General features: G+C 41.9%; 4 protein-coding genes and 3 non-coding genes across 9 annotated transcripts in view; 2 read left to right on the top strand and 5 right to left on the bottom strand.

The window, feature by feature from the left end:
• LOC135510352 (galactose-3-O-sulfotransferase 2-like) overlaps positions 1-1,098 on the bottom strand; it is a 14,196-nt gene extending 13,098 nt beyond the window's left edge. The window contains exon 1 of the mRNA XM_064931206.1: positions 695-1,098. Within this exon, the coding sequence (XP_064787278.1) occupies positions 695-717 (23 nt within the window). The 5' untranslated portion in view covers positions 718-1,098. The remainder of the gene's footprint in view (positions 1-694) is intronic.
• Positions 1,099-29,313: 28,215 nt separating this feature from the next.
• trnal-aag (transfer RNA leucine (anticodon AAG)) lies at positions 29,314-29,395 on the bottom strand. Its single transcript has one exon. It is a non-coding gene; the product is annotated as a tRNA-Leu (tRNA).
• A 220-nt stretch (positions 29,396-29,615) lies between these two features.
• Positions 29,616-34,201, bottom strand: LOC135510349 (transcription cofactor HES-6-like). The gene is made up of 4 exons (XM_064931203.1): positions 33,148-34,201; positions 32,589-32,684; positions 32,404-32,476; positions 29,616-30,998 (listed from the first exon to the last, which is right to left on the bottom strand). Exons 1-4 carry the CDS (start codon positions 33,217-33,219, stop codon positions 30,394-30,396), a joined length of 846 nt encoding a protein of 281 aa, XP_064787275.1. The 5' UTR covers positions 33,220-34,201; the 3' UTR covers positions 29,616-30,393.
• A 6,127-nt stretch (positions 34,202-40,328) lies between these two features.
• LOC135510348 (lysophosphatidic acid receptor 6) lies at positions 40,329-50,416 on the bottom strand. 2 transcript variants are annotated; one of them, XM_064931200.1, is made up of 5 exons: positions 50,110-50,413; positions 47,801-47,926; positions 47,391-47,555; positions 46,214-46,412; positions 40,329-41,159 (listed from the first exon to the last, which is right to left on the bottom strand). In XM_064931200.1, the coding sequence occupies exons 2-5, from the start codon at positions 47,904-47,906 to the stop codon at positions 40,670-40,672; spliced, it is 960 nt and encodes a 319-aa protein (XP_064787272.1). In that variant the 5' UTR covers positions 47,907-47,926; positions 50,110-50,413; the 3' UTR covers positions 40,329-40,669. The 2 variants fall into 2 exon arrangements, with proteins under 2 accessions (XP_064787272.1, XP_064787274.1); XM_064931202.1 differs by lacking the exon at positions 47,801-47,926 and having other exon boundaries at positions 50,110-50,416.
• A 435-nt stretch (positions 50,417-50,851) lies between these two features.
• On the top strand, positions 50,852-50,923 carry trnaw-cca (transfer RNA tryptophan (anticodon CCA)). Its single transcript has one exon. It is a non-coding gene; the product is annotated as a tRNA-Trp (tRNA).
• A 943-nt stretch (positions 50,924-51,866) lies between these two features.
• On the bottom strand, positions 51,867-54,876 carry LOC135510347 (transmembrane 4 L6 family member 4-like). Of its 2 annotated transcripts, none has more exons than XM_064931199.1 (5): positions 54,495-54,876; positions 53,643-53,708; positions 52,713-52,864; positions 52,326-52,512; positions 51,867-52,215 (listed from the first exon to the last, which is right to left on the bottom strand). In XM_064931199.1, the coding sequence occupies exons 1-5, from the start codon at positions 54,687-54,689 to the stop codon at positions 52,213-52,215; spliced, it is 603 nt and encodes a 200-aa protein (XP_064787271.1). In that variant the 5' UTR covers positions 54,690-54,876; the 3' UTR covers positions 51,867-52,212. The 2 variants fall into 2 exon arrangements, with proteins under 2 accessions (XP_064787271.1, XP_064787270.1); XM_064931198.1 differs by having other exon boundaries at positions 51,867-52,212.
• An 11,460-nt stretch (positions 54,877-66,336) lies between these two features.
• On the top strand, positions 66,337-66,418 carry trnas-uga (transfer RNA serine (anticodon UGA)). The gene has a single exon. It is a non-coding gene; the product is annotated as a tRNA-Ser (tRNA).
• The last annotated feature ends 5,133 nt before the right edge of the window (positions 66,419-71,551 follow it).

Here is a 71,551-nt window from a genome sequence, read left to right as displayed (position 1 = left end):
TAGAATGCATTGTACTGTTAGATAGCCTGTTACAGTTTTCACCAACTGTCCCACTGTAATGTTTGTCACAGTGTATAACCACCCACGCTTCGATAAGTGCTACAATACACGGGTTTATTACTATAATACAATGATTATAAAACTGGAGATGGGGGGGGGATACACTTAAATGTGCCCAGATGTTCAATCAAGAACAAAGATTTCCGGGCTGAAAGATGAAGCAAGCAATTACACAAGTAATACAAACAGTGTAGTGTTTTATTGAAAATGAATCTTGCTTGATAGCCTACAACATAGCCGAATCATAAACAGTGTCTGTCAAAGCACGGATTTGATTTTGTCACACGAGCAATCATGATGATTCTACTTACGACAAGCAAGGCAGCCAATGGCGAGGCGAAGTTAGGCTATATTTCGAGACGCCAACATACATTATATAACGCAATGAATGCTCAATGAAGGGTATAAGCAAGACACATTCTCGTACGAACGAAAGGGGGGCCTTTGTTTGGTAAGGCAAATGCTTCTCTCCTTTCAGGTCCTGTCTGCACCGACCACGGCTGCGGTCACTTTATCAATCTCAGCTTCAATCATAATTTCAGAGCCCTATCTATCGCTCTCAACCTCCGTTGTGCTCCCGCCGCCAATGCATGCCCCCGGTCCCGACCGAACATTATTACATCGGGGTTCTTACCTCGCTCTCCGTTTGAAAACCATGATAGAACTGGGCCCGTGGCGGTGTCCGTGTTGTGGTGCAGTGGTTGGCGGCAGCAGCAGCCACGGTGCATCTCGAAGGCTTGAGCCCTGGCCGTGCCTTGACCGAAAACCACCGAGGATAGACTTCAAATAATCAAGCCATCGAGAAATATAGTAGAACGGGTATTATTGTCGCCTGTATAAAATACCAGAGGTTTTGCTTTACGACTGTAGTGTACCGTATTTCGGGGTACAAGCCACGGCCGCCCTCAAATTGCTGATTATCAAGCTTAATTCGCTTTTATTTTGCGCCCTTCTGTCCTGGTTGGCTGCTCCTTCAGGGCTCCAGGATAAAACATGTTTGGACAGGGAGAGAGTTTGGTATGCGTTATGTGTGTGTGTGATGAGAGACGGGGGAGTAACACACAGAGACAGATTGCTTTGCCCACTGCACTGTCAGACGGTTGAGCTCTGACGTCATGGATCTAGCCTTGGGTTAGTTTGCTCGGATGGCGCATGACAGAACGAACCGAGGTGCAGAGCAGAGTCCTGAGGGATATCCTATAGCAACAGAGGCAGACTGGGATCAGACATCGGCTCTGGAATTTCTAACACAATGGCCCATTTTTTTCCCTTGAGTCCCTTACACTGGCCATTTTATTCCTTGAATCCCTTTAATAGCCCAATAATTATCATTTTGAGCAGCAAAAAAACTATACTGAACTAAAATATAAACGCAACATGCAACAATTTTACATGTTACAGTTCATAGAAGGAAATCAGTCAATTGAAATACATTGATTAGGCCCGAATCTATGGATTTCACATGACTGGGCATGGGTGGGCCTGGGAGGGCATAGGCCCACCCACTGGGGAGCCAGGATCAGCCAATCAGAACAATTTCCTTCCTTTAAAAAATATATTTTTACAGATGGAAATACTCCTCAATTTCATGGCTGGTCTCAGACGATCCCGTAGGTGAAGAGGTTCTGGTCTGGTGTGGTTACACGGGGTCTATGGGTTGTGAGGCCAGATGGTCATACTGCCAAAATCTCTAAAACCACATTGGAGGCTGCTTATGGTAAAGAAATGAACATTACATTCTTTGTCAACAGCTATGGTGGATATTCCTGCAGTCAGCATGCCAATTGCACGTTACCTCAACACATAAGACATCGTGGCATTGTGTTGATTGACAAAACTGCACATTTTAGAGTGGCCTTTTATTAAAATGAAATTGTATTTGTCACATGCCCCCAAATACAACAGATGTAGACATTACCGTGAAGTGCTTTCTTACAAGCCCTTAACTAATAATGCAGTTCAAGAAATAGAGTTAACAAAATATTTACAAAATAAACTAAAGTAAAAAAAATGTAATCAATCAAAAAGTAACGCAATACATTTACATAACAATAACGAGGCTATACCGGTACCGAGTCAATGTGCAAGGGTACAGGTTAGTCGAGGTAATTTGCATAGATAATTAACAACGAGTAGTAGCAGGGGTGTCAATGTAAATAGTCCGGGTGGCCATTTCATTAGTTGTTCAGCAGTCTTATGGCTTGGGGGTAGAAGCTGTTAAGGAGCATTATGATTCTAGACTTGGCACTCCGGTACCGCTTACCCCGCGGTAGCAGAGAGAACAGTCTATAACTTGGGTGACTGGAGTCGAGGACAATTTTTCAGGCCTTCCTCTGACACCGCCTACTATATAGGCCCTGGATATCAGGAAGCTTCTCGGCTGTGATATACAGTGCCGTACGCACTACCCTCTGTAGCGTCTTATACCAGGCGGTGATGCATCCGGCCAGGATGCTCTCGATGGTGCAGCTGTAGAACTTTTTGAGGATCTGGGGACCCATGCCAAATATTTTCAGTCTCCTGAGGGGGAAAAGGTATTGTCGTGCCCTCTTCACAACTGTCTTGGTGTGTTTGGACCATGATAGTTTGTTGGTGATGCGGACACCAAAGAAATTGAAACTCTCGACCTGCTCCACTTCAGCACCGTCGATGTTAATGGGGGCCTGTTCGACCCTCCTTTACCTATAGTCCACAATTAGCTCCTTTGTCTTGCTCACATTGAAAGAGAGGTTGTTGTCCTGGCAACACACTGCCAGTTCTCTGACCACCTCCCTATAGGCTGTCTCATCGTTGTCTGTGATCAGGCCTACCACTGTTGTGTCGTCAGCAAACTTAATGATGGTGTTGATGTTTTGCTTGGCCACACAGTCGTGGGTGAACAGAGAGTACTAAGAGGGGACTAAGCATGCACCCCTGGGGATCCCAGTGTTGAAGATCAGCGTGGCAGATGTGTTGTTGCCTACCTTACCATCTGGGGGCGGCCCGTCAGGAAGTCCAGGATCCAGTTGCAGAGGGAAGTGTTTAGTCCCAGGGTCCTTAGCTTAGTGATGAGCTTTGTGGGCACTATGATGTTGAACGCTGAGCTGTAGTCAATGAACAGCATTCTCACATAGGTGTTCCTTTTGTTCAGGAGGGAAAGGGCAGTGTGGCATGCGATTGAGTCATCTGTGGATCTGTTGGGGCGGTATGCGAATTGGAGTGGGTCTAGCGTTTCTGGCATGATGGTGTTGATGTGAGCCATGACCAGCCTTTCAAAGCACTTCATGGCTACCGACGAGAGTGCTACAGGGCAGTAATCATTTAGGCAGGTTACCTTCATTTTCTTGGCCACAGGGACTATGGTGGTCTGTTTGAAACATGTAGGTATTACAGACTCGGCCAGGGAGAGTTTGAAAATGTCAGTGAAGACTTTTTCCATTTGGTCTGCGCATGCTTTGAGTACATGTCCTGGTAATGCGTCTGACCCTGCGGCTTTGTGAATGTTGACCTGTTTAAAGGTCTTGCTCACATCAGCTAAGGAGAGAGAGATCACACAAACTTCTGGAACAGCTGGTGCTCTCATGCTTCAGAGTTGCTTGCCTCGAAGCGAGCAATAAAAGGCATTTAGCTCATCTGGGGGCTCTTGTCACTGGGCAGCTCGCAACTGGGTTTCCCTTTGTAGTCCGTATTAGTTTTCAAGCCCTGCCACATCCGACAAGCGTCAGAGCCGGTAACATCCTGGTAATCCTTCTGGCCCCACAGCCTTGTGTATATTGACCTGTTTAAAGGTCATGCTCACGTTGGTTACGGTGAGTGTGATCACACGGTTGGCCGGAACAGCTGATGCTCTCATGCATGCCTCAGCGTTGCTTGCCTTGAAGCGAGCATAGGAGTGATTTAGCTCATCTGGTAGGCTCGTGTCACTGGGCAGCTCGCGGCTGTGCTTCCCTTTGTAGTCTATAATAGTTTGCAAGCCCTGCCACATAAGACGAGAGCCGGTGTCGGAGCCGGTGTAGTATGATTCAATCTTAGTCCTGTATTGACTGAGGTGGTATACTCCTCAATGGTATTGGATGAATCCCGGAACATATTCCAGTCTGTGCTAGCAAAACTATCCTGTAGTGTAGCATCTGCGTCATCTGACCACTTCCATACTGAGCGAGTCACTGGTACTTCCTGCTTTATTTTTTGCTTGTAAGCAGGAATCAGGAAGATATAATTATGGTCAGATTTGCCAAATGGAGGGTGAGGGAAAGCTTTGCATGCTTCTCTGTGTGTGGAGTAAAGGTGGTCTAGAGTTTTTCCCTCTGGTTGCACATGTGACATCATTGTAGAAATTCAGTATAACGGATTTAAGTTTGCCTGTATTAAAGTCCCCGGCCACTAGGAGCGCCGCTTCTGGATGAGCATTTTCTTGTTTGCTTCTGGCCTTAAACAGCTCATTGAGTGCGGTCTTCGTGCCAGAATCGATTTGTGGTGGTAAATAGACAGCTGCGAATAATATAGACAAGAACTCTCTTCGTAGATAGTGTGATCTACAGCTTATCATGAGGTATTCTATCTCAGGCGCGCAATACCTCAAGACTTCTTTTATATTAGACATTGCGCACCAGCAGCTATTGACAAATAGGCACACACCCCCGCACCTCACTTTACCAGATGTAACTGCTCTGTCCTGCCGAAACACGGAGAAACCAGCCAGCTCTATATTATCCATGTCGTCTTTCAGCCAAGTCTCGGTGAAACATAAGATATTACAGTTTTTAATGTCCCGTTGGTAGTATAGTCTTAATCGTAGATCGTCCAGTTTGTTTTCCAATGATTGCACATTGGCTCGTAATACAGAGGTTAGTGGTGGCTTACCTACTCGTCCACAAATTCTTACAAGGCACCCCGCCCTCCTCCTCCTTCTTCTCGGTCTTTTCTTCACGCTGATGATGGGGATTTGGGCCATGTCTCGGCAAAGCAGTATGTCCTTGGTGTCGGACTCGTTAAAAAAAATCTTTGTGAAGTTAGAGGTGAGTAATCACTGTTCTGATCTCCAGAAGCTCTACTCGGTCATAAGAGACGGTAGCAGCAACATTATGTACAAAATGAGTTACAAACAATGTGAAAAAAAAGTAACACAGTTGGTTAGGAGCCCGTAAAACGGCAGCCCTCCCCTCCGGCGCAATTATTTACAGTACTTGTCCTCAACACAATGTGCACTTGTGTAATGATCATGCTGTTTAATCAGCTTCTTGGTATGCAACACCTGTTAGGTGGATGGATTATCTTGGCAAAGGAGAAATGCTCACTAACATGGATGTAAACAAATTTGTGGACAAAATTTGAGAGAAGTACGTTTTTGTGCGTGTGGATAATTCTAGGATCTTTTTATTTCAGCTCATGAAACATGGGACCAACACTTTACATGTTGTGTTTATATTTTCGTTCAGTATAGTTAGACAGGCCCACTAATAACCAATAGCGGTGCGTGGGTAAAATCACTGTGGAGGCCAAGCCATAAAATAGCAATATTACAACTTATGTGTTCTGATAATTGCATTGATTGGTCTATAACCTGTGTGTGGCTGTGTGTGTTTGTGCAAGTAGAAAAAGCATGTTGACCCACCTTACTTGTAGAGAAACGCCAATGTCATCCTCTTTCATGTTGACAAAACGCTCTATGACTATCACTGTAACACACTTTTAGTTTTTGTTGTGCTAGGTTACTTGGCTAAAATGCTTGCTTGCTAACCTAACTTATTTTCATGGCAACGTTAGCTAGTTAACAATAGCCTTCTACATCTAGCTACATATAGAACTTCCATCCTCTCAGTCCAATGGCACAATGTATAAATTAATGGTTGGATCAGAATCGCCATTGTAATCATTGCTCGCTATGGATAATTAAGTAAAACCTCAAGTCCAAATCCCTATCACCATCCATGGCTTATTTAGGAAAGGGACAATTTTAGCTAGCTAGCCACCGGAGGACAACAAGATGCAACAATTCATGTTGTTTCTGTCTATTCCCTTGGTGCGTCAGGACCATTCACAGTTGAGTTCACTCAGTTTAGCTCAACGCTGATTGGCTATTATTTTATAACAAAATATTTCAAGGGAGGCCAAAATCTCACTGGCTTCCTTTGCATTCAATGAAAACATTTTAATCATCTTAATGAGACCGCATCAGATAGATAGCCTACACATACAGAGACAGAGGGGCACTGTTCAACTCGTTCGGATGCTTTCTCTAGTGAGATACATTCAGCCTCTTTTGCGAATTGAAGGAAAATTATGAAACACAGAGAGACGAAAGATACATTATTTTATGTTTTGTTTCTTTCTTCATGGTACATTTTTTTGGGGAAGCCTGGCTTCCCTTGTCATCCATGAATACACGCCACTTCTAGTAACTTTGATCTACTCTAAGTTCAACTCAGACTAACTGGTAGTGTACCATGAAAAGGGCTCACCTTTTAGCCAGGTACATTTCTATGGCAGTGGCGGTGGCAAAGTAGCCTAGTGGTTAGAGCGTTGGACTAGTAACCGGAATGTTGCAAGTTCAAACCCCCGAGCTGACAAATTTGTTCTTAACTGACTTACCTAGTTAAATATAAGGTAAAATAAAAACGAACCTGAGCTCTAACTTCTGCCTAAAATGACATCTAACTGCCTGTAACTCAGGCCCTAAAGCAAGGATACGCATATTATTGGTACCATTTGAAAGGAAACACCTTGAATTTTGTGGAAATGTGAAAGGGATGTATGAGAACACAATAGATCTGGTAAAAGATAATACAAAGATTATTTTTTGGGGACCATCATCTTTGAAATGCAAGAGAAAGGCCATAATGTATTATTCCAACCCAACTGCAATTTAGATTTTGGCCACTAGATGGCAGCAGTGTATGTTCAAAAGTTTTCGATTGATCCAATGAACTATTGTATTTCTGTTCAAAATGTTGTATCAAGACTGCTCAAATGTGCCTAATATGAGCTCCGACTGGGAAAAATAGTTTTGAACGGTCATCCAACTCAGAATTCCAAGTCAGAAACTCAGGCATCTTTCTAGAGCCCCGACTTTCTGACCTGAAGATCACTGACATCATGATTGACCTTGTTCTTTCCCCCCAAGTTCCAATTTGTCTTGAAAGCACCATAACTCATGACTAACTCCATGTACCATGCATGAATTAAATGACTGAGCCACAAGTTGAGGACCAATGAAATCAGCCCCCCCTCCTTTTCATTTGAGGAAGAATACTGATTAAATATTTTATTATATAAATGTTTTTGTGTGATAAAAAACTGTAATGTTAAAATATCACTACACATTTAGTAGAATCCATTTTAAACTTTAGACACAGTTACACTTTTGTATAACTTAATACAACTATTCTATCAACAGGAGTGGTAAAAAAGGTGCTTTTGGTTATACATTGATTAGCCCACCAAAGTCGGCATAAACGATAAATAATAAAATTAACGCGCCACTTCTAAAAGCCCGTTTCACACCATAGCCTGCTGAATTTGTAAGAAAACACTTATTTCGTATTGATTTCGGCAAAAATTAAAACCTCGCTCATGGATTGATGGTTCAGCATTGTCTCAATGAAGAGTTTGGCGACCGACAAGCCACGTGCAACATGCATGCGCAGTTACAAGCTTGCTAGAGACGAGCAATATCCACTTTCGTCGTACGGATGAAGCCTGAGCTGGAATGTGAAGCTAACTGAAGCTGGTTAGCTTTAGAAAACCCTGAATAGATGTAGCTTTCTTCGTAGGATACCGCTCAGCTCAGGGTTCATCCGTACTATGGTGGATATTGCTTGTCCGCCTCCAACAAACTATAGCAGGCTTGTAACTGGCTTGTAGCAGGCTTGTAATAAAGTATTGAATCAGTCATCTTCCTCAAATGAAGGGGATGATGATGCAATCTTTGCAAGAGGGATGGACTCCTCAACTTGCGGCTCAGTCGTTTCATTCAGGGTAAGTGGAGTTAGACTGCCCTGAGTTAGACTGCCCCGGAGCAGGTTAGTTCTGAAGGATTCATTGCCATAGAAGTTTACCTGGCTAAAAGATGAGCCACTTTCAAATGACCGGTTATCCCGAGTTGAACTCAAGAGTTGAGCAAAGTTACCTGCTAACTCCTCAAACCTGCTTGGAAGAAGACCCCTCAGGCAGAGCGCAAGACTGAACCCAGCTGAACTTAGCTAGAAGGGATTGGATCAGTGTTATCGCTACCCCTTACTGTAGTGTTTGATTGCTGCATGGGGTCTTCTTGGTTCAGCTGTCTTCTTGTAGTCTAACATTACCACCCACAAGAGTCAATGTATAACTGAAACACTGAAAAATGTATATCAACATATATAATACTATATAATATTACATAATGTGTAAATTACCTGCATAATGTACAGTGCAGCATTAATTACTGAATGCATGATGACCATACGTTTCACAAAATCAAAAGGTCTCAGGTCACTCCCAACACCGAACATCCAGGATGACTCCAGCAGTGGACAAGGTGCTAATTCTCTGTAGCAGAGTTCAACAGGAGTTCAATGTGGTGTGATAAGGGCGGGGGGAAGGCTACAGCGGGCCTTTAGCACTTGTAGTGAAGGATGTCTACTCTCCAACTGTGGCAGGCAGTGCAGGCCGGAGTAGGGCATCCCTTGGGCAAAACATTCAGAGCAGTGCACATAGAAATACAATGAATAGAGCAAACAGTTATCACTTCTAGTGAAGGGTGTCTCCGACTGGCTGGCCTGGGGTGAAACGTTCAGAGCACTGGGCTTGGGTGAAACGTTCAGAGCACTGCATGTAGAAATGTGACATATAGGAAATGACAGAGAAGACAGTCCTACAGTATCTAATGCTTTTCCATGTGAACAATCTGTAACACACCTTTCTGATCAGGCAGCGCTCATTGAGGTGAAACGTTCCCAATGCACAATTCTACATGCACGTCAAAATGTGATGTATAGAGCATGACAGACAAGACAGTCCTATCTGTATTTTCTGTAATGTTGAACCTTTTTGACAGGCTCTCAGAAATGTATTGAATAGAGCTGGCATGTTTACTTGACAAGATATTGTCAACACAATATATTTAGATCTGAATGTTGTGTAACGTTGCCAGCCACAGGCCTAGCCTACTCAGACAGTTTAACTGAGGATACAACAGGCCTAGCCTATTCAGGCAGTTTAACTGAGGATACAACAGGCCTAGCCTGCTCAGACAGTTTAACTGAGGATACAACAGGCCTAGCCTACTCAGACAGTTTAACCTCTTACATCTATGGGGGCGCTATTTCATTTTTGGATGAAAAACGTTCCTGTTTTAAACAAGATATTTTGTCACAAAAAGATGCTCGACTATGCATATAATTGATAGCATTCGAAAGAAAACACTCTGACGTGTCCAGAAATACCAAGATATTCTCTGTGCGTGCCCTAGAACGTGAGCTTCAGGCAAAACCAAGATGAGATGGCATCCAGGAAATGAGCAGGATTTTTGAGGCTCTGTTTTCCATTGTCTCCTTATATGGCTGTGAATGCGAGAGGAATGAGCCTGCCCTTTCTGTCGTTTCCCCAAGGTGTCTGCAGCATTGTGACGTATTTGTAGGCAGATCATTGGAAGATTGACCATAAGAGACCACATTTACCAGGTGTCCGCCCGGTGTCCTGCGCCGAAATTGGTGCGCAAAAGTCACCTGCCAGTATTTTTCCATGGGATACAGAGAGGAAAGCCAGCTTCCACGAACTGCATATCAATGAAGAGATATGTGAAAAAACACCTTGAGGATTGATTCCAAACAACGTTTGCCATGTTTCGGTCGATATTATGTAGTTAATCTGGAAAAAGTTTTACGTTGTAGGTGACTGAATTTTCGGTTCGTTTCGGTAGCCAGACGCAATGTAGAAAACGGAACGATTTCTCCTACACACAGACGCTTTCAGGAAAAACTGCGCATTTGGTATGTAACTGAGAGTCTCCTCATTGAAAACATCAGAAGCTCTTCAAAGGTAAATGATTTTATTTATTTGGTTATCTGGTTTTTGTGAAAATGTTGCGTGCTAAATGCTACTCAAAATGCTATGCTAGCTTTGCATACTCTTACACAAATTAGTCAATTTCTATGGTTCAAAAGCATATTTTGAAAATCTGAGATGACAGTGTTGTTAAGAAAAGGCTAAGCTTGAGAGCAGACACATTATTTTCATTTTATTTGCGATTTTCAGAAATCGTTAACGTTGCGTTATGCTAATGAGCCTGAGGCTTTAGTCACAAACCCGGATCCGGGATGGGGAGTTTCAAGAAGTTAACTGAGGATGCAACAGGCCTAGCCTACTCAGACAGTTTAAATGAGGATGCAACAGGCCTAGCCTATTCAGACAGTTTAACTGAGGATGTAACAGGGCTATCCAAAATGTTATCTTCAATAGGATGCATTTCACAGTGAATGAAATAGACAACAGGGCTATTCAAAAGATAATATTCAAAAGGATGCATTTCAATGGGGGGGGGGGGGACCCGAGCTCTGGATTCCGACTGATGCTGTTCAGTACTCTTACACTGGTGCTGTTCAGTACTCTTATACTGATGCTGTTCAGTACTCTTATACTGATGCTGTTCAGTACTCTTATACTGGTGCTGTTCAGTACTCTTATACTGATGCTGTTCAGTACTCTTGTACTGGTGCTGTTCAGTACTCTTACACTGGTGCTGTTCAGTACTCTTATACTGATGCTGTTCAGTACTCTTATACTGATGCTGTTCAGTACTCTTATACTGATGATGTTCAGTACTCTTATACTGGTGCTGTTCAGTACTCTTGTACTGATGCTGTTCAGTACTCTTATACTGGTGCTGTTCAGTACTCTTATACTGGTGCTATTCAGTACTCTTGTACTGGTGCTGTTCAGTACTCTTCTACTGGTGCTGTTCAGTACTCTTATACTGGTGCTATTCAGTACTCTTGTACTGGTGCTGTTCAGTACTCTTATACTGGTGCTGTTCAGTACTCTTGTACTGATGCTGTTCAGTACTCTTATACTGGTGCTGTTCAGTACTCTTATACTGGTGCTATTCAGTACTCTTGTACTGGTGCTGTTCAGTACTCTTGTACTGGTGCTGTTCAGTACTCTTATACTGGTGCTGTTCAGTACTCTTATACTGGTGCTGTTCAGTACTCTTATACTGATGATGTTCAGTACTCTTATACTGGTGCGGTTCAGTACTCTTTTACTGATGCTATGACACCAATCTAGCCTATTTGTTTACGTGTAACTCTGTGTTGTTGTTTGTGTTGCACTGCTTTGCTTTATCTTGGCCAGGTCACAGTTGTAAATGAGAACTTGTTCTCAACTGGCCACCTCTCTGCAATAGGTTAAGGCTTGTAGGCCTGTTGTAAGTCCTCACTCAACATCACCGGCAACAACGTCACCTATGGGCACAAACCCACCGTCGCTGGACCATATAGGACTGGCAAAAAGTGCTCTTCACTGACGAGTCATGGTTTTGTCTCACCAGGGGTGATGGTCAGATTCGCATTTAACATTGAAGGAATGCGTGTTACACCGAGGCCTGTACTCTGGAGCGGGATTAATTTGGAGGTGGAGGGTCCATTATGGTCTGGGGAGGTGTGTCACAGCATCATCAGACTGAGCTTGTTGTCATTGCAGGCAATCTCAATGCTGTGCGTTACAGGGAATACATCCTCCTCCCTCATGTGGTACCCTTCCTGCAGGCTCATCCTGACATGACCCTCCAGCATGACAATGCCACCAACCATACTGCTCATTCTGTGCGTGATTTCCTGCAAAACAAGAATGTCAGTGTTCTACCATGGCCAGCGAAGAGCCTGGATCTCAATCCCATTGAGCACGTCTGGGACCTGTTGGATCGGAGGGTGAGGGCTAGGGCCATTCACCCCAGAAATGTCCGGAAACTTGCAGATGCTTTGGTGGAAGAGTGGGGTAACATTTCACGGCAAGAACTGGCAAATCTAGTGCAGTCCATGAGGAGGAGATGCACTGCAGTACTTAATACAGCTGGTGGCCACACCAGATACTGACTGTTACTTTTGATTTGATATTGACCCCCCTTGTTCAGGGACACACTATTCTATTTATGTTAGTCACATGTCTGTGGAACTCGTTCAGTTTATGTCTCAGTTGTTGAATCTTGTGTTCATACAAATATTTACACATGTTAAGTTTGCTGAAAATAAACACAGTTGACAGTGAGAGGACATTTCTTTTTTTGCTGTGTAGAACTCAAAGGGTTTTCTTTAATGGAAGCGTCTCTAATGTCAAACATGTAAAGTGTGGTGTACCGCAGGGCAGCTCTTTAGGACCTCTACTCTTTTCTATTTTTACCAATGACCTGCCATTGGCATTAAACAAAGCATGCGTGTCCATGTCTGCTGATGATTCAACCATATACGCATCAGCAACCACAGCTAATGAAGTCACTCAAACCCTTAACAAAGAGTAGTAGTCTGTTTTGGAATGGGTGGCCAGTAATTAACTGGTCCTGAACATCTCTAAAACTAAGAGCATTGTCTTTGGTACATATCATTCCTTAAGTGCTAGACCTCAGCTGAATCTGGTAATGAAGGGTGTGGCTGTTGAGCAAGTTGAGGAGACTAAATTACTTGGCATTACCTTAGACTGCAAACTGTCATGGTCAAGACATATTGATTCAATGGTTGCAAAGATGGGGAGAGGTCTGGCCGTAATAAAGAGATGCTCAGCTTTTTTGACACCACACTTCAAAAAGCAAGTTCTGCAGGCTCTAGTTTTGTCTAATCTTGATTATTGTCCAGTCATGTGGTCCTGTGCTGCAAGGAAAGACCTAGTTAAGCTGCAGCTGGCCCAGAACAGAACGGTACATTTTGCTCTTAATTGTAATCAGAGGTCTGATGCATGCCAGTCTCTCTTGGCTAAGAGTTGAGGAGAGACTGACTGCATCACTTATTTTTATAAAGAAACAATGTGTTGAAACTCCCATAGTCAACTTACACACAGCTCTGACACACACACTTATCCCACCAGACATGCCACCAGGGGTCTTTTCATAGACCCCAAATCCAGAACAAATTCAAGAAATTATATTATATAGAGCCCTTATTGCATGGAACTTCCTTCCATCTCATATTGCTCAAATAAACAGCAAACCTGGTTTAAAAAAAACATAAAGCAACACCTCGCGGCACAACACCTCTCCCCTATTTGACTTAGATAGTTTGTGTGAGTGCAGTGATATGTAGGCTACGTGTGCCTTTTTAAAAATGTATGTTGTTCTGTCCTTGAGCTGTTCTTGTCTATTGATGTTCTGTATTATGTCATTCTGTATTATGTTTCATGTTTTGTGTGAACCCCAGGAAGAGTAGTTGCTGCTTTTGCAACAGCTAATGGGGATCCTAATAAAATACCAAAATACCAAATATCTGTCATTGTTTAGATATGATAAAGTCAAGAGAACTGTTACCAGGCTTAAATATTTACGATAAGATATTTTGGCAAAGTGTACTGTACCTTTGTAACATAATTACGACAGTAACATCACACATGTATGCTGCTAGGTTGCTATGGGCTGCAATAGAGAGACAGAGGGAGACAGAGCGAAAGAGAGTGAGTTAGAGTGCGATAAAAAGAGTGACAGAGAAAGAGACAGAGAGAAAAAGAGTGAGAGAGAGACAGACAGAGAGAAAAAGAGAGAGAGAGAGAGAGAGACAGACAGAGAGAAAAAGAAAGAGAGAGAGAGAGAGGGAGAGAGAGAGAGAGAGAGAGAGAGAGAGAGAGACAGACAGAGAGAAAAAGAAAGAGAGAGAGAGAGAGGGAGAGAGAGAGAGAGAGATAAAGCCCTTTGAATTGGCGGTGATGCAGTCAGACCAGTGAGACCAGTCAAAGCTTATGTTCAACATAAAGTAAGTTTATGCCAAATTATTCTTACTCAGACAGTTGCCTTAGACCTTCACCAGGGACCACAACAGCACATAGACCTAGTAATACTGGGCCATAGGATCAGTCTAAACTAGTGTCGTGTGTTGACTATCATTAAATTGAAGACTTAGTTTTTATCAAAGATTCTCTGTAATTAGTATTACGCGATTAAACTGATTAATCATTGTAACTGTAATTAACTAGGAAGTCGGGGCACCAAGGAAAATATTCAGATTACAAAGTTATAATTTCCTAATATAACTTTTCAGATATTTTATATCTGATCAATTAGTCTTCGAATTAATGAATTATTTACTTTACTTCACGTTAGTCTCATTCCAAACGTTGTAAATTGTTAGGTATCTGCACAAACCCACTATGAGTCATCCATACATCAATTGTCTTTAATCATTTATTCACTAACTAAGTAACTCACAGAAATGCATAAACAAACAAAGTGAAAATGGTATCAAGAAATGATAGGAAATGTGCCCTAGTGGGCTAAACTGGCATGGCGGCTTGTTAGACAAAAAGGGAAGTGGGGGTCGACTGAGAAGTCACTACAGAGTTGATAATTATAACAATTGAAAAGCTAGTCCTTTGCACTTGAACGCTCACTCATTCAGGAATAATTGCAATCAATATATATATTTTTGCTCAGTGTGTCGTCTTGATGGCTGTTGAAAAGTTAGTTTCTGTTGGAGAGTTTCCGTCCTCTCTCTCGCTCTCTCTCTCTCTCTCTCTCTGTCGTGGCAGGTTCAGAGTGACATTCATTCATGTTGTTGTAGAATGGATGTCTCGGTGGTTGTCGTTCTTCGCGTTCAATGATACCGAATTCCTAGCTGCAGACTAGTAATTAATATCAAAGACTTGTTCTGTCGGTATCGATAGTCTAAGAGTTTAACCACGTGGTATGGTTAAAAGATTCAGCAATGGTCTGCAACCTTTGTCCTCTCGTGATTGAGAAAAACATGGTCTGTTGAGAATTTCTCAAAGTTGGGGTTTTATTCAGGAGTTGCAGAAAAGGGCCTGTCCCAGGATGCCCGAACCTAACTGGGCTCATGGGCGGTCCTCTGATTTAGTTCAACTCAAATGGGAATTGGAGTTTCCTTCATTAAACAGTCCAAAATCACATTACACAATTTTACAAACAGTATCATCCTCACTCATTCATCTTATACAACAATTAGACGTAAACCTCATATCTGAGGCTATTAAATAAACAGCGTTATGGTAATGTGGACGCACCGTCTCCCATGGGCTTCCCCAAAATGTAACAAACGGACCAGTTCGTAGCTGGATTCTTCACCAACCTTGTATACCTTCTCCGGGAAAATAAATGTTGTTCGGACCTCAAGCTCTGTGAGGTGGAAGAAATTCCTTTGTTCTCTATGAAACTTCCCTCTGTCTCTATACTGTGTGGCCATGAGGCAGGGTCTTCTCTAGGAATTTACGACCTCTCTGACCACAGCAGCCTGGTTGTAGGAGCAGAGAGAGGGGGATGGTGCTCGCTGTACCCAAAGAGGGCAACATCATGACACTAGATTAGACCCATCTGATTGACCAAATGTCCTTCCATAAACTGTTGAATGCCCAGAAGATTTTGGCAACACAGAGGGGATAGCCACATAGCGTAGTCAGTGATTGATCGATTCACCAGCACATTTATTGATTACCTGATGTAATCAAATTAGTGACCAATCAATAATAGACTCATACACTGAGACCCAGCCACACAATGACTAGACCAGCAAGTGTAATGGTGTTAGGAATTTTATGAATAATGACTAAACAATATCTACATTTTAAATAGAACTATAACTAATGAAACTTATACTCTTTTTTTATATCTGATTAACAATATTAATTCTTGAGGGAGGGATTGTGGAGCATGAAACAGTGGGTAATTAAATAAAATAAATACCATTCCAGCCAGGTTGGAGAGGACTGGAATTGTGGGTTTTAAGTAAGCAGAAAGGATCGTTAACCTATGGTTGAACCTACTCAACTTAGCTCTGGGATGTGTAGATAAGGCAGTGAGTGTTTTCCTAGGTTTTCCATTATCTGGAGCTGCTGAATGGTGATGGATGAAGACTTCAGAAGTTTAATCTCGATTTAATTCAATCAAGGAAATGTTAATACCTTACTTATGATAACAGTTTCCGTCAGAGTCTATCCATGAAGGTATCTTCTGGACAGGGGAGTTTTGTTAAGAGACCCGATGCACTTTCTGAACATTAACACGCATTGTTTACAGTACGGTTTTGGAAACATAAAGAAACCATCTTTCATATCAGTGAGAAATTATTTTCAAGAAACAGAAGGTTAAATTAGTACATACAGTGGGGCAAAAAAAGTATTTAGTCAGCCACCAATTGTGCAAGTTCTCCCACTTAAAAATATGAGAGGCCTGTAATTTTCATCATAGGTACACTTCAACTATGACAGACAAAATTGGGAGAAAAAATCCAGAAAATCACATTGTAGGATTTTTTATGAATTTATTTGCAAATTATGGTGTGTTGGAGTCAACAGAAATACGAAATTACAACATAAATATTCCCTTACCTTTGATGATCTTTCATCAGAATGTAGTGCAAGGAGTCCTACTTCCACAATAAATCGTTGTTTTGTTCCATAATGTCAAATACTAGTGTCCAAGTAGCTGCATTTGCTATCACTTTCAGCTCACGTGCCCAAAAACTGACTGCTGGTCCAAGATAACTCGCACAAAAACTTCCAAAAGGTATATTCCAGGTCGAATAAACTGGTCAAACTAAGTGCAGAATCAATCTTCAGGATGTTATTATCATATATATCCAATAACGTTTCAACCGGATCATACGTTTTCATCTGGAGCCGAATGGAACAGCTGTAGCACCCACAGAGAAATGCGCCACAGCAAAATGGCATTCTGTCGGGACACTGACTATTTTCCCTCCCATTAGGTCAAGGTTCACAGCAAATGCTCCATTACACTTTCTACTGAATGATAACATCTAGTGGAAGGCGTAGGAAGTACTTCCAGATCCATATCTTGTTGGGAAAGGAGGGGGCGATGACGTCAAAGTTGCCCCAACTTTCAGAATTTCACTTCTTGTTTGGAAGATTGAGTATAACAGAACTCATAGGGCAGGCACAAACATAATTCAAACAGTTTTAGAAACTTGAGTGTTTTCTATCCAATAGTAATAATAATATGCATATATTAACAATCTAGTACAGAGTTTGATGCAGTTCACTATGGGCACGCAATTCATCCAAAGTGAAAATACTGCCCCCTATCCTCAACAGGATATGACTTATTAGAAGATAAGTTTCATATGTCTGGGATTCTCGAGGGCAACTTGCAAATCCAACATGGGGATGTGACTCTGGTATAAAATGGAATCCACTCTACATTACTACTGAGATGACCTCTTCATACATCAACACTTGCTACTCTTTGGTTGCGTGTTTTGTCACAAGAAATGTTACTTTGAAGACTGAACGTACTATTCAACGCAGATATTTCAAAAGGAGGCAAATAATTTCTATGAAAATATTTTGTCATTGTGATGTAGCTAGATTGTCTGTAGATGCAGTATAACTTTAGCTCGCGAACATTAGCATTCATTTTCCTACTTATTATTTTCCTACTTTAGCAATGTCATTGTATTTCGGGTCCACTGTAGTGTAATTTAGACTAAACAGTCATTAGCCCCATTTCACTTTCAAGCACCACTTTGGCTGAGGCTAAATATAAATGCTGACGCTAGCTAGCTAAAGACATTACATGGGCTGAAATTGACCTATGAAATCATGAAGTGTGATTTGTAAACGTAACACCACTGTTAAGGGTGTGTACTGGAGGCGAAGTCAGGTGCAGGAGAGCAGAGTAGTGAACAGGCACACTTTTTATTCCAGTCCAACGAAAGCACAAAAGTACATAAATGTGCCCAAACACGGAACATAGACAAAAAGTATGGCGCGTAAGAATACCCACATAACATAAATACATGCAATGTGATTAGGGAATGAAAACCAGGTGTGTATGGAACAAGACAAAACAACAACAAAAAAGCCAGTGACATCGATCACCGAACGCCGCCCGAACAAGGAGAGGAGCCGACTTCGGCGGATGTCGTGACAACCACAGATTCTGCAAAGCAAATGCATTTGGTGCTTAGAAAAGTTAGGCAAGCGAGTTAGTCTGGCTAGCTCTACAACATGTCAAAAATATATAGCCTAACACTTTGTTGGAACATAGCACAATTCATTTTAGATGACTAGCTAGATAGACATAAGGTATGATTTATACCAAAAATGAATAGCAAGTAGCCCTAAATGTTGCTAAACTAACATTCATTTTCAGGTTTGGCTTACCAGGTTTGAGTGCATTAACGTTAGGGTCCATCAGTTCCCGAAGTATCCCATCTATCTGATCACATGGGTCTTTCCATAACCTTCATCCAACTTCCCTTTTGGCTGACCAACTTATTTTTTAGCAGATAAATGCTGTCAGTCTCCTGTTGAAAGCATAGTGAGATTTTTTTTCATCCCTTTCTGAAATGTATTGTTGTGGGGTGACTGTCTGGGCAACCTTCTAATTGGGTGACTGTAGTCTATTCAGGTGCTCTGGGGTCTTGGGAGAGCCTTGCCACTTTGATATGGCCATTTAGAGCTATCTGAATGAACAATTTTTACATATTTTACCTTTAAAGTGGCCCTCCAGTCTCCTTTCACCTAATTTGACACCTTATTTACATAATAAAAGGCACATCTAAGTAGGTGATCCAGGTAAGTCATGACATCACAAGTGGGGGGGCTTTCCTCTTTTGTTCTCCAACGCTCACCTATTGTTCCTCAAACAAGGGGGATGTTGATGACATCACAGATTCCCATCAGACCAACTCCTTGAAGTTTATAGTTGCGTCTCAAAAACACTATTTATTTGTTTTGTACAAAACGTATTTGATTACCTGTGTCTTTAGTGTGTGTACTTTTCTGTATTTATACTTGGGATATTGCTTTTCAACAATTAAAAAGTAGCTATAACTTAGAAAGTAGGTACCGAATTTATGCAGACAAATGTACGTAGGCTTACGTGGAATTTTCTTGACAGAGTGGATGAGGGTTTTCTTCGATATTGCTAACCGTTTCCACAAAATAAATCAGATTTAAGAAGCTAGTGGTTAGTTAACTCAACCACGAGCTGACTCATCTAGTCTAGCGAGTTCGAACCTTGCACTTCCAAACTCTCTGCAAAGAAAGACTGCAAATGTGGTCCTAATGTTTGGTAAATGTGTAGCTTAGCATCTGAAAATCCAATAGAGAAGTGGACAGAACGGGCAAAATCAACCGTTGGAGAGTGTGTTCAAAGTCTTCCCTCTAGCAGCCTACTTGCTAGAAGACAATCAATCCTTCCCCTACTAGCCTCATCCCTCCCACTCTTCCCCACTCACTAACCCTGACTAGTCCATCACTGCTGCCTACATCCCCTCTCTCTCCTTCAACAGTAGCCACACAGAATGTGTATGTGTGCCATGCAAACTCCCATGCCAATTATTTTTTGGTGAGAGATTTTATGTTCTGAAGGAACCTGTGGCAGTTGAAAGAGCCATTTTGCTATCCTATAAATCCACATTTAAAAAATATTTATGTATTTTGTAATCCATTAGAATTAAATTAAGTAGATTATTTCAAAGCTCTGGTGCTTAGGCAATCATTGTTCAAATATATATACTGTATAATCAGGGAAAAATGTATAAACAATGCATACATACATTTTTTATTAAATTGACATAATTAGTCTTGAAACTGAAACCACGCAAAGGCAACAGAAGTTGCACAAGCAATCGGTGTCCTGTCTCTCCCTCTCCCTCCTACCCCATCTGTTCACCAGCAGTACAATATTCCTGCAGAAAACAAAAGCTCCATTCATACCCGCTCCTCTCGCGCTGCTGGCGGAGGAGAATGAACCTCGAGGGGGATCCGGGGGAACACAAGCCATGCAAGAGAACAGAGACTTTCGGGGCCCCTGTGACTGAGAGAAAGACAGAGTGGTCGCTTGATCAGTCTTTGAGGTTTCACACATTTTTTTAAGAGCTCATCTAGTGTTTACTTGCTGGATTTCCTTTCAGATTAAACTAATTTCATCCAAACTCTTCCTCTCTACTAATTGTATAGCAAACAGAAGCTTAGCCAACAGGTCTAAACAGGTACACAGTAGAGACACTTCTTTTACAGAACTTTATGTGTCTGAAAGCTGCAAAGTGGACGGCAGAGTATGTATGATGTTTCTGAGTGAATCAGGGGCCTCCTTAGCCTAGCTAGACAGGAACTTTTCACATGTTATGTTACTCGTACTCTTCACCCCAGCCACCTCCCTCTGCAATTCTGGTTCCACTGCTCCACATTCCCTCTCCCACCTTGCTCTTTCTTTCTCTGTCTTCTCTCTCACATGTACACTAGTGATGTGCGGGTCAGCTGTTTGTTCACTAGCACAATTTGCTAATAAACACATCTTTATTTAACTAGGCAAGCCATTTAAGAACACATTCTTATTTACAATGACGGCCTACCAAAAGGCCTCTTACTGGGATGAATATACATATGGGGCTTACTTATTTTCCACCATAATTTGCAAATAAATTCATTAAAGATCCTACAATGTGATTTTCTGGATTTTTTCCCCTCATTTCGTCTGTCATAGTTGAAGTGTACCTATGATGAAAATTACAGGCCTCTCATCTTTTTAAGTGGGAGAACTTGCACAATTGGTGGCTGACTAAATACTTTTTTGCCCCACTGTATATAGGACAAAACACACATCACGACATAAGATAACAACATAGCAAGGAAGCAACACATGACAACACAGCATGGTAGCAGCACAAAACATGGTGCAAATGTTACTGGGCACAGACAACAGCACAAAGGGCAAGAAGGTAGAGACAACAATACATCACGTAAAGCAGCCACAACTGTCAGTAAGAGTGTCCATGATTGAGTCTGAATGAAGAGATTGAGATTAAACAGTCCAGTTTGAGTGTTTGTTGCAGCTCGTTCCAGTCGCTATCTGCAGCCACTTGAAAAGATTAGCAACCCAGGGATGTGTGTCCTTTGGGGACCAGTATGTGACTGGCAGAATGGGTGTTGTATGTGGAGAATGAGGGCTGCAGTAGATATCTCAGATAGGGGGGAGTGAGATCTAAGAGGGTTTTATAAATAAGCATCAACCAGTGGATCTTGCGATGGGTATACAGAGATGACCAGTTTACAGAGGAATATAGAGTGCAGTGATGTGTCCTATACGGAGCATTGGTGGCAAATCTGATGGCCGAATGGAAAAGACCATCTAGCCACTCGAGAGCACCCTTACCTGCCGATCTATAAATTATGTCTCCGTAATCTAGCATGGGTATGATGGTCATCTGAATCAGGGTTAGTCTGGCAGCTGGGGTGAAACAACAGCGATTACGATCGAGGAAACCAAGTCTAGATTTAACTTTAGTCTGCAGCTTTGATATGTAATGGGAGAAGGACAGCGTACTGTCTAGCCAGACTCCCAAGTACTTGTATGAGGTGACTACCTCAAGCTCTAAACCCTCAGAGGTAGCAATCACACCGGTGGGGAGAGGGGCATTCTTCCCACCAAACCACATGACCTTGTTTTGGAGGTGTTCAGAACAAGGTTAAGAGTAGAGGAAGCTTGTTGGACACCAACAAAGCTTTGTTGTAGAGCATTTAAAACAAAATCCGGGAAGTGGCCAGCTGAGTATAAGACTGTATCATCTGCATATAAATGGATGAGAGATCTTCCTACTGCCTGAGCTATGAACTTGATGTAAATTGAGAAGAGCGTGGGGCCTATGATCGAGCTTTGGGGTACTCCCTTGGTGACAGGCAGTGGCAGCAGATGTTTTGACTTCATAAACTGCACTCTGAGAGGTAGTTAGCAAACCAGGCCAAAGACACCTCAGAGACAGACACCAATGCTCCTTAGTCAGCCCACAAGAATGGGATAGTCTACCGTATCAAATGCTTCGGCCAAATCAATATAAATATCAGCACAACATTGCTTAGAATCATGGGCAATGGTGATATCATTGAGGACCTTTAAGGTTGTAGTGACACATCCATAACCTGAGCGGAAACCAATGGGAACCTCCCAAGAGAGGAGAAACAGGTTAAAAAGGTCAGCAATAGGCTTGGCTATGATAGGGGCAGCAACCTTAAAGAAGAAAGGGTCTCAACCATCTGACCCAGATGTTTTTTGGGGGTCAAGTTTCAGGAGCTCTTTTAGCACCTTGGACTCAGTGACTGCCTGCAGGGAGAAACTTTGTAGCAAGGCAAGGGAAAAAGAGGGAGAAGCATCGGGGCTAGTCATATTAGAAGGGGTGAGAGATGAGGAAATGTTGACGGGCAAGGAGGCATGGCTGAGACAAATAGGAATCCTGACTTAATGAAGTGGTGATTTAAAAAGCTTAACTATGTGCTTCTTGTCAGTAACAACCACATCATCAACATTAAGGGACATGGGCAGCTGTGAAGAGGAGGGTTTATTCTTCAGGTATTTAACTGTTTCCAGAACTTCTTGGGGTTAGACCCACAGAGAGAGAACTGCTCCTTAAAGTAACTAACTTTGGCCTTCCGGCTAGCCTGAGTGCATTTATTTCTCATTTGCCTGAACGAGAGCCAGTCAGCCTGAGTATGCGTGTACCGAACCCAAATGCAATTCCTGAGGTGGAGTAACTCTGCAAGATCACTGTCGAACCAGGGGCTGAACCTGTTTTTAATTCTCATTTTCTTTATGGGGGCGTGTTTGTTAACAATACCACTGAGAATATCAAAATAGATAGATAAAGGCGATCAAGCTGATTCTATACCATTTTACAGAGGCCAGTTCATGAAGGAAGACTTTCTCATTCAAATTTTCTAGCAAGCGTCTATGACAAATCAGGACAGGTAGTTTCACTGAGCAGCCATTACGAACACAGGCTGCAAAACAGTTATCACTAAGGTCATTACAGAAAACACTAGACTAATACCTATCAGGATTATTTGTGAGGAAAACATTGATGAGAGTAGCCTTTTCGGGGTGTTTGGAGTCATACCTTGTGGGGTTTGTAATAATCTGAGAAGGATTTAGGGAGTCCTATTGCTTTAGGACTTGGTCAGGTGTTTTAAGCATGTCCCAGTTTAGGTCACCTAGCAGGACAAATTCAGACTTTGTGCAAGGGGCCAGGAGAGAGCTTAAGGCAGGTAGGGTACAGGCCGGTGCTGATGGAGGATGATAACACCCAGCAACAGTCAACAAAGAGCTATTTGAAAGTTGAATGCTTAAAACCAGCAAATAAAATGGTTTGGGGACAGACTTGGTGGGGACAACCGAGCACTGAAGGTGATCCTTGGTAAATATTGCCACTTCCACCTTTGGAAGATCTGTCTTGCCAAAAAAGGTTATAACCAGAAAGGTTAACATCAGTATTCAAAACACTCTTCCTTAGACTTTTATCTCTCTCACCAGCTTCAAACATCTGCTATCTGAGCAGCTAACCGATCGCTGCAGCTGTACATAGTCTATCTGTAAATAGCCCACCCAATTTACCTACCTCATCCCCATACTGTTTATATTGATTTACTTTTCTGCTCTTTTGCACACCAGTATCTCTACCTGCACATGACCACCTGATCATTTATCACTCCAGTGTTAATCTGCAAAAATGTAATTATTTGCCTACCTCCTCATGCATTTTGCACACAATGTATATAGACTCTCTTTTTTCTACTGTGTTATTGACTTGTTAATTGTTTACTCCATGTGTAACTCTGTGTTGTCTGTTCACACTGCTATGCTTTATCTTGGCCAGGCTGCAGTTGTAAATGAGAACTTGTTCTCAACTAGCCTACCTGGTTAAATAAAGGTGAAATAAAAATAAATAAAATAAATAAACCACGTCTTAGTAATGACCAACACACTTTCAATTGATCTATTTTAGGTAATAAGCTTCTAGTGTTAACGTGCAGAAAACCCAGACTTTTACTAGAGCAGAAATCAGTGAAGCAAATATGAGAGCACAAATCAGATTTGGCGCTAACAACAGTAGATAGGCCAGGGTGTACATGCACATTTCCAGATATCATCAGCAGTAATACAATCAAGGCACGGCAGATAACAGGGAGAGCTCTGCAGTGCTGATTTATGACATATGAATGTGCATTAGATGACAACAAGATCACATTGTACAAGAATTTCATCAGGTAACATGAATGCAAAGCCGGAGAGCTGCAACTGCCCAACTACATATATGTGATAGATTTTCACTCTGAGGCCCACATCCGACCATAACCCGCAAATTTAGAAAATGCACTGTACAGTCAGAGATGCGTGATTTTTTGTTGTTTTGTTAAGCCTAATTTAGATAGACCTATGTTTCTGCTTATAATTTCCAACATTTTGGTAGTGTTAGTCAATTTATCTATACGCCTAATTAGATACAGGCAGGTTCTCTTCTGTCATTACTTGTTGCCCTAGAAGACTAAATAAACCCTTGCTCGACAGGAAATATGTCATACATCAGTGGAATTAATCTTTCCAGCTATTTGACATCGGTAAAGCTTTCTCTTTCATCGCTGCCTCTCCTGCAGCAGACATTTAGGGACCGGGAGAAAATGCAACAACAAAAAACAATCGGGAACAGTTTGTGAAAAATGTCTAAATGACATCAGTAGGACCGGTTTTAAAGGAATTAAAAGCTATGAGAATGACCCAACATGTTTCTGATAAGATTTTGGTTTGTCTTGGATGCATATTTTTTGTGGTTGAAATTCTATCAGCTTTTTTGATGCGGATAAAAATAGCACCTCTACAGACAGTCCCTAACAAAGCATTAATTCTCTCAAGATGCTGAAATAAATAAATAACTTTTATCCACAACTCTTCCCAAGTCACAATTTATATTTGGTGTTTCATTTTACTGCAACAACTGCTTACTTTCGCATGAGTTAATATTATATTAGGCTATTTGAACCCACAGAGAGAAGCACAAGATTGAACTTCACTCAACTTCCTAGAGTAGTGGTCACCAACCGGACGATCGCAATCGACTGGTCGATCTCCAAGGCATTCCTAGTCGATCGCCAAACATTTCTGTTAAAAACCCAACGATAAAGCCTTGTATTCCTATTTTCTTGGTTTGTCAATGAACTCTGTATCCAGTGATATAATTGGGTACTTTTCTCATACTTGAGTAAAAGTAAAGATACCTTACTGGAAATACAAGTAGAAGATACATTCCATTACAGCTGCGCCATCGTAGGTTTGAACAGCAAGTTTGTCCGGAAAGTTAAACACAGAGTTGGCATCACGCCCACTTGACACATCAAAGTAGTCCAAGAAACATTCTTGAATAACACCCTGATCATCTACATACCTGACGATATCTGACAACGACAAGCAGACTGGTGGCACCATAGGTCCCAGAGCAGGGGGCAATTTTTATCCCCTGGGGCCCGGAGTTTTTCCTCATCTGCTAACCTAACAAGGAAAACTCTGGACCATATAAGGTATGACAGTGATTAATCAGTTGTAAAAAGGTTTTATAAGGGCTATGATGGGACCAGTGTTTCGTAATCAGGTCACACAGTTTTAAAAAACTGGAAAAGAAACTCCTGGCCCTGGGGTAGATGAAAACCCTTTCAAACTGCAGCAACCTTTTACTTGCTCTTATTCATTATATTTAGATTAGGAGGGGGATTTCCTCTACCCAGACACAGAGACAACAACTGATAGACAATATTACTCACAGGGCTAAGCTTGCTTTATGAATGTTTCCATCATGCAGTTCTATGCAACTGTAGGCCTTATAAACCAATTAACTCACATCTGTCATCACTATTATGTTGATTGATTAATCCCAGTCAATAATTTTGGATTGAAAACGTTTTGGCAGCCTAGGCAGACCAATTTCGAATATATTACCAAATTTGATCACGTTCACATTTTGTCTTGACACACAAATGGACTATAAATACATAACGTTACCAATTAGTTTACCCTGACCAACTGGACAGCTCACATAGGCTGTATGCATATACTCTTATTAGTAGCCTACAGTTGATCAGACTGAAAAATGGTCTAGTTTTCATTCCATACAGCATGTCAGATCTCTAATGTTTAGGTGTAGCCTAGGCTGCTGCAACATTTATATCATGAAATTTGTTTGTCTGTAAATAAATACCGGAGGAAAGTGGGGGCCTACTTGAGCGCCTAAACCTCTCACTTTAATCTTTTGCTGGATGATGCGATGGAAGTTATCAAATCATTCGGAACTGATTTCAACATCCCAGAAAAGACCGTTGAAATTTCGATATGCAAGTAAAGCATTGTTACGTGCAATTACCGTTGCAAGCTCATTGTAGTTTCCCTTGTCGGCAGAATTTACCAGCTTGTAGTGTCCTCGAAAAGCTAATTCTTGCACGCCCAAAAACGTAGTGGTGTTGACAAGCCGCTTGAGAACATCCCTGTTTCTTCTTTCTCGTTGTGTCGCGCAGTTTGAATACACAGACCTTCGTCATGATCGATGCAGCTTTTTCCCTGAAGCTTGAATCTGATGTGGGCATTTATATGCTGCCTGCGGAACGATTGGTGTTCTTCGGGTCCCTGTACCCACCTTTCGACCATGTCACGGTCTTCCTCCTCTTCATCTGAAGAGGAGAGGCGAGAAGGATCAGAGGACCAAAACGCGGCGTGGTATGTGTTCATAGTGAATATTTAATTAAAGAAAGTACTGAACACTGCATACAAAAACAATAACGACCGTGAAGCTACAAATGAGACCTGTGCTGACACAAGCAACTAGCAAAGACAATCACCCACAAACAAACAGTGCAACCCAGGCTACCTAAGTATGATTCTCAATCAGAGACAACTACTGACACCTGCTTCTGATTGAGAACCATACTAGGCCGAAACATACAAATCCCAAATCATAGAAAAACAAACATAGACTGCCCACCCAACTCACGCCCTGACCATACTAAATAAATACAAAACAAAGGAAATAAAGGTCAGAACGTGACAGACCAGGTCTCAGACCTTCCAAAAAGCAGGCAAGGCAAGCAATACAGGCGGCTTGATGAAAGGCTCCATGTTAACCAGCTAACGTTATACCTTTGATAGCAGTTGGTATTGAAAGCCTTCACCTTTTCATCCTTCTTCATGAAACTGATCTAAGGCAGAGGTCGACCCTCACTTTTAATTCGCACCGTGTACCCAAGAGAATGAAAGGGGTTCTTCAACAAAATTCCACAACATTTTCGCCAACGTTGGTTATTCTACTGTACCATTCTGGTGGAAAAAACTGAACACTCGCACTGGTAGCTAGCTTGCTACTGAAGTTAGCAAGGCAAATATAAATAAATTGCGCTAACTACACACAAAAATAAAGCTAAAAAAAGAGAAAACAATGTATAATATACTTCCTCCGTCTCCTGTAAATTGATTTGAATAATATTTTTTTTTAAATGCTCAACTATCACTTTTCACTCTTAATCTCTATCCACCAAGCTTCTCAACATATAGAACCCCCATAATGAACAATCCCAATACAACTCACTAGGTTCGTTCTCTGATCCTAATTCTATGATTGGATGGACAACATGTCAGTACATACTGCAAAAGTTTTGATTGGTTGGAGGATGTCCTCCGGAAGTGGTCACAATTACCATGTATGTCTATGTAAGGCCTACGAGCCTCCTAGGTTTCGTATTGAAGTCAATGTAGCCAGATGCCTACACCATGGTGCTACCCCACAGTGCTGTTGAAGTTACTGTAGACGTTCATTGCAAAACAGTGTATTTTAATCAATTATTTGGTGACATATGAATATATTAAATACAGTTTTATCAAAAAAGGATAACTTTTTTAATGTTGAACTATTTTTATTTTTATGAAATTTCACTGAGGAGGATGGTCCTCCCCTTCCTCCTATGAGGAGCCTCCACTGGATGAAACCAAGATTGAACTCTTTGGCCTGATTGCCAAGCATCATGTCTGGAGGAAACCTGGCACCGTCCCTACGGTGAAACATGGTGGTGGCAGCATCATGCTGTGGGGATGTTTTTCAGCGGCAGGGACTGGGAGACCAATTGAGATTAAGGGAAAGATGAACGGAGCAAAGTACAGAGAGATCCTTAATGAAAACCTGCTCCAGAGTGCTCAGGATTTCAGACTAGGGCGAAGGTTCACCTTCCAACAGGACAACGTCCCTAAGCACACAGCCAAGACAATGCAGGAGTGGCTTCAGGACAAGTCTCTGTGTGTCCTTGAGTGGCCCAGCCAGAGCCCGGACTTGAACTCGATCAAACATCTCTGGAGAGACCTGAAAATAGCTGTGCAGCGATGCTCCCCATCCAACCTGGTGGAGCTTGAAAGGATCTGCAGAGAATAATGGGAGAAAATCTCCAAATACAGGTGCGCTAAGCTTGTTGCGTCATACCCAAGAAGACTCAAGGCTGTAATTGCAAAAGGTGCTTCAACAAAGTACTGAGTAAATGGTCTGAATACTTATGTAAATGTGATATTTCAGTTTATTTTTTTTATAAATAGTTTTTGCTTTGTCATTATGGTGTATTGTGTGTAGATTGATGAAGGAAAATAACAATTGAACCTGTAACGTAACAAAATGTGGAAAAAGTCAAGGGTCTGAATACTTTCTGAATGAACTGCAGCTCTCAACCCATCTTGTTTATCATGATTTGTTTTTATTGAACTTTTGACAAATTAACTTAACGAGGCACACCTGTTCATTTTAAGGCATACCATCTCATGAAGCTGTTTGAGAGAATGCCAAGAGTGTGGAAAGCTGTCAACAAGTCAAAGGGTGGCTACTTTGAAGAATCTAAAAAATGAAATATATTTTGATTTGTTTAAACACTTTTTAGGTTACTACATGATTCCATGTATTATTTCATAGTTCTGATGTCTTCACTATTATTCAACAATGTAGTAAATGGTAAAAATAAAGAAAAACCCTTGAATGAGTAGGTGTCCAAACTTTTGACTGGTACTATATATATATAGTATAGCCAGGGATTCCTAAAAAAACATTATGCAACAGTGACACCTAGTGGTGAAATCTTTTTGGCTTACGAATGTACACTGCGGACATCACGGATATATATTTATTTATTTTATGCGACAAGTGACAACTGTTTCCGGTAAGTATTAAAGATACATGATTTATAGCATATTTATTCTACGAACTGGTATTCGCAGTTGGCAATGGGGCGTTCGGTAAAAGGTTATTCCTACGGTCAGGCCAAATTAAGTTCGGTCAAAAGCTTGCCTGACAGCGGTGGGATTCGAACCCACGCCCCCGAAGAGACTGGAGCCTTAATCCAGCGCCTTAGACCGCTCGGCCACGCTATCCTGTGCTATATTTTGTGTACAAGGAACTAGAGTACTTTCCTAGACCGATTTTTATATATTGTTTTAAGCCCATACAATATAAAAAAAAGGTATTTCTATAACATTTACATTTAAGTCATTTAGCAGACGCTCTTATCCAGAGCGACTTACAAATTGGTGAATTCACCTTCTGACATCCAATTTGCTATTCATAACTTCAGCATACAAAAGATGGTTCACATTTACTATTGTTTTAATGCCGTTTTATTCAATTCTGAAGAACAAAGATCCAGCACACACTTTATTTTAGCTGTTTCAATATGAAACAGACAATCTTCTTGTAATATACAAGGATGAAAACATTTCAAAAGTAAGCAATTCATTGTAATTACAAACATTAGATCTGAATCAATTAATCAAATTTGTTTAATAAATGAATCAATCAATTTATCATCAGTGTGTGACAAAACAAATTCCACATTCTGTGACCATTTTCTACACATTGAAAACATAAAATGAACACCAGCGAAATACTTGGTAGAAAACACAAAATTGTAAAAACGATGCTTACTTCTGGCCAATCTCATAAAAAAATACAAATATTTGTTTGTCTAAAATGTGAAGCATATAAACGAAAAATGAGACCATAGAACCGCTGGCAATGCAGTTAATATAGCAGAACACGACAGACATGTTCCTAGAGGGCTGATGCATCTGTCAATCACACTACAACATATTGGATTAAATTTTACAGGAAGTGAAACTTGTAGATCCACCCAGATCTTTATCTCCTGACTTCTGCACTAAATCCAGGAACAACAGAGTTGAGCGATTCCATGAGATGGAATTAGATGAAAAACAAAGAGTCCCTGAGTTTTTCCTGACCACAGCATGAGGTGACTGGGAAAACCCCCGGCCCTAGGTGGTCTGCTGCCAATAGGGCATTTTTTCACTCAGATCATAGGGTGAGGAAAAACTCAGGGGTCCTAAAGTGATGAAATGTGTGTGTGTGTGCTCTTTCACCAAGGCCTCCACATAGAGGGGTCTCCCACAGGGCCAAAGAAAGGGGGCAGGGGGGCGGGGTGAGACACCCCTGGCTGGGGGAGTTTGGGTGAGCTAGAAGGGGAGGAGGCAGGCAGCTGCTCCCTCCCATCTCTCCCAGAATGCACCTGCCTGTGGGGGGCATGGAGCGGGGTCAACGGCGGCGAGGCATGATTCATCTGTAAACAGCGAGGTCGGAATAGACCTACTCCTCCAGAAGGCAGTGAAAGCGGAGACTGTGGAGGGGATCCAGGTCCAGAATTGGGACTAGCACCACTACTACTACAAATTCTACCGTTACAATTACCAATGGCCCTTATCAGAGTCTCATTGACCCCACCAGTGATAGGCCTTGTTGGGGTCCGATTAGGCCCATTGCCACCAGTGTTTCCAGGCCCAGTCTCTGAGCTGATGTGGGGCAGAGACTTAAGGAGGTGATTGAGGAGCTGGGCCCCTAGAGGCTTGTCCATGTCTGGACAGCCCAGGAGCAGGTTATGGACCTCCTGCATACACTGGATGTATCCACTGCTGTAGCGCTGCCGGGACTGGAACCCGACGCTGGGACCAGCAGGGATGCCAGTACCTAAATACAGAAGAACCACAGGGGAGTAGCAGTGAGTCAGGGGTGAGAACAACTCAGTCAGGTTTAGTACATCCTACAACGCATCAGAGGAGGCTGGTCGGAGGAGTTATAGGAGGACGGGCTCATTGTAACGACTGGAATGGCATTAATGGAACGGTATAAAACACAACATACATATCAAATTTTATTGGTCACATACACATGGTTAGCAGAGGTTAATGCAACTGTAGCGAAATGCTTGGACACCACATGATTGACTCCGGTCCATCAATCCCATTTCAGCCATTACAAATGAGCATGCTTCCTATAGCTCCTCCCTCCAGCCACCACTGCAATGCATAGTTACAATATCGTCGGGAATGCAGAATATTGATGGTGTTATGCACTAATGTATATGCAGTGAGCTGAGTAAACACATTTATATCTGTCAATTAAATGTATTACTTTATATGACAAATAAAATAAATCAGTTATCAACTGGTGAATGTGATCAGGGTAGTGAAGGTGGTTCTCTCTAATTCCCTGGCTTGCTTTGAATTCCAGTTTGTCAGGAGCTGTCAAACAGGTTCTGAATTTACCCAATAGGAGCTCATTGATATGTAGAGTGAAGGACCCCTATTGGGAGACATTAGTCAATGATTGACAACACATGATAATCCCACCCACTGTAAGGGTTCCAATCAATTATATGTAATAACCCTAGATTACCAACAGGGGTGCTGTTTAGAATCCCCCACACATCCATTTTGGAGCTATATTTTAAACAAAAATATATAAAAGCATTTTTTTTAGACTATCAATTTCTGTCCCCACTACAACAAAGACATGCTTAATTAAATACATACATATATGTATACATATATGTATACATATATATATATATATTTTTAAATAGGCAAGTCATTTAAGAACAAATTCTTATTTACAATGACGGCCTACTCAGGCCAAATCTGGATGATGCTGGACTAATTGTGTACCGACCCTATGGGACTCCCAATTACGGCCGGATGTGATACAGCCTGGATTCAAAACAGGTACTATAGTGACACCTCTTGCACTGAGATGCAGTGCTTTAGACCACTGTGCCACTCAGGAGTAACTTTGTCCCTTCTTATATATACACACTGGAGAATTCCAGTATAGACTGCTCCTTCGGAGGAGTACCAATATGGCGGCCGGTGGCTTCAAAGCCTCTCATTGGCAATTACCTAGCATCAGCAATCTAGGGTTTATACATATTATTGGTTCTAATGCTTACATTACGCCATGTAGCACTGGAGTATAATTTACAACCAGCTCTGTATGTTCCATTAGAACTTGGAACAATGGAAGAATATTGCATTAAAAGTGGGCTAGGATATTCTGTCATTGATTAAAGTGATGGTGTGTGTCTGTATGTGCTTACCATGATCCTTTTGTAGACCCTCCATATGTTGGACAGTAACCTCCAGTACATCAGCCTTCTCCAGTTTAGATTGCTAACACAAGTCAGAGTTAAATAGGGAAGAAGATAATGCAAATGTTATGAAAGTTGTGGTTTCTCAAAAATATTCTCATTGTACGTCGATGCATATGTGTGGGTGTACTCACATCTAGGTTATAGGCGTCCACCATGATCCCCTTCAGCTGCTCAAGGCTGCAGTTGATTCGCTCCCGCCTCTTCTTCTCTATCAGAGGCTTCCGCAGCTGTCAATCAAATCAACACTACAACTAATACCTCTGTTTAAGTATTAATCAATTGAGCTGGGGTAATGTGGGTTTGGTACTTTTAAAGCCAATTATCTCAGAATCATCTTTTTGTAGGTAAAACCTTATGGTCCCAAACTCTCAATTTTAGTTTTGGAATGAAATATGAGAAATGTTACTCCGTTTGATACTACAATAAAGTGATGAGTCTGCATCTAGACCCTGTTGAAGAGAATTCAACAACCTGCAACCAAACCTTCTGCAAAGTCTACCAACTGTCTCTGCACATTGCATAAATGCATGCATCTTATTAAATGTAGTAGTGGGATATGCATTCATTCATTCATTTGCATCAGGCAATTAAGGATTTTAATCGGGTGGGATACTTCGAACGATTCCTGCACAACCGTTACCTTGATGTATTACCCAGTTTTACCAAAGGCCATGACAATTGCAAGCCTACCTTTCGTTCATCTTTGGCGTTAAAGTTCTTCTCGGGAGCATTTCCTCCATGTTCCATGTTGGAGGCCGTCATCCTCGCGCTGCAGAGCGCGCACCAAACCAGCCGACCAACTGATAGCTCAGTTTCACAGTCCACACTATCGGTGTCCTAATCTCCCGTGGGCAGTCTGCACGCAATTAACCAAATGACGCTAGATTTGACTTCTGGCAGTTGAAGGCTACCCACACACAGAACTCCGTTTGTACTGTTTTAATGGCTAGGTAACGAATGGAGAAACATTGAGTGAAATAAATTAGAATAGAAACAGGAGTAAAAGTACTCTCCCCGTGTGGGTGTTAAGCACCACAGCCTCCCGCCCCCAACACCCCGACCCACCGACATTACCATGACAATGTGTGGGTTCTCTCTTCCCCGAACTTTCCCACAGCCCCGCCGTGGGCACGTTTCATGGCACATGGTCCAATTCTCCCCGCTGTTGTCAAGCGGGAGAATGGGGAAGATAGGAGGGGGCGCGGGTAAGACCTGCAAAGCGCGGACGGCACTGAAGTTTGAAAAGGTGACGTTTTGGATGGATTGATGGATGGTGCCAGCTAGAAAACTGTGCACACACTAGTTGAATCAACGTTGTTTCAATGAAATTACGTTGAACCAACCGGGAATAGTAATGGATCGTTGACGAAGGAATGGCTATTTTTGAATTGATTTTTTTTGCTGAACGTTTGCTGAACGAATTGCATCAGCGATAGAGCCGGTCATTTGCATACTGCTACCACAGATAGAACAATGAGCCAATGTGAAGCATCCGGTTGGCGTTTCCACAGTTTTGATTACAGCTGAAAATTACATTTGACATGGTGATAAAGTGTATCACTTATTCAGGCTTTATGCCGCTCAATTGAAATAAAAGCAATAGGCCTGGCCTATACCTCAAGCGTCAATAAACAACTCTTCAATAACAGTGGATAGGCTACTTAAGCTGTAATAAAATGAATCAGACTGTTTAGAAAATGTATTAATTCATACAAACAACATTAATCTACAGCAATTAAACTCCCCATGCCCCCCCCCCCCCCCTTTTCAGCACTCAAACACAAAATAGATCTCCCCACAACCAAAAAAAGTAAGTTAGACAGGGTGGAAAAAGTCACACAACAATAGCAGCTAAAGAGATCTCCCCGCAACCTTTATTTTCAAACTCCAAAATCCTCAAACTATTAGCTTTGTCCCTCCTCCCTGCCCCGCCCCGATTTCCTGCGCTTCTTTTAGCTACCAACCCCTCCTCACTCCAGTTTATTATCCTCCCCCTTTTTATCTGGTGGATGGACACACTCCAGTGGAGCGTGTTGTCTCTTTAGCTCTTTCTTTTCTGCCCTATAGTCCAGCTGTAATGACCCCCAGTTAGCAGAGTAATGGTCCAGGTGCTAAAGCCTTCATGCCTATCTTAAGACCATAAAATCCAAATTCGTTTTTTCCCCTTCGCTCTAGCTCACTCCTGCACCTGATCAATGTCCAAGGCGGTTGGGGGAAGGGTTTTATGGCTGAGTTTGTTTGACAGGCTATAGTCTCTTGATTTTGATTGATAGATTGACAACGAATTGGTTCAGAAATTATGTCACTTTACTCAAGTATTTGTTTCTTGGCCTAGATGTCACAATAAGAATAGTTGTGGTAGTCTGTCCTAGTTTCAATGTTCCGGGTATCCCTCTGTGTCTGTTGTTTGCACTTTGCAGAGTGTGTTGGTGACTTCTTCATCTTTTCTCAGCAGTGGAGAGATGGGGGCGGGAAAAACAGTTAAATAGTGAAGGCCAGATTCAACCCGACAGACATATTGAGATGCCTAATACACACAGGCACACACGCACATGCGCACGCTCAAGCGCACGCACACACACACTTCTCTATTTTTTGCACAGCTGCCCTAAAGAAAACTTCACAGCACTGCACTCCTTTTCTGTCCTCTTTTCAGCACAGCACTCTGTTTTTTTTAGCCCCATGTGTTGAGCTCAATAGCACTGTCATGTAACTGATAAACTACTCTAACGGACTGCCCTGGATATGACTGCCTTGTGATTGTGTGTGATTAACTACAACTCTCTTGAGAGAAAAGTTGAAGATTTAGATTTGTAGACAAGACACATGGGAAAAGTCCTAAAGATGCAATGAAGTGTTTTCTCACACAAAATTATTAAGATGAGCAGCTACATGTGGTGCAGTCGGCTTAGCTCTGGTCTCTTATCAGTTTGTGCTTTAGCTAGGTCCTCTGATGTATAGTCAAAGGAGCTGTAAATAAAGCATACACATCTGAGACCAGGCTATGCTCTGCTTGTAAGAATCCCAAAATAATCCACCACTCATAGTGGTCAAAGACAGGAACATTTAGTCACAGTGCAGGGTTATTATTGACATGGGACTGATATGTATGTTATGGTAATTTGCACAACATCTGTAATTATCTTGCAGTGTTTCATTTCACAAAGGCAACGGTTGACTATGTGGTTATAACTTGAAGAAGAAACTACTGTTCTGCAATCTCACACCCACACACTGTCACACAGGCCTAGGCCTGTTTCTTAAACGCTAACAACCTCAATCTGTAAATACACGCTCATGCGCGCGCACACACACACACACACACATAATATTGACTTGGTATTTTACCAAATATGGCTATCTTCTGTATACCACCCCTACCTTGTCAAAACACAACTCAAACGCATTAAGAAGGAAAGAAATTCCACAAATTAACTTTTAACAAGGCACACGTGTTAATTGAAATGCATACCAGGTGACTAACTCATGAAGCTGGTTGAGAGAATGCCAAGAGTGAGTGGCTACTTTGAAGAATCTCAAATAGAAAATATATTTTGATTTGTTTATAATTTTTTGGGTTACTACATGATTCCATATAGTTCTGATGTCTTCACTATTATTCTACAATGTAGAAAATAGTACAAATAAAGAAAAACCCTGGAATGAGTAGGTGTGTTCAAACTTTTGACTGGTACTGTATGCAAGCACTCACACTCACGCACGCGTGCACACACAAAGTATCTTAAACTCAGTGAAATGGCATTGCCACAAACAGATAATGAGATGAGCGAGGTGCAAGACTTCACCTCTCACACAGTCATGGCTTCGCGTCACGTAAATTAACCCACTAATATGTTTACTTTCTACGCCATATTGCTGTCTACCTTTAAGTTATTATTGATATATTTGTGGTATTCATTTTGATAATATTGATGAATATACTATAATTCATTTATGTAATAATAATATACACAATGATGACTCAAAATTTGCATCTGTCTATTTACCACTGAGGGCATGAGCCCACAGGAAGTGGTATTGCTCAGAGGCAACAGTGATACCAAAGAGAGGAAGTAGTGGGTTGGTGTGGAGGATGGGATGGGGGGGTGGGGAGTGTTAAAAACACTTTATTCTGCAATATAAAAATCCTATTTTGAAATTGAAGCCACAGATTGTGTAGACATTCTGCTTCAAGATTTTTGTGACTGTGTATGGTCAGCTTTGAGATATTTTAGTAAAAGAATGTGAAAAATAACCAGGAACAGAAACATTTGAAGCTTGATAAAGATGTACTGTATCTACACCAAGCAAACTTTTAGAAAACACATTTGATGCAACTTTGAAATAGTCACTTACAAACGAGCTTACTCGGTGTAAAATGTATAATTCAAGAGAATGGCAATATAATGTGCATTGCATTCATGGGGTTTGTTTTTGACACCGTTGATGTCTTGTCGCTGAATTATGATTTCTTAACTTTAACACCATCTTAAGTTAACACTCTATCATCTTGTACATCCTATCATCTTGTACATCCTGTCCCTTTGAGTTGCCTTGTCAATTCCACATACAGTGGGGGAGAACAAGTATTTGATACACTGCCGATTTTACAGGTTTTCCTACTTACAAAGCATGTAGAGGTCTGTCATTTTTATCATAGGTAAGTACACTTCAACTGTGAGAGACGGAATCTAAAACAAAAATCCAGAAAATCACATTGTATGATTTTTAAGTAATTCATTTGCATTTCATTGCATGACATAAGTATTTGATCACCTACCAACCAGTAAGAATTCCAGCTCTCACAGATGTGTTAGTTTTTCTTTAAGAAGCCCTCCTGTTCTCCACTCATTACCTGTATTAAATGCACATTTTTGAACTTGTTACCTGTATAAAAGACCCCTGTCCACACACTCAATCAAACAGACACCAACCTCTCCACAATGGCCAAGACCAGAGAGCTGTGTAAGGACATCAGGGATAAAATTGTAGACCTGCACAAGGCTGGGATGGGCTACAGGACAATAGGCAAGCAGCTTGGTGAGAAGGCAACAACTGTTGGCGTAATTATTAGAAAATGTAAGAAGTTCAAGATGACAGTCAATCACCTTCGGTCTGGGGCTCCATGCAAGATCTCACCTCGTGGGGCATCAATGATCATGAGGAAGGTGAGGGATCAGCCCAGAACTACACAACAGGACCTGGTCAATGAACAGAAGAGAGCTGGGACCACAGTCTCAAAGAAAACCATTAGTAACACACTGCACCGTCATGGATTAAAATCCTGCAGCGCATGCAAGGTCCCCCTGCTCAAGCCAGCGCATGTCCAGGCCCGTCTGAAGTTTGCCAATGACCATCTGAATGATCCAGAGGAGGAATGGGAGAAGGTCATGTGGTCTGATGAGACAAAAATAGAGCTTTTTGGTCTAAACACTCGCCGTGTTTGGAGGAAGAAGAAGGATGAGTATAACCCCAAGAACATGCTTCCAACCGTGAAGCATGGAGGTGGAAATATCATTCTTTGGGGATGCTTTTCTGCAAAGGGGACAGGATGACTGCACCGTATTGAGGGGAGGATGGATGGGGCCATGTATCGCGAGATCTTGGCCAACAACCTCCTTCCCTCAGTAACAGCATTGAAGATGGGTCGTGGCTGGGTCTTCCAGCATGACAATGACCCGAAACACACAGCCAGGGTAACTGGAAGCATCTCAAGGTCCTGGAGTGGCCTAGCCAGTCTCCAGACCTGAACCCAATAGAAAATCTTTGCAGGGAGCTGAAAGTCCGTATTGCCCAGCGACAGCCCCGAAACCTGAAGGATCTGGAGAAGGTCTGTATGGAGGAGTGGGCCAAAATCCCTGCTGCAGTGTGTGCAAACCTGGTCAAGAACTACAGGAAACGTATGATCTCTGTAATTGCAAACAAAGGTTTCTGTACCAAATATTAAGTTCTGCTTTTCTGATGTATCAAACACGTATGTCATGCAATAAAATGCAAATTAATTACTTAAAAATCATAAAATGTGATTTTCTGGATTTTTGTTTTAGGTTCTGTCTCTCACAGTTGAAGTGTACCTATGATAAAAACATTACAGACCTCTACATGCTTTGTAAGTAAGGAAACCAGCTTAATCGGCAGTGTATCAAATACTTGTTCTCCCCACTGTGTATGTTTTCTGTTGCTGTGTGAAATCTATAAATAAATTTAAGTGTCAAATTAACACATGATTCAGACTATCGATTGTAGTTTGTTTAAATGCAATCTCTCTCTCTACCATGAAATGTATCACTGTCTTCCAGTTGCAAGTTCGCAGCATCTATGAAAGCTCTCACCGATGCAGCTCTGTCTACAGACAAGGGTGGATTTATCCAAGTAGAATTTTCAAAGTTCTAGAACAGCACTTTGTTTTTACCACGTAGATAACATTTCTGTTCTGTTCTGCCAGTTCGTCTTGTCTGGTCAACCAGCGTTTTTCTTGTCAAGTCTTTGTTTTTCTAGTCCTCCCAGTTCTGACCTTTGCTTGCCCTTACACTGAGCCCGCCTGCACTGACCTCGAGCCTGCCTGCCACTCTGTACCTCCTTATGATCTTTTGCCTGTCCACAACCTGCCCCTTGTTTTATAATAAATATCAGAAACTCCAACCCTCTGCCTCCCGTGTCTGCATCTGGTCTTGCCCTGTATCGTTATAGCCTCCACTATTCCAGCACCATTTCAACTTCAACATTTCGACATCATGAAATCACCTATGCTTAGTCTAATACAGTGACATCTAAAATATTCCAAAAACGATTCAGTCCAATCAACATAAGCACATGTTCAGCCACCTGAAATTGATCCAAGGCTGTTTAAAATATGTAATGTTGCAAAATAGTAACGAATGTTACTATTACTTTGATTAGATTTAACAATTGATTACAGTCTCTTTAAAAACTGTAAAATAAAATAAACTGCATTTGTATTTGAGCTCTGATTAGCTGTAATAAAAAAAACTGTTTTGGATCAGTGTTTATTGCAGATGTTGCTGTTGGATGATTCTAAAAAGTTTTCTTTTTTACTTGGTTTGGAGTCTTGATGTGTTTTTAAAAAATGTTGAAATATATTGGATGTTAGGATATCGTTTTATTAATGGGAAAATATGTACATTCTTACCTATCATGTGGCTGTCCATGTTACTGATTTGTGTGTTTGTGTGCATAAGTAGAAAATGTGTAGACTCACCCTACTTGTAAAGAAAGGCCAATGCCATCCTCCTCATTCATGTTGCCGAAACATCTATGACTCTGTCATACATGCTTTAAATTTATGTTGTCCTAGACTACCTGGCTAGAATGTTGCTTGCTAGCCTATTTCCTTTCATGACAACATTATCTCGTTCACATTAGCCTTCTACATATTGAACTTCATCCTGTCAGTCCAGGGACACAATGTATGAATTAATGGTTGTGTCAGAATCGCAGAATTGGCCAGTGTGGCGAATGAAGTAAAACCACAAAATCCCTATATCTGTCCTTGGCTAATTTAGGAAACTAGATACAACAAATCACGTTTTTTCTGTCAATGATGTTTGGCTGGATGTGATGTGACTGGTGTGAAGCCAAATCCGAACTGGCTTCCCTTTACACTTTCTTTTGGTGCACCAGGACCATTCACAGCTGAGCTCACTCAGTTTAGCTCAACGCTGATTGGCTACTATTATTAATAATTATTAATCCCTTGTATTCAATGCTACAGGCAACAATATTATACTATTTTTGACCAGAAAGCATCAGATAGATGAGCTACACATACAGAAACAGAGGGGAGCTGTTTGGCTTTGCTCAGATGCTTTCTCCTGTGAGCTACTGTAGATTAAGCCTCTTGCAAATTGAAGTAAAACTATGAAAGATACATTTATTTTTATTATCTTTTATCTTTTTTTCTTGGTGATTGTTCTGGGGAAGCCTGCCTTCCTTTGGCATCCCTGAATACATGCCACTGCATAGTCCGAAACTTCAGTATGAGAACCAACTGATTGCACATGGATGATCCAATATCTTAACACCTTGGGTGTTAGCTTGGCGTAGAACTACACATCATAAGTCCAATATAATCACCATTCTATATCTTAGCAATACATGGAACGTGCTTTAATAAATTTTTACCAAAACAATTGGCGGCCGGCGGGGTGACGGATTTGTTGTTTTTCAAATCCCAGACTGTCTCTTTAGAACATTAAGTGTTGAATGGGGCTCTGGAGTTGTTCCCCTCAGAGTTCTGACTGTTGAGTGGGAACATCCTCCTCATGGCGTCCATATCCACCTTCTTCCTGAACGTCTCCGTGGTGAAATAGTACGCCAGTGGATCCAAAATAGCGTTCAGACAGGCCACCATTAGGCTGTAGCGGTATGTCGACAGTAGGGGGCATGGTACCGCTTTCCCATGGACATAGAGGAGCGCCAGAGTCCCATGGTAGGGCAGGAAGCAGGCCAGAAATATCACCAGGTTGGTGGTGATCATCCTCTTGATCTTCCCAGAGTTGATGAGTTCTGTCTGGGCTACAGCGCTCCTTGTGATGGTGCGGATCAACGCCGAGGAACAGACCAACATCACCACCAAGGGGATGCCAAAGCCGATGGTTAGTGTCGAGGCAACTGCCGTTGCCTGTGTGGCGTAGACTGGAAGGTTCCCGAAACAAAGGTCCTGCATCTCATTGGATGCCTCCCTATGTTTCAGCCGAAAGACAGAGAGAGAGAAAGGGAGAAAGAGGGAAGAAGAGAGAGAGAGAGAGGGAGAGAGGGAATATAACTGGATATATAAATGATACAGGGTTGGGTCTGATGTGATGTTACAGAGCCCTTTCTGTGTTTGCAAACATTGCCGCACGAGGGAGATGAGCGCAAGTTGGTGGCAGAACAAGGGGGAGTTCTTATAGAACGCCAGCAAAAAAAGCCTCTATTTACATGTTGCTAATGGGTGCATTTCACACTGCTTTTGGATTATAATTGGATTTTAATGCTCATATGAGTGTCCTGCTTAATATAATGTTTGTGTCATCATCGCAAATCAACGGCATTATACTTAAAAAACACTTCAACTTCAACCAGTAAAATGATTCTTTAGCTAGGTTTTGCTGCAGACTATATCAATGAGTGTTAGCATTCTAGCTAACAACTGCTGCATCCAAAATAGTTATTTTGCAACGATCACAACCAAATATAATCTTAGCGACTGTTCAAACAAGAATAAAAACATAATTGTAAGCGCATGAGAACCCAATAAATGTTGTTTAGAAGCAATAAAAAAGGAAATCTAGGCGATGTTGAATGGGCACAGATGGCGATGGCTTTCTTACGGCCGCCAAGAGTCGCGCGTATCTGTGTGTGACATCAGTGTGTTGTATACTGGAAAAGGGTCTATAGGGCAATTTGTTTTTGTGACCTGGCCAGGAGAATACCTGGGTTCTAGTTGACCTGACCAGGAGAATACCTTGGTCCTAGTTGACCTGACCAGGAGAATACCTTGGTCCTAGTTGACCTGATGAGGAGAATACCAAATAAAATAAAATGTATTTGTCACATACACATGGCTAGCAGATGTTAATGCGAGTGTAGCGAAATGCTTGTGCTTCTAGTTCCGACAATGCAGTAATAACCAGCGAGTAATCTAACCTAACAATTCCAAAACTACTACCTTATACACACAAGTGTAAAGGGATAAAGAATACGTACATAAAGATATATGAATGAGTGATGGTACAGAAGGGCATAGGCAAGATGCAGTAGATGGTATTGAGTACAGTATATACATACAGTGCCTTGCGAAAGTATTCGCCCCCCTTGAAGTTTGCGACCTTTTGCCACATTTCAGGCTTCAAACATAAAGATATAAAACTGTATTTTTTTGTGAAGAATCAACAACAAGTGGGACACAATCATGAAGTGGAACGACATTTATTGGATATTTCAAACTTTTTTAACAAATCAAAAACTGAAAAATTGAGCATGCAGAATTATTCAGCCCCTTTACTTTCAGTGCAGCAAACTCTCTCCAGAAGTTAAGTGTGTAACGACGTTCTTCGTTTGTCGAAAGAGAGTCGGACCGAAATGCAGCGTGTTGGTTACTCATGTTTATTAATGAAACAAATAACGGAACTATACATGAAATAACTAATAAATACAAAAACAACAAAACGGAACGTGAAACCTATTACAGCCTATCTGGTGCACACTACACAGAGACAGGAACAATCACCCACGAAATACAAAGTGAAAACCAGGCTACCTAAATATGGTTCCCAATCAGAGACAACGAGAATCACCTGACTCTGATTGAGAACCGCCTCAGGCAGCCAAACCTATGTAACACACACCCCTAATCAGCTACAATCCCAATAACCAAAAAACCCCACTAAGAATTACAACAAACAATAAACCCATGTCACACCTTGGCCTGACCAACTAATTAACTAAAACACAAAATACTAAGACCAGGGCGTGACACAGTGAGGATCTCTGAATGATCCAATGTTGACCTAAATGACTAATGATGATAAATACAATCCACCTGTGTGTAATCAAGTCTCCGTATAAATGCACCTGCACTGTGATAGTCTCAGAGGTCCGTTAAAAGCGCAGAGAGCATCATGAAGAACAAGGAACACACCAGCCAGGTCCGAGATACTGTTGTGAAGAAGTTTAAAGCTGGATTTGGATACAAAAAGATTTCCCAAGCTTTAAACATCCCAAGGAGCACTGTGCAAGCGATAATATTGAAATGGAAGGAGTATCAGACCACTGCAAATCTACCAAGACCTGGCCGTCCCTCTAAACTTTCAGCTCATAAAAGGAGAAGACTGATCAGATATGCAGCCAAGAGGCCCATGATCACTCTGGATGAACTGCAGAGATCTACAGCTGAGGTGGGAGATTCTGTCCATAGGACAACAATCAATCGTATATTGCACAAATCTGGCCTTTATGGAAGAGTGGCAAGAAGAAAGACATTTCTTAAAGATATCCATAAAAAGTGTAATTTAAAGTTTGCCACAAGCCACCTGGGAGACACACCAAAAATGTGGAAGAATGTGCTCTGGTCAGATGAAACCAAAATTGAACTTTTTGGCAACAATGCAAAACGTTATGTTTGGCGTAAAAGCAACACAGTTCATCACCCTGAACACACCATCCCCACTGTCAAACATGGTGGTGGCAGCGTCATGGTTTGGGCCTGCTTTTCTTCAGCAGGGACAGGGAAGATGGTTAAAATTGATGGGAAGATGGATGGAGCCAAATACAGGACCATTCTGGAAGAAAACCTGATGGAGTCTGCAAAAGACCTGAGACTGGGACGGAGATTTGTCTTCCAACAAGACAATGATCCAAAACATAAAGCAAAATCTACAATGGAATGGTTCAAAAATAAACATATCCAGGTGTTAGAATGGCCAAGTCAAAGTCCAGACCTGAATCCAATCGAGAATCTGTGGAAAGAACTGAAAACTGCTGTTCACAAATGCTCTCCATCCAACCTCACTGAGCTTGAGCTGTTTTGCAAGGAGGAATGGGAAAAAATTTCAGTCTCTCGATGTGCAAAACTGATAGAGACATACACCAAGCGACTTACAGCTGTAATCGCAGCAAAAGTTGGCGCTACAAAGTATTAACTTAAGGGGGCTGAATAATTTTGCACTCCCAATTTTTCAGTTTTTGATTTGTTAAAAAAGTTTGAAATATCCAATAAATGTTGTTCCACTTCATGATTGTGTCCCACTTGTTGATTCTTCACAAAAAATACAGTTTTATATCTTTATGTTTGAAGCCTGAAATGTGGCAAAAGGTCGCAAAGTTCAAGGGGGCCGAATACTTTCGTAAGTAAGTAGCATTGTTTAATGTGGCTAGTGATGTACAGTATTTTACATCAATTTCCATCAATTCCCATTTGGCTGGAGTTGAGTCCGTGTGTTGGCAGCAGCCACTCAATGTTAGTGTTGGCTGTTTAACAGTCTGATGGCCTTGAGATAGAAGCTGTTTTTCAGTCTCTCGGTCCCTGCTTTGATGCACCTGTACTGACCTTGCCTTCTGGATGATAGTGGGGATAACTAGGTCCTAGTTGACCTGACCAGGAGAATACCTTGGTCCTAGTTGACCTGACCAGGAGAATACCTGGGTTCTAGTTGACCTGACCAGGAGAATACCTTGGTCCTAGTTGACCTGACCAGGAGAATACCTTGGTCCTAGTTGACCTGATGAGGAGAATACCTTGGTCCTAGTTGACCTGATGAGGAGAATACCTTGGTCCTAGTTGACCTGACCAGGAGAATACCTTGGTCCTAGTTGACCTGATGAGGAGAATATCTGGGTCCTAGTTGACCTGACCAGCAGAATATCTGGGTTCTAGTTGACCTGATGATGAGAATATCTGGGTTCTAGTTGACCTGATGAGGAGAATATCTGCGTCCTAGTTGACCTGACCAGGAGAATATCTGGGTTCTAGTTGACCTGACCAGCAGAATATCTGGGTTCTAGTTGACCTGATGATGAGAATATCTGGGTTCTAGTTGACCTGATGAGGAGAATATCTGCGTCCTAGTTGACCTGACCAGCAGAATATCTGGGTTCTAGTTGACCTGATGATGAGAATATCTGGGTTCTAGTTGACCTGATGAGGAGAATATCTGCGTCCTAGTTGACCTGACCAGCAGAATACCTGGGTTCTAGTTGACCTGACCAGGAGAATACCTGGGTTCTAGTTGACCTGATGAGGAGAATATCTGCGTCCTAGTTGACCTGACCAGGAGAATATATGGGTTCTAGTTGACCTGATGAGGAGAATATATGCGTCCTAGTTGACCTGACCAGGAGAATATATGGGTTCTAGTTGACCTGACCAGCAGAATATCTGGGTTCTAGTTGACCTGACCAGGAGAATATATGGGTTCTAGTTGACCTGACCAGGAGAATATATGGGTTCTAGTTGACCTGACCAGCAGAATATCTGGGTTCTAGTTGACCTGACCAGGAGAATATCTGGGTTCTAGTTGACCTGATGAGGAGAATATCTGCGTCTTAGTTGACCTGACCAGGAGAATATATGGGTTCTAGTTGACCTGACCAGCAGAATATCTGGGTTCTAGTTGACCTGACCAGGAGAATATATGGGTTCTAGTTGACCTGACCAGGAGAATATATGGGTTCTAGTTGACCTGATGAGGAGAATATCTGGGTCCTAGTTGACCTGACCAGGAGAATATATGGGTTCTAGTTGACCTGATGAGGAGAATATCTGGGTCCTAGTTGACCTGACCAGCAGAATACCTTGGTCCTAGTTGACCTGACCAGCAGAATATCTGGGTTCTAGTTGACCTGATGAGGAGAATATCTGGGTCCTAGTTGACCTGACCAGCAGAATATCTGGGTTCTAGTTGACCTGATGAGGAGAATATCTGGGTCCTAGTTGACCTGACCAGCAGAATATCTGGGTCCTAGTTGACCTGACTAGGAGAATATCTGGGTCCTAGTTGACCTGTTGAGGAGAATATCTGGGTTCTAGTTGACCTGTTGAGGAGAATATCTGGGTTCTAGTTGACCTGTTGAGGAGAATATCTGGGTTCTAGTTGACTGATGAGGAGAATATCTGGGTCCTAGTTGACCTGATGAGGAGAATATCTGGGTCCTAGTTGACCTGATGAGGAGAATATCTGGGTCCTAGTTGACCTGATGAGGAGAATATCTGGGTTGTAGTTGACTGATGAGGAGAATATCTGTGTCCTATTTGTACCTGCGTTTGGAGATGTAGAATGGGAGGCTGGCTCCGATGGTAAGGACCCAGACACCGAGGCAGACCAGTGGGGCTTTCTTTCGGCCCTCCCGAATCCGGCAAGACATGGGGAAACATACGGCTACACAACGGTCGAAACACATGCAGGTGAGGAGAAAGATGCTGCCATACATGTTGACCAGCAGAACCAGGCCCACCCCTGGAATAAATGCATGAATTGATCAATTAATGAATGTGTGAATGGAGAAAAATAAAACCTTTACTGCCATATGGGAATTTGTTTTACACATCATAAGAAAAGCAATTAAAATGATCTTTGTAAAAAAAAAACAGGACATGGACGGACAAAACAGAGAGTGCAATATATATCATTCAAGGACAAAAATCCTAGATTGTAGATTCACTCAATGTCATGATAAACATGTTTGGCTTGACAATTACATTAATGAGTTGGCATGATAGCAGAAACAGATATTGTGACTAAGCTAAAATAACAACAACGAGTCAACATGTATCTTCACACAGAACCTGAGGTAACTTGGACAAACCTTTATCTTCACACGGAACCTGAGGTAACCTGAACAAGCCTTTACCTTCACACAGAACCTTAGGTAACCTGGACAAGGGTTTATCTTCACACGGAACCTGTGGTAACCTGGACAAGCCATTACCTTCACACGGAACCTGAGGTAACCTGGATAAGTGTTTATCTTCACACGGAACCTGAGGTAACCTGGACAAAGCCTTTACCTTCAAACAGGAGCTGATGAAATCTGGACAAGCCTATACCTTCACGAAGGAAACCTAAACAGGCCTTTACTTTCACACACGACCTGATGTAACCCAGACAAGTGTTTCCCTTCACACAGGACCTGATGTAACCTAGACAAGTGTTTACCTTCACACAGGGCCTGAGGTAACTGAGGTAACCCAGACCAGCATTTACCTTCACACGGAACCTGAGGTAACCCGGACATGCCTTTACCTTCACACAGGACCTGAGGTAACTGAGGTAACCCAGACCAGCATTTACCTTCACACGGAACCTGAGGTAACTCAGACAAGCGTTTACATTCACACAGAACCTGAGGTAACTGAGGTAACTAAGGTAACCCAGACAAGCGTTTACCTTCACACAGGACCTGAGGTAACTGAAGTAACTCAGACAAGCGTTTACCTTCACACAGGATCTGAGGTAGCTGAGGTAACCCAGACATTCCCAGATGGTAGTAGATCCTCAGGGGCAGAGTGAGGACCAGGAGAAGGTCTGCGATGGCCAGGTTAGTCATATAGACGGTGGTGTGAGACCGAGACTTGGTGTAGAGGAAGAACACCACTAGTGCTGTGAGGAATAAGAAAATGGACGTATTGTGGCATAACAAAGCCACAGCATTGCATTGACGTCTAGCTATTAAAGACATGCCATTCAAACATGAAACAAAGCTTAAATTGCAACTTATTACCAAGTGAGTTATGGCCTGTTAAAAAAAAAATATATATATATATACGTGTTTGATCTTGGCTCCAAACACATTTTCATTGATATAGGCTAGAATATAATAATGGAGGAACATTCTCTCCCTATACCTGTGAGGTTGAGGATGAGGCCAACCATGAAGACCATGGAGTAGACCCCAACAAAGAGCCAGTTACTCTGGGGCTCTGTGCAGTTATGAGTGGTGTTGATGCTCATGACTACTATTTTTGTTGTTTCTGAGGAGAGGGATGGAAAGAGAGAGAATGAGAGAGAGAGAGAGAGAGAGAGAGAGAGAGAGAGAGAGAGAGAGAGAGAGAGAGAGAGAGAGAGAGGGAGGGAGGGAGAAGACAGAGAGAGGCAGAGAGGGATGGAAAGAGAGGGAGATGGAGCGAGAGAGTCAGGGAGGGATGGAAAGAGAGGGAGAGAGAGAGAGAGACGGATGGATGGAGAGGGAGAGAGAGAGAGAGAGGGAGAGAGAGAGAGAGAGAGAGAGAGAGAGAGAGAGAGAGAGAGAGAGAGAGAGAGAGAGAGAGAGAGAGAGAGAGAGAGAGAGAGAGAGAGGGACAGATAGAAAGAGAGGGAGAGAGAGAGGGCGGGCGGGAAAAAGAGGGATTAGCAGGCTATAGAAATGATACAGGATTGTGTCTGTTATGATGCAATGTCATACACAGGGGGTCCAAAAAGACAACAGTACAGGCAGGGAAAAGGCTAGTAAGTCCGGGAGATCAGGCAATAGGTTGATAACAGGAAATCTGATAAAGTACAGGCAGGGAATAGGCTAAATGAGCCGTTAGTGAGACAGGCAAAAACTATCATACACAGGAGGAGTAAATTACGGGAGAAACAGAGCTCTGAGTGTGTCACAAAATAAACAATACCTCACAATGATGGGGTGCAAAGAACTGACCTAAATAGTGTGTGATAATGACATAGAGATATGTGAAGAGGTGATCAGAATTCAGGTGATTGGGATCTGGAGAGTGAGCTGCGTTCAGGGGATCTATGTGTTTGAGAGTGTGAGCTGGAAGGTGAGCAGCGTTCAGGGGATCTCTGTGTTTGAGAGTGTGAGCTGGAAAGTGGGCTGGAAAGTGAGCTGCGTTCAGGGGATCTATGTGTTTGAGAGTGTGAGCTGGAGAGTGAGCAGCATTCAGGGGATCTACGTGTTTGAGAGTGTGAGCTGGAAATTTGATCAGCGTTCAGGGGATCTCTGTGTTTGAGAGTGTGAGCTGGAAAGTGGGCTGGAAAGTGAGCTGCGTTCAGGGGATCTATGTGTTTGAGAGTGTGAGCTGGAAGGTGAGCAGTGTTCATGGGATCTATGTGTTTGAAAGTGTGAGCTGGAAGCAGACGTTACACTCTCTCCATTCCTCTCTTCTTCATCTCTTTGTCTCACACTTGCAAAACACCTTTTCCTGTCCTGATCTGTATTGTAATGTTCCTCTGTAGTTATTGTGACATAGGCACCATTTCCCCAACCGTCCGTCTGTGTATTTTTAGCCTGTCTTAGGGGTATCCCCTGGTCAACACTATACCTAGACTGCAAATGGCACCCTATTTCATTTGGGCTTCGCTCAAACGTAGTCCACTATAAGGGGAACAACCATTTCATGGTAACCATTTCAATGGAAGGTCTACCGACACCTGTTGTATTCAACGCATGTGACAAATACAATTTGATATGATTTGATTTGAATAGGGTTCCATTTGGGAGGCTGGGATGCGCCCCTATTTTCACTGTTGTCGTCTTATGCATGCAAAGAGGGTAAAACTGCTGATGAATTAAGGAAGCTGATCAGCCAGTCGGTGAGGGAGGAAGTTATTTTTAACGCTACAAAGATCTTTGTCTGATAGACCCTATTTATGTACAAGAACCTCTACCAATATTTACAGTGGGATACTGTTTCAGTTTCAGATGCTTATTTTGCATTCACCAAAGAGGAACAAGAAGACATTTTGTCCACTTTCATTCTGACTTCAGTGAAAGCTAAATAAATGACTTCATTTGAGGTCTCTATGGAAACTGTGAACCTACCTTTCCCCAGTTAAAGCAGAAGCAGACACATGGCTGCTAGCATTGCGGAAGAGTTGAGAAATGAACATAACGTTATGTGTATATTTTTTGCATTTGCGTTCACTATTCATTCACCTCAATTGCAATGGTATCTGTAACTGTATTTTCCAGGAGTGAGAGAGTGAAACCAACACTTTTTATGAAGCATTTTTACTCTCCTCATTTTCTCTTTCTCTCAATAACAGTAGTCACAGCACAATTACACACACAGGTGACCAAGTTATCCTGTTACCCTGTCTGTTATTGGTGTTGTGATACAGTTACAGTGCCCGTGTGAAGTGAATATGATGTTGGCATGGTACACACGGAGACTAGAGTAATACACTGTGGGATATTCTGAGAAGCACTCACCCGTTTGATGCTTACGAGGGGAAAATTTTGATTGTGATGGTCTTGAGTTCCAAATACAGTGCCTTTGTCAGGAAATGAAAGAGAGAGAGATAATGAGAACCCTCGCTCTCTCTTCTTGTTCCCTCTCTCTCTCTCTCTCTCTCTCTCTCTCTCTCTCATTTTCTTCATGTTTCTTCCTCTTCTTGTTTTCTCTCTCTGATTTACCCCTTCTATTTTGTTCTATATACTGCAACTCTTTCTCTTCTCTCACTCTATCCATATCTGTGTTAGTGAATGTGTATCTCTCTGTCTGTGACATGACTGACTGTTCATTTTCTGCATTTATGGGGAAGCTCTTAATTTATTCACACTCACACGCTCACACTCTGTAACAGTCCATATAAAAGGTCTGCCCTGACACTCTGCCAGGAAAAGCCACTGACTTTTACGTGACTGGAAAGAGAAGGAGAGGGCATTTACATTCACATGACAAGGCTTCTGTTAATCATGACATAGCTAGAATTTGGTTTAAGAAAAACAACGTTTTTAAATCGAAAAATTATTTCAGTCTACATCCGATTAGAACATTATCGGTATGATAATATTTTTGTATATGTATTATTTAGGCCAACATTTCGAAAATTGTTCGACAAAACCAGGAGAATCATTTTCTTACAATGTAACTAGTAATGGCCACAACGTACTTTCCTACCACTAACAGCGATCAAGAATCCTATACATCAACGCACCACCGTTTGATACGGACCTCGTGGCGCAACGGTAGCGCGTCTGACTCCAGATCAGAAGGTTGCGTGTTCAAATCACGTCGGGGTCAAAATGTTTTCTACAATTTATCTTTCCCTTATAAACCGTATGGTACCATCGGATCATTTTTTCAATGCAATGCTGTGATTACGTAATGAATGGTAATAAAACATATATGTTCTATTGAATAAACTCCAACTATGAGCATATAATCTATCTACAATTTAGACTATACTATTTAGATTAAAACAATTATAATTTAACCAAATCAAAGTTTATTCATCACTTGCACAGGATACAGCAAGCAGGTGTAAATTGTACAGTGAAATGCTTAGGAGGAGCTAGCAAACTCGCTTTAACTCTTATTCTACTAAAACAAAGTCCCTCGTTCTATGTACCTTGAGTTTGTCTACTTGACCAACCGTCATAAAGGCAAATGTATTGATCTTGTGTCAGATACTGGGTTGGGCGTTTCTCCGTGGGTTGTTTACAGTATATAGGCTTAGACATACTAGAACAGACAAAGTCCCTGCTCTGTGGATCTTGGATTGCACACAGTGTCATGAATAGTTTTGTTTTTAGGATCCCCATGGTCTGTTGTAAATGCAGTAGCGAGTCCAAAAGATAGATCTATCTGTGTCTCTATCACTCTCGGTAGCCTACCTGCACCCAATTTGGTGGGACAATGGAAACTGCTGGAGTTATTTCATGTATAGAACATGGATAAATTACAGGTATGTAGTATCTGTGTATTAATCAGAACGCTGGGGTCAATCACCATAGCTACCAAGAAGAAGTAATCTAGTGCTATGGCTTGGGGATTCCCTGTGTTCTTCATCTGCTTGTCTGTGAGTGTGTGTTAGTGTGTGCATGAGTACGCGAGTGGCAGGAGTAGGCTTGTGTGTATGAGTGTGTGTTTGAGTGTGTGTGTCAGGTGTATATAACATATTGTTAAATTACAATTTAGCCTTCAAATATTTTCATGAGAAAATAATAACTAGGACATAAAGAAGTTGAAGAAACATTTTTCAGCCTTTATTACAAAATGAAACAAATTAAAAATCTGCATAGAATTAAATTAAAACATGAGAAACACAATTTACAGAAGATGCAAATGTCATACCAATATAAACATGACTATAGGCTACATATTACAGTCACTGATGTGTATATTATAAATACTCTAGGCCCCAGAGCAAAGATAAAGTAAATATAATCACTCTTCAAATAACCATTCATTCCTCTTGACAAAGGAGAGTAAAAGGGTGGGGGGTTGTTGCTGTCAGTTCTTTACGGTCCTCAAGTGGTCGTGGTTGAAAAATGGTCACATTCGATGGTCATCATTGATCATCACGCTTCCTACTGGCAGGAGATAAAGGTCAAAGGTTAGGTGAACACTTTCTTTCTTACTCCCTCCCCATTCCCCTTCTCCCCCGCCCCCTCCCCCCACTCCCCCCTTCCCCCTCTCTCACCTCCTTTCCGCCACAGGTACCACAGATGCATCCGAACAGTCCGTTGACCATCTGTATTACACACAGCACCAGCTCCACACTAGCAGCCACAAGTAGAGTGGCGAACAGGCCGATATTAAACTCCACAACATCCTTTGGCTCTTCACAAGTCGTCCAGAGTTCACTGTCACCCAGGTAGCTGCCGTTGCTGCAATGATGAACATTCAAGCAATCAATCAATCAAGCAATCAATCAATCAATCAAGCAAGCAATCAATCAATCAATCAATTGTATTGATCTTTTTACATCGGCAGGCATCATAAAGTTATTTACGGTAGCTAGGTAAAGTATCCAAAGAGATAGAAATAAGAATAGTTGTGTTATCATAAAAAATGTAAAAAGACGTACTTGTCCAAGAAGGGCCTCCCCCAACTTGCATCTTTGTCACCTGGAGCCTTGAATAAGCAGACAGGTCCGTTGGCCAGGACCAGGGCAGCCGTAGCCAAACTGTACAGAGCTCCAACAACCCCAGCAGCAGCAAACCCAATGGACAGAAACATCTGAAGAGAAGAGTCACACACAGGGGTCAGAGGTCAGAGACGTTAGGGAGGAGGTCAAGAGAAGGGAGATTTTATAGCAAATGTTAGCTTTTTTGTGTATTCACCACGTGGAAAATAGGTTTTGTTCTTAATTAGGCTTCTACAAACTCGTTTTCAATATGGTAAGGCAAATAAATCTAATCCAAGGCAGGTGTGTTTCTGAGCCATGAGTTTCTGATAGAGTGATTCCTCGAGTAATCTATCACTTTTTACAAACTGCTTTCACTGGGAAATTAGACTGACCATAATGTAACTGAGGGTTACATTGTGGTCCAACATCAAACCCAACCATAAACGGACAGTTTATTATTTCCTGACATTACACATGTTTCACAGGTAGGGGTGGTGAAGTCAAGGTGTTTTTTCTTATTGAGCTATTGTGATGAATTTATAATACACAAGCTGTCATTGGCCCACCCATATACCCAAACCTAATGTTGTGTGCTGCAGTAGGGAGACAGGTTTAGATATTTACTCATCCCTTTAATGCAGTGGTTCTCAATCCTGCTCCTGGGGACCCAAAGGGGAGCACATTTTTGTTTTGCCCTAGCACTACACACCTGATTCAAATCATCAAAGCCTTTTGATGAGATGATCATTTTAATCAGCTGTGTAGTGCTAGGGCAAAACAAAAATGTGCTCCCCAGCATTGAGAACCAATGCTTTAATGGTTAAGGTTAGGACTGGGGGAGTTTAATCTGATCCTAGGTTTGTGGTTAGGGGCTGTTGTTTGACTTACCCCACAGCGGTTGGCACAGCAACCATTACTGCTGGTCAGGTGGATGTGGATGGCTGGGATAAGGCACTGAGAGAGAGAGAGAGAGAGAGAGAGAGAGAGAGAGAGAGAGAGAGAGAGAGAGAGAGAGAGAGAGAGAGAGAGAGAGAGAGAGAGAGAGAGAGAGAGAGAGAGAGAGAGAGAGAGAGAGAGAGAGAGAACACACACACACACACACTCTTCTTTAACTGTTTTGTCATGGAGTAGCATATTGAGGCAACATATTTCAGATGTACAGATCCATTCAGCATTCAAATGAATTCACACTATCACTTTTATGAAAAGGGTACTTTTATTTTTCTGAAAAAGTACTAAACAAACCTGTGATCATGGTTTGACCAATGCTCTATAGAATCAGCATGTCTAAACCAAGATTGGGGTCAATTCCATTTCTATTCAGTCAGTATTGTTTATCAATAAGAAACTTTGGAGTTAAAAAATGGAACTGACCTAAACACTGGTCTTCTAAACCAATCATGCTATATAATATTTAAAATTAAACCAATCATGTAACATAATATTTAAAATTAAACCAATCATGTAACATAATGGACAAAATTAAACCAATCATGTTACATAATATTTAAAATTAAGCCAATCATGTTACATAATATTTAAAATTAAACCAATCATGTTACATATAATTTAAAATTAAACCAATCATGTAACACAATGGACAAAATTACACCAATCGCAACACATAATGTTCAAAATTAAATCAATCATATCATAATATGGTCCAAATTAAACTAATAATGTTAGGTAATCATCAGAATGAAACCAATCATGTTACCTAATGGCCAAAATTAAACTCACCATGAGTCCGCCGCCGATGAACCCTCCCATATATTTAACCTCATCTGTGATCCGGTCTCCATTCCCATCTCTGTCTTCCTGAGCGTACTTCGTCGACCAGCCAGGGAAGAACGCAATGATGTTACAGATGATTGAGACCCCCGCCAGAACGTAGAGCGGGATCGCAATGACCTTAGAGCACTTTCCTGTACACATGTTGCTGGTTGTACGCTTTCTTCAACGTTGACAAACTCAAGAATGTTGCGTAGATAAATCAAGACTCTATTTGGTGTCCTCGTAGAAAGAGATATGAGACGAATTCAGAAGTTGAAAAGAATTTCCAGACTGCTCCTCCTTCACTCTCTTCTCAGCCTAGGTCCAGCGTGGCTCTAGTGATGGATGCGAAGCTGCTTAAATCCTGAGGTGAAGGGAAGCTTGGTAGAGGAGGGGTTAGTTAGGCGATAAGACTGGCTCCACACCCCGGTGATTACATCACCTTCAGTTGGCCTGAGAGTTGAGTCATAAAACTGGGTTCTTTCGTCCACTTTGTATTTAACCGCCATTTATCAAGAAAGTCCTGTTGGGGTCAGAAGACCTCTTTTACGAGGGAGCTCAATAACTAGCTCATGTATAGAGTTAGCCGTATTAAAACAAAGCCGCTCTGTGTAGACCCGGCAGGTAGCCTAGTGGTTGAGAGCATTATTTATTTAATTGAACATTTATTTTCCTAGGCAAGTCGGCTAAGAACAAATTCTAATTTACAATGACGGCCTACCAAAAGGCAAGAGGCCACTCCACACATCTCTGATTCAGAGGGACACATTTAAGTTGAATGCATTCAGTTGTACGACTGACTAGGTATGCCCCTTGCCCTTCTTGTCATGCAGGGACGGGGGCTGGGATTAGAAATACAAATATAGGACAAAACACACATCACGACAAGAGAGACACCACAACACTAGATAAAGAGAGACCTATGGCAACAACATAGCATGGCAGCAACACGGTAGCAACACAACACGGCAGCAGCACAACATGGTAGCAAAACATGGTACAAACATTATTGGGCACGGACAACAGCACAAAGGGCAAGAAGGTAGAGACAACAATATTAGCCAAGCAATTGAAAGGTCATTGGTTTGAATCCCCTAGCTTAAAGGGATGTAAAGGTATCTTGGGTCATTACTGGAGAGAGAGAAACAGGGTTGGGTTGCTTCACAGTTTTTCTCCTCCACGTAGATGTATTAGAGTAGACTCTGTGTGTTGGTACAGTCATAAATGAATATATATCTATTGCTCTGGGTAGCCGACACCCAATAGAGTGGGCCAATGGAAACTGCTGGAGTTGGTGTCAAATTTCGATGTGGCACAGAGTTACAATGTGAAAACGGTCAATAAATTGAACATTCCGAATTAGATATGGATGCTTGTATTGGCTACGGCACCTGTCACTCAGAACATTCACTGCTGTTCCACTCATTTCCGATTCACTGCTGATCTATCCATTGGTCGAATTGTTCCTGTTGAAGTTGCACATGTTCGGTGGCTAATCGCTATTAGTGGTTCAATTTGTTCAAACATCCGTAAACTTGGTAATGTCACATTTTTAACCCTGTGACATGTTCTGGAATCTGAACAGTGATAGTAATGCTCAGTTTATTACTTCAATTTGATTTACGTTTTGTCCAATGGGTAACCTCTACCTGAATATACTCCAGAGTGTACCTGTGGTTTTAGAGTATGCAGTATCTGTGTATTCATCAGAGTACTATGGTCCATCACCATAGCTACTGATAAGCGGTAATCTAGTACCGGGGGAGGGTTGGAGGATTGGGTGTGTGTTTCATCTGTGTGTCTGTGAGATGTATAATGTGATGTGAGAATCTGTGTGTCCTTGACATATGTGTGTGTATGTGTGTGTGTGTGTGTGTGTGTGTGTGTGTGTGTGTGTGTGTGTGTGTGTGTGTGTGTGTGTGTGTGTGTGTGTGTGTGTGTGTGTGTGATCTCTGGACCCTATCTTCTGCTGTATTGCAGCTTGTCAGAATAGGGAACCATAATATACTGATACAACCATATCAGACAAACACACGCAGAGGACGACCATAAAGCATGATGGGAAAAACTGACAAGACCTGTGGCGTCTTATCAAAGACCAAGGACACATTTTCCATTGCACTTTTAAGGAGACTTTAATCCAGTGGGGAAAAGTCATGACAGAACAATATTTTTTTCAACCAATCATGACAAGGTGAAATATCATTCAAAACAGTTAGTTCTTCACTGTAAGATTGTACATTTAGATTATTGTAAGTATGTCATCAAAACCATGTAAAGTGGAATTTATAGGGCCGGATTCCTGGACGTATGTTATTGGCCACGTTTACACGCGCACAGTATTCCGGATAGTAGATCATATCCCATTTTAGGTCTTATTCAGGATAAGCAGCTTACATACACCTTTGATATGCCACTCATGAGTATCCCTGTTACTACGAATAAACAGAATATTCCTCGTTTAACTACAGTATATGGATTCAATGAAGTATGGACACTGACTGTGGGACTATAAACTCTCACATGTAGTGTAATTAAATATTAAGTCCTGCAGAATGATGCATTTGTTGCAGTGAAAGTCTTCCGCAAATGTTTATTTCAGTAACAGGAGTGGAGAAATAGGATTTATTTCAGCATCTTTTGAGAAGAACGTGAATGTGCTCGTGTAATGTGTTATCTTAGACACTGTTATGCAAGCAGACAGTATTTCAACCAAGTCAATATGCACCCATGATGAACTGTCTTATCAGAAATGTTTTTTAGTCCTTTTTCTCAGCTTTTCATTTCTTTGAAACCGGTCAAACTGATGACATTTGAACATTTTGCACAGAAATAATCTTTTGTCTTGGAGTTATTGCGTTTCCTCCCTGGTCCCTAAACGAAACAGACTTTAGCGCTGTTAACTAGATAACCAATGCATTCACTCTTATCGATGTAAGACATTACTCTGGTGAGCACTACTTTATTTTGTCTTCTGGGGCAACAAGTTATGACAGAAGAGATATAGTTGACTAACAAACAGCTTACCAAATGTCAGCAATTATATATAATATTTTTTTAACTAGGCAAGTCAGTTAAGAACAAATTCTTATTTACAATTACAGCCTACCCCGGCAACGCCCTATGGGACTCCCAATCACAGCCGGATGTGATGCAGGCTGGTTTTGAAATATGACACCTCTTGCACTGAGAAGCAGTGCCTTAGACCTCTGCGCCCCTTGAGAGCCCAAAAGCAGAAGTATAGCAGTCTAAATAAATGGTGCTAGTGACCAGTAGTATACGATAGTAAAGTAATTATAAATAGAGGCTATATTATTATGGAATCATCAGGGGCGCAACCTTTCACTGAAATTGCATTTGTTTTGTCCCCCCCCCAGTTTTATCATTGGAATGTGATACAACACAGGCAAAGATGTGCCGTACACCTCCGAGCGGTCGGGTAGGCTTTTGGAGTGTTCATATGACTGGGGGAAATAACAAAGTAGTTCCCTGAGAATTATTATGGTAGATTGAACTGAACAGGTAACCTACTTTTTGAAGTGATTTGTTTGACAATCAGATGAAAACATCACAAAACACCCACGATATGTGAAACTGATATTACCGCAGACCGCAAAAACAACAGATAACCAGATAAGATGTTCACATGCCACAGTATCTTACATCAGCATATCCCAGGCATCTTTTCCGGGTTTCTCATACAACCTTTTTCTTTTTATAGTAAACGGGAAATGATGTTTATATGTCTCAACTCAAAAACAGAATTCTTAAGTATACCGGATAATAATGGGATATTGGTGTGCATGTAAACGCTATCAATCTCGTACGAGGTACAATCTCAAATTGCACCTCCTCCTATTGCCCCCAGATTAACCTTAATTCGTCAGGAGAATGTGTCGAAAGTTTTCCACAGGGATGCTGGCCCATATTGACTCCAATGCTTCCCACAGTTGTGTCAAGTTGGCTGGATGTCCTTTGGGTGGTGGACCATTCTTGATAAACACGGGAAACTGTTGAGCATGAAAAAAGCGTGCGCCTGGCACCTACTACCATACATTGTTCAAAGGCACTTAAATCTATTGTCTGGCCCATTCACTCTCTGAATGGCACACATACACAATAGATGTCTCAATTGTCTCAAGGCTTCATCTCGCCCTCCATTTGGCAAATCTGACCATAATTGCATTCTCCTGATTCCTGCTTACAAGCAAAAATGAAAGCAGGAAGCACCAGTGACTAGATCAATAAAAAAGTGGTCTGATGAAGCAGATGCTAAGCTACATGACTGTTTTGCAGCACAGACTGGAATATGTTCTGGGATTCCTCCAACGGCATTGAGAAATACACCACATCCGTCATTGGCTTCGTCAATAACTGTATTGATAACGTCGTCCCCACAGTGACTGTACGTACATACCCCAACCAGAAGCCATTGGAGCTGCTGCTTTCAAGGAGCGGGACTCTAACCCGGAAGCTTATAAGAAATCCCGCTATGCCCCCTACCACAGCAGTGGTAGGCCTGATCACAGACAACAACAAGACAGCCTATAGGGAGGAGGACAGAGACCTGGCCATGTGGTGCCAGGACAACATCCTCACCCTCAACGTGATCAAGACAAAGGAGATGATTGTGGACTACAGGAAAAAGAGGACCGAGCACGCCCCCATTCTCATTGACGGGCTGCAGTGGAGCAGGTTGAGAGCTTCACGGTCCTTGGTGTGCACATCACCAACAAACTAACATGGTCCAAGCACACCATGACAGTCGTGAAATGGGCACTACAAAACCTATTCCCCCTCAGGAGACTGAGAAGATTTGTCATGGGTCCTCAGATCCTCAACAGGTTCTACAGCTGCACCATCAAGAGCATCCTGACTGGTTGCATCACTGCCTGGTATGGCAACTGCTCTGCCTCCGACCGCAAGGCTTTACAGAGGGTAGTGCAAACAGCTCAGTACATCATTGGGGCCAAGCTTCCTGCCACCCAGGACCTCTATACCAGGCGGTGTCAGAAGAAGGCCCTGCAAATTGTCAAAGACTCCAGCCACCCTAGTCCTAGACGGTTCTTTCTGCTACCACACGGCAAGCGCTACCGGAGCACCAAATCTAGATCCAAGAGGCTTCTAAACAGCTTCTACCCCCAAGCCATACGTTTCCTGAGCATCTAGTCAAATGGCTACCCAGACTATTTGCATTGATCCCCCCCCCGCTCCCCTCTCCACACCACTGTCACTCTCTGTTGTCATCTATGCGTAGTCATTTTAATTAACTCTACCTACATGTACATACTAACTCAACAAACCGGTGCAACCGCACATTGACTCTGTACTGGCACCCCCTTGTATATATTGTTATTTTTTACTGCTGCTCTTTAATTACTTGTTACTTTTATTTCTTATTCTTATCCATATTTGTTTTGACTGCACTGTTGGGTTCATTATAAGGATCTCATTATAAACAGTGGTGTAAAGTACTTAATACCACTTAAGTATTTTGGGGGGTGTCTTTTCTGTACTTTACAATTATATTTTAGGCAACTTTTACTTTTACTTCACTACATTCCGAAATATTTTTTTTGTACTTTTTATTCCATACAATTTTCCCTGACACCCAAAAGTACTTGTTACATTTTGACATTGTCCAATTCACACAGAGAACATCCCTGGTCATCCCTACTGCCTCTGATCTGGCAGATTCACTAAACAGAGAACATCCCTGGTCATCCCTACTGCCTCTGATCTGGAGGACTCACTAAACAGAGAACATCCCTGGTCATCCCTACTGCATCTGATCTGGAGGACTCACTAAACAGAGAACATCCCTGGTCATCCCTACTGCCTCTGATCTGGAGGACTCACTAAACAGAGAACATCCCTGGTCATCCCTATTGCCTCTGATCTGGAGGACTCACTAAACAGAGAACATCCCTGGTCATCCCTACTGCCTCTGATCTGGCAGACTCACTAAACAGAGAACATCCCTGGTCATCCCTACTGCCTCTGATCTGGCAGACTCACTAAACAGAGAACATCCCTGGTCATCCCTACTGTCTCTGATCTGGAGGACTCACTAAACAGAGAACATCCCTGGTCATCCCTACTGCCTCAGATCTGGAGGACTCACTAAACAGAGAACATCCCTGGTCTTCCCTACTGCCTCTGATCTGGAGGACTCACTAAACAGAGAACATCCCTGGTCATCCCTACTGCCTCTGATCTGGCAGACTCACTAAACAGAGAACATCCCTGGTCATCCCTACTGCCTCTGATCTGGCAGACTCACTAAACAGAGAACATCCCTGGTCATCCCTACTGTCTTTGATCTGGAGGACTCACTAAACAGAGAACATCCCTGGTCATCCCTACTGCCTCAGATCTGGAGGACTCACTAAACAGAGAACATCCCTGGTCTTCCCTACTGCCTCTGATCTGGAGGACTCACTAAACAGAGAACATCCCTGGTCATCCCTACTGCCTCTGATCTGGAGGACTCACTAAACAGAGAACATCCCTGGTCATCCCTACTGCCTCTGATCTGGAGGACTCACTAAACAGAGAACATCCCTGGTCATCCCTACTGCCTCTGATCTGGAGGACTCACTAAACAGAGAACATCCCTGGTCATCCCTACTGCCTCTGATCTGGAGGACTCACTAAACAGAGAACATCCCTGCTCATTCCTACTGCCTCTGATCTGGAGGACTCACTAAACAGAGAACATCCCTGGTCATCCCTACTGCCTCTGATCTGGCAGACTCACTAAACAGAGAACATCCCTGGTCACCCCTACAGCCTCTGATCTGGCAGACTCACTAAACAGAGAACATCCCTGGTCATCCCTACTGCATCTGATCTGGCAGATTCACTAAATACAAATGCCTCGTTTGTAAATGATGTCTTAGTATTGGAGTGTAACTATCCATCAATAAAAATACAAAAAAATAAAGACATTTGTGCTTAAGTATTTTTTTAAAAACTAAATACTTTTCAACTTTTACTCAAGTATTATTTTACTGTTTGACTTTAACTTGAGTCATTTTCTATTGAGGTACCTGTACTTTTACTCAAGTATGACAATTTAGTACTTTTTCCACCACTGATTATAAAATACCTCATGGCTAAAGGTTAAAGGTTATAGGTCTCATTTGATTATGAATAATATGTTCACAGACACATTGAAATGTCCACAGAGAAAGAAAATGTTTTGTTTTCATTATCTTTGTAAATCAGTGTACAATTAGCAGCAACAGAATGACTGGCAAATAGGGATTAAGGTTATAGACTAGTCTGGATTTGACTACTTGTTTTAAACCACATACTAAACGAGTTAGAGCAGTGAGAAATGTTCAATCAACATCTTATTCTCATTCATCCTTTGACAATGTCAGCTATGCGTAAATGGTTGTAAAGGAGTCAGGTACAAGAGAGCAGATAAGGTGGAGCCTTTTATTTTGGCGAACCAAAAACACACTGCAAAGTTAACACGAAATAACAATATGGGTTAACATAACCCAGCGCAACAGACTAACGTGCGCAATACATGAAACAGAATAAACAATACCACACAAAGACATGAGGGAAACAGAGGGTTAAATACACAACACATAATGATGGAAATGAGAACCAGGTGTGTGGGAAAAGAAGACAAGACAAATGGAAAATGAAAAATGGATTGCGATGGCTAGAAGACCGTCGACAACGACCGCCGAGCATCGCCCGAACAAGGAGTAGCATCGACTTCGGCAGAAGTCACCACCGGCCTGAGGAGAGACAAATGGAAATACGGGTTAATTCGGTAATCGGGGGGGAAGCTGTAACTCATAACATACCTCGTTCACTCTCCTCAGGACTTTAAAAGGCCTCACAAAACACGGACCCAGCTTCCGACAGGCTAGGTGGAGGGGCGGGTTCCGGGTCGAGATCAGGACCCGGTCCCCCGGTGCGAACATTGGGACCTCACTGCGGTGACGGTCTGCACCAACTTTCTGGCGCAGCACGGCACGCTGAAGATGGACATGGGCGGTGTCCCATGTCTCCTCTGCGCACCGGAACCAAGTCATCCACCGCAGGAGCTTCAGTCTGACTCTGATGCCAAGGAGCCAGAACCGGCTGATACCCCAACACACACTGGAAGGGAGAAAGGTTAGTGGAGGAGAGGCAGAGTGGCGGAGCGAGTTCTGGGCCATCTCTGCCCAGGACACGAACGCTGCCCACTCCCACGGCCGGTCCTGGCAATAAGACCTCAGAAACCTGCACACATCCTGGTTAACTCTCTCCACCTGCTCGTTATTCTCTGGGTGAAAACCAGAGGTAAGGATGACCGAGACCTCCAAAAGTTCCATGAATGCCCTCCAGACCCTCAACGTGTACTGGGGACACCGATCAGACACTATATCCTCAGTCACTCCGTAGTGTCGGAAGACGTGTGTAAACAAGGCCTCCGCAGTCTGCAGGGCCGTAGGGAGACCAGGCAGAGGGAGGAGATGGCAGGACTTAGAGAAACGTTCCACAACGACTATGATCGTGGTTTTTCCTTGTGATGGGGGGAAATCGGTCAGGACATTGATCGACAGGTGTAACCATGGCCACTGTGGAACGGGTAAGGGGTGTAGCTTACCTCTGGGCAGGTGCCTAGGAGCCTTACACTTGGGCACACACCGAACAGGAGGAAAGATAAACCCTCATGTCCTTAGCCAAAGTGGGCCACCGGTACTTCCCACTCAGACAGCACACCGTTCGACCGATACCCTGATGATCAGAGGAGGGTGACGTGTGGGCCCAATAGATCAACCGGTCATGGACAGCAGACGGAACGTACAGACGCCCAGCAGGACACTGGAGGGGAGCGGGCTCTGTACTCAACGCCCGCTCAATGTCTGCGTCCAGCTCCCACACTACCGACGCCACTAGGCAGGAGGCCGGGGGTATGGGAGTGGGATCCATGGGCCGCTCCTCTGTGTCATACAGAACCTGGTCTGTAAGAGGGGGAAAACAAAATGAGTGAAAAACATGGCCCACCTTGCCTGGCAAGGGTTCAGCCTCCTCACCGCCTGGGTGTACTCCAGATTGCGGTGGTCAGTCCAGATGAGAAAAGGGTGTTTAGCCCCCTCAAGCCAATGTCTCCATGCCTTCAAAGCCTTGACAACAGCCAACAACTCCGACCAGCAGTGTGACCGGTGGTGCTGGGAAAAGGAATCGACAGAGCCCTCGCTGAACGTCTGCGGGTGACCAGCAGGTTATCCAACCGAATGGACAGGTCCACCAGCTGGTCGAGGGTGAGAGTGGTATCCCTGCAGGCCAACTCCCGACGGACATCCTTGTGCAGGCTGCGACGGTAGTGGTCGATGAGGGCCCTGTCGCTCCATCCCGCTCCGGCGGCCAAGGCCCGGAATTCCAGTGCGAACTCCTGGGTACTCCTTGTCCCCTGCCTCAGGTGGAACAGCCGTTCACCCGCAGCTCTACCCTCGGGCGGGTGGTCGAAGATCACCCGGAAGCGGGTGATTTCCGTGAAGTCATCCAACGCCGCATCTCCTTCTCACCACACAGCGTTGGCCCACTCCAGAGCTCTCGCCGAGAGGCACGGATGAGGGCGGACACCCTCTCCCTTCCCGAAGGAGCTGGATAAACGGTGCCCAGGTAGAGGTCCAGCTGTAGTAGGAAGCCTTGGCACCGTGCCGCCGTCCCATCATACTCTCCAATCGCTGTCTCTCCCATTGTCTGACAGACGCGGTCCATGGCGGTGCCAAGATGGTGAATCAACGCCGTGTGCTCCTCGACTCCGCTACCATAGGTACCTGCTCCTGCTGACTCCATAATGGGTGTGGTATTCTGTCAGCTATGCGTAAATGGTTGTAAAGGAGTCAGGTGCCGGAGAGCACATATGGTGTAGCCAACGGAGCCTTTTATTTTGGCGAACCAAAAACACACGGCAAAGTGAACACGGAATAACAATACAGGGTAACATAACCCAGCGCAACAGACTAACGTGCGATATACATGAAACAGAATAAATAATACCACACAAAGACATGAGGGAAACAGAGGGTTAAATACACAACACATAATGAGGAAAATGAGAACCAGGTGTGTGGGAAAACAAGACAAGACAAATGTAAAATGGATCGGCGATGGCTGGAAGACCGACGACGTTGACCGCCGAGCACCCCCCGAACAAGGAGAGGCATCGATGTCGGCAGAAGTCGTGACAGACAAGCTATAGCTTACTGTATGTTTGGCGAGACAACAGAAAGCAATCATTTTGTCATGCTTGTTTTCCATCAACTTCTCTACACTAAATTCTTTTGCAGAAGTGTTTTGACTAAAGAAGTGGAATTTCCTCAAATTCAAACGGCAATTACATCATTAAAACATTTTTTTAAATATCAATGGACAGTTTATTGTTTGGTGACTGTAGGAGACAGATAACATAACAGGTTACAGTCAGTTCTGAAGCGGATGCCAATAAGGTTTATGGCCCCTGTTGCATGAACGTCACACCCTATCTACCAGCCTGTGCCTGGTACAAGCCCTACCACGCACACAGGCACACACACACACACACTAGGTAATAAGTGTGTCATAGGTGTGATAATATGGTAATAATAAAAGCCTGGTAATATATTAATAAAACCATTGACGTAGATGGAAAGAGAGGTGTTCCTCTGATCCAAGGGTATTCATTATAGTGTTTTTATATTCATTTTTATTTATATATATTTTTTAATTATTTAAAAAAAAAATGTTTTTTTTGGTGTATATTTCTATTTCATTTTTCTATTGATACTTAGTGATAATGATGTACAAGCTAGGCCTATTTGAAACATCACCATCTCTTGGCCACATTGACGGTCCAGGTTCAGTAAACTCCCAAAAGCTTGAAAACGCATTTACATTTCTGCCCAAAGTTTAGAAAAACTGAAAGTGAACATAATTAATGGTGTTCATTTTATTTTATTTCAGTTAGTTTTGGCGTCAAAGATAATAGTTTCAGTATAGTTATAGTTTTTTCAAACGTATTTGTTAATTATTGTATTTCTCTAAATTGTTTTTTCATGATTAGTTTTCATTTTCGTTTTCCTTAACGATAATAACCTTACTCTGATCTGATGATTTCAATACTATTTTCTTCATTGTAGAATAATAGTGAAGACATCAACACTGAAATAACACACATGGAATCATGTAGTAACCAACCATTCAGATTCTTCAAAGTTGCCACCCTTTGCCTTGATGACAGTTTTGCACACTCTTGGCAACCAGCATCACCTGGAAATAAAAATTGGCAGATTGGCTGTACCAACCTGAGATGAGTCCCAGGATGCTTGTGTTGGTTGGAGAGAGAGAGAGAGAGAGAGAGAGAGAGAGAGAGAGAGAGAGAGAGAGAGAGAGAGAGAGAGAGAGAGAGAGAGAGAGAGAGAGAGAGAGAGAGAGACCGACTTTGCATATACATTGTGTAAGGGGGTTAGGTTAAACCAGAGATAGTTTATCTATGTCAATGGTTCATGCACAGGCCAGAACACTATCTAATGTAATGAACGTTTATTCATAGCTCACTACTGCCACCTAAATACAGATTCGAACAAAATGCCGCATGAATCTCGTTGTGTAGTCTATATTGTGCCTGTGCACGCAGTGAGTGTACTGTGTATTTATGCGCTCTGTACCACATGGCAATTTGTAAAAGTAGACAGGTATAAACAGATAGACGTACACGTAGCTACATAATTCCAACAGTTACTAGAAAAAACAAATTGTTCACTGACAGGTAAGACATTATTTCATATACATCTCCTGCTCAACTATAACAGCAGCTGCGATGGCCGAGTGGTTAAGGCGTTGGACTTGAAATCCAATGGGATCTTCCCGCGCAGGTTCGAACCCTGCTCGCAGCGATTGTTGGTTAACATTTTGCGCAATAAAACGCCTCATCGTGTAACTGCACTTCGTTCGTATGCATGGGTTCCTCTGTTTACAGCAAGTTATATGGGTACCTGCACCAGCTCCTCCAATGAAGACGGTCCAACGAGAGAATATCAAAGTCAATTCACATTGATCACTCAAAAAAAAAAAAATCAGACAGGGACGTTGTGAAAACTCGAAGCGGAAGTTAGTTTGTTCATGTGATTAACAGCTCACGTCCAAACTGTATTCCGAACAAATATATAACTTTGAATTCATTAACTTAGACTATATGTGATGTTGCTAAACATATCCTGAGAACAAAATCACATACAGTTTTATTGTTTTAAAAGTAAAAGACTAGACCAGGGCCATCCGTTTTGCAGTCCGCAGAAAAAGTTGAGATATTGAAAAGATTTTGGGACATAGGCTACTGACTGGCTTTGTCTGTTCCCTTCAGGACTTTATAACCACAGTACTTTGAAACATGCACACCCTTACAAAAAAAATGGTGGTTTTGAAACTGCCGTAAAAGCACTCCGCTGTTATATTTTGGACGCAGTAATTGCAGATAACTGCAGTGTATTGCTGTTGAACTGTAGTTATACTGCACTGTAACTGCTTCAACACTGCAAAATTACTGCATTAAAAAAAGGTGTTATTTTGGACGCAGAGTTGTAGTACACTGCAGTTATAATGTACTCTAACTACAGTTATACTACAGTTCACCGCAGTTAAAGTGCAATCTGACTTCAATTTTGATTCAAAAGTTATACTACAGGTTACTGCAGTTATACTGCAATCTGCCACGATTTTTTTTCAAAAGGGTAAGCTTTTCTCTTTGATTGAACTCTCGGCGCCATTGAATTGTGAGTATTTTTACACCACCCTCATTGCGAATGTGGAGTACGAAAAACTAACGGTAATACATTTTGGAATCAATATCCAGAATTCGACGCAACGAGGTCAAAGAAAGGTGGTGTGTATCGAACCAAAAGCAAAAGCCACCGCTGGGATTCGATCCATGATCTTCTCTTTACTAGACAGGCGCATTAACCAGCTAAGTCACGGCGCATTTGCGTGCCGCGAACACGAAATCTATTTACAATTGTACACTTCCACAAAGATGTCAATGTTTTTAGCGAATAGCTAACGTACACTCGATTGAAATTTGGGCTCCCGAGTGTCACAGTCATCTAATGCACTTCATTTCAGCACAAAAAGGCATCGCTACAGCCCCTGGTTCGAATCCAGACTGTATTACATCCGGGCGTGATTCGGAGTCCATTAGAACGGCGCACAATTGGGCCAGCGTCGTCCGTGTTAGCCAGTCATTGTACAAAATAATTTGTTCTTAACGTTTTCTAAAGACGGGTTTCATTACAGCAGTGAGACTGATCACCTCGTGTCATGTAATATCACGTTTGTTCCAGACGGGGGTAGTGTAGTCAAAAAGACTTTCAAACCAACTCAATTCAATTGAACATTGCCAAAGCAAGTGAAATGAAACTGAAATAAAAAACGAACAGTAAACATTACACTTCCAAAAGAATAAAGACATTTAAAATGTCACATTATGTCTGTATACAGTGTTGTAACGATGTGCAAAAGGGAAAATAAATAAACATAAATACGTGTTGTGTTTTATCTTCACTGGTTGCCCTTTTCTTGTGGCGACAGGTGTATAAAGCTTAGAGGTCTAGCATGTTGTTGTATAAAGTTTAAAGGTCTAGCATGTTGTTGTATAAAGCTTAGAGGTCTAGCATGTTGTATAAAGCTCAGAGGTCTAGCATGTTGTATAAAGCTTAGAGGTCAAGCATGTTGTATAAAGTTTAGAGGTCTAGCATGTTGTTGTATAAAGTTTAGAGGTCTAGCATTATGTTGTATAAAGCTTAGAGGTCTAGCATGTTGTATAAAGCTCAGAGGTCTAGCATGTTGTATAAAGCTTAGAGGTCAAGCATGTTGTATAAAGTTTAGAGGTCTAGCATGTTGTTGTATAAAGCTTAGAGGTCTAGCATGTTGTATAAAGTTTAGAGGTATAGCATGTTGTTGTATAATGCTTAGAGGTCTAGCATGTTGTTGTATAATGCTTAGAGGTCTAGCATGTTATTGTATAAAGCATAGAGTTCAAGCATGTTGTATACAGTTTAGAGGTCTAGCATGTTGTTGTATAAAGCTTAGAGGTCTAGCATGTTGTATAAAGCTTAGAGGTCTAGCATGTTGTATAAAGTTTAGAGGTCTAGCATGTTGTTGTATAAAGCTTAGAGATCTAGCATGTTGTATTAAGTTTTGAGGGCAAGCATGTTGTATAAGGTTTAGAGGTCCTGCATGTTGTATAAAGTTTAAAGGTCTAGCATGTTGTTGTATAAAGCTTAGAGGTCAAGCATGTTGTATACAGTTTAGAGGTCTAGCATGTTGTTGAATAAAGTTTAGAGGTCTAGCATGTTGTTGTATAAAGCTTAGAGGTCTATAGCATGTTGTTGTATAAAGTTTAGAGGTCTAGCATGTTGTTGTAGAAAAGCTTAGAGTTCAAGCATGTTGTTGTATAAAGCTTAAAGGTCTAGCATCTTGTATAAAGTTTAGAGGTCTAGCATGTTGTTGAACAAAGTTTAGAGGTCTAGCATTATGTTGTATAAAGCGTAGAGGTCTAGCATGTTGTTGTATAAAGCTTAGAGGTCGAGCATGTTGTTGTATAAAGCTTAGAGGTCTAGCATGTTGTATAAAGCTTAGAGGTCTAGCATGTTGTTGAATAAAGTTTAGAGGTCTAGCATGCTGTATAAAGCTTAGAGGTCTAGCATGTTGTATAAAGCTTAGAGGTCTAGCATGTTGTTGAATAAAGCTTAGAGGTCAAAAATGTTGTATACAGTTTAGAGGTCTAGCATGTTGTTGAATAAAGTTTAGAGGTCTAGCATGTTGTATAAAGCTTAGAGGTCTAGCATGTTGTATAAAGTTTAGAGGTCTAGCATGTTGTATAAAGCTTAGAGGTCTAACATGTTGTATAAAGCTTAGAGGTCTAGCATGTTGTTGAACAAAGTTTAGAGGTCTAGCATGTTGTTGTATAAAGCTTAGAGGTCTATAGCATGTTGTTGTATAAAGTTTAGAGGTCTAGCATGTTGTTGTAGAAAAGCTTAGAGTTCAAGCATGTTGTTGTATAAAGCTTAAAGGTCTAGCATGTTGTATAAAGTTTAGAGGTCTAGCATTATGTTGTATAAAGTTTAGAGGTCTAGCATGTTGTTGAACAAAGTTTAGAGGTCTAGCATTATGTTGTATAAAGCTTAGAGTTCAAGCATGTTGTTGTATAAAGCTTAGAGGTCTAGCATGTTGTATAAAGTTTAGAGGTATAGCATGTTGTTGTATAATGCTTAGAGGTCTAGCATGTTGTTGTATAATGCTTAGAGGTCTAGCATGTTATTGTATAAAGCATAGAGTTCAAGCATGTTGTATACAGTTTAGAGGTCTAGCATGTTGTTGTATAAAGCTTAGAGGTCTAGCATGTTGTATAAAGCTTAGAGGTCTAGCATGTTGTATTAAGTTTTGAGGGCAAGCATGTTGTATAAGGTTTAGAGGTCCTGCATGTTGTATAAAGTTTAAAGGTCTAGCATGTTGTTGTATAAAGCTTAGAGGTCAAGCATGTTGTATACAGTTTAGAGGTCTAGCATGTTGTTGAATAAAGCTTAGAGGTCTATAGCATGTTGTTGTATAAAGTTTAGAGGTCTAGCATGTTGTTGTAGAAAAGCTTAGAGTTCAAGCATGTTGTTGTATAAAGCTTAAAGGTCTAGCATGTTGTATAAAGTTTAGAGGTCTAGCATTATGTTGTATAAAGTTTAGAGGTCTAGCATGTTGTTGAACAAAGTTTAGAGGTCTAGCATTATGTTGTATAAAGCGTAGAGGTCTAGCATGTTGTTGTATAAAGCTTAGAGGTCGAGCATGTTGTTGTATAAAGCTTAGAGGTCTAGCATGTTGTATAAAGCTTAGAGGTCTAGCATGTTGTTGAATAAAGTTTAGAGGTCTAGCATGCTGTATAAAGCTTAGAGGTCTAGCATGTTGTATAAAGCTTAGAGGTCTAGCATGTTGTTGAATAAAGCTTCGAGGTCAAAAATGTTGTATACAGGTTAGAGGTCTAGCATGTTGTTGAATAAAGTTTAGAGGTCTAGCATGTTGTATAAAGCTTAGAGGTCTAGCATGTTGTATAAAGTTTAGAGGTCTAGCATGTTGTATAAAGCTTAGAGGTCTAACATGTTGTATAAAGCTTAGAGGTCTAGCATGTTGTTGAACAAAGTTTAGAGGTCTAGCATGTTGTTGTATAAAGCTTAGAGGTCTATAGCATGTTGTTGTATAAAGTTTAGAGGTCTAGCATGTTGTTGTAGAAAAGCTTAGAGTTCAAGCATGTTGTTGTATAAAGCTTAAAGGTCTAGCATGTTGTATAAAGTTTAGAGGTCTAGCATTATGTTGTATAAAGTTTAGAGGTCTAGCATGTTGTTGAACAAAGTTTAGAGGTCTAGCATTATGTTGTATAAAGCTTAGAGTTCAAGCATGTTGTTGTATAAAGCTTAGAGGTCTAGCATTATGTTGTATAAAGCGTAGAGGTCTAGCATGTTGTTGTATAAAGCTTAGAGGTCGAGCATGTTGTTGTATAAAGCTTAGAGGTCTAGCATGTTGTATAAAGCTTAGAGGTCTAGCATGTTGTTGAATAAAGTTTAGAGGTCTAGCATGCTGTATAAAGCTTAGAGGTCTAGCATGTTGTATTAAGTTTTGAGGGCAAGCATGTTGTATAAGGTTTAGAGGTCCTGCATGTTGTATAAAGTTTAAAGGTCTAGCATGTTGTTGTATAAAGCTTAGAGGTCAAGCATGTTGTATACAGTTTAGAGGTCTAGCATGTTGTTGAATAAAGCTTAGAGGTCTATAGCATGTTGTTGTATAAAGTTTAGAGGTCTAGCATGTTGTTGTAGAAAAGCTTAGAGTTCAAGCATGTTGTTGTATAAAGCTTAAAGGTCTAGCATGTTGTATAAAGTTTAGAGGTCTAGCATTATGTTGTATAAAGTTTAGAGGTCTAGCATGTTGTTGAACAAAGTTTAGAGGTCTAGCATTATGTTGTATAAAGCGTAGAGGTCTAGCATGTTGTTGTA

Source organism: Oncorhynchus masou, chromosome 23, assembly GCF_036934945.1.
Source record: "Oncorhynchus masou masou isolate Uvic2021 chromosome 23, UVic_Omas_1.1, whole genome shotgun sequence".
In the NCBI taxonomy this organism is placed as follows: domain Eukaryota; kingdom Metazoa; phylum Chordata; class Actinopteri; order Salmoniformes; family Salmonidae; genus Oncorhynchus; species Oncorhynchus masou.
Note: the sequence above shows the minus strand (reverse complement) of the source record. Positions and strands in the feature narration are given on the sequence as shown.

Bases quoted from the DNA above. Each gene is read 5' to 3' on its own strand.
- LOC135510348 (XM_064931200.1), bottom strand. From the start codon at position 47,906: ATGAGCATCAACACCACTCATAACTGCACAGAGCCCCAGAGTAACTGG. The intron at 46,413-47,390 runs GTAAACGCTTGT...CATTTATTCCAG, and splicing joins ACCTCAGATCCTGTGTGAAG to GGGTGGGCCTGGTTCTGCTG. The intron at 41,160-46,213 runs GTACAAATAGGA...GCTGAAACATAG, and splicing joins TTCTACATCTCCAAACGCAG to GGAGGCATCCAATGAGATGC.
- LOC135510347 (XM_064931198.1), bottom strand. From the start codon at position 54,689: ATGTGTACAGGAAAGTGCTCTAAGGTCATTGCGATCCCGCTCTACGTT. The intron at 53,709-54,494 runs GTGAGTTTAATT...TCTCTCTCTCAG, and splicing joins TCATCGGCGGCGGACTCATG to TGCCTTATCCCAGCCATCCA. The intron at 52,865-53,642 runs GTAAGTCAAACA...TCTTCTCTTCAG, and splicing joins GCTGTGCCAACCGCTGTGGG to ATGTTTCTGTCCATTGGGTT.
- LOC135510349 (XM_064931203.1), bottom strand. From the start codon at position 33,219: ATGACGGCCTCCAACATGGAACATGGAGGAAATGCTCCCGAGAAGAAC. The intron at 32,685-33,147 runs GTAGGCTTGCAA...TTTGATTGACAG, and splicing joins ACGCCAAAGATGAACGAAAG to CTGCGGAAGCCTCTGATAGA. The intron at 30,999-32,403 runs GTAAGCACATAC...TTCTGTATTTAG, and splicing joins GGGTCTACAAAAGGATCATG to GTACTGGCATCCCTGCTGGT.